The sequence below is a fragment of the Pristiophorus japonicus genome, chromosome 7 (assembly GCF_044704955.1).
Source record: "Pristiophorus japonicus isolate sPriJap1 chromosome 7, sPriJap1.hap1, whole genome shotgun sequence".
Taxonomy (NCBI): Eukaryota; Metazoa; Chordata; class Chondrichthyes; family Pristiophoridae; genus Pristiophorus; species Pristiophorus japonicus.
This window is the reverse complement of record NC_091983.1, coordinates 156122521-156194609: the sequence shown is the minus strand read 5'-3', so window position 1 is coordinate 156194609 and position 72089 is coordinate 156122521. Positions and strand designations below refer to the sequence as shown.

General features: G+C 40.3%; 1 protein-coding gene across 6 annotated transcripts; it reads right to left on the bottom strand.

Moving 5' to 3' along the window:
- Positions 1-16625: 16625 nt before the first annotated feature.
- tfap2b (transcription factor AP-2 beta) lies at positions 16626-53406 on the bottom strand. Of its 6 annotated transcripts, none has more exons than XM_070884495.1 (9): positions 53326-53373; positions 48317-48766; positions 39981-40041; positions 33305-33322; positions 28458-28471; positions 26181-26380; positions 24406-24524; positions 20933-21074; positions 16626-16923 (listed from the first exon to the last, which is right to left on the bottom strand). In XM_070884495.1, exons 1-9 carry the CDS (start codon positions 53371-53373, stop codon positions 16626-16628), a joined length of 1350 nt encoding a protein of 449 aa, XP_070740596.1. The 6 variants fall into 6 exon arrangements, with proteins under 6 accessions (XP_070740596.1, XP_070740598.1, XP_070740595.1 ...); XM_070884497.1 differs by lacking the exon at positions 53326-53373 and adding an exon at positions 49833-49859; XM_070884494.1 differs by lacking the exons at positions 28458-28471; positions 33305-33322 and adding an exon at positions 34623-34657.
- Between the last annotated feature and the right edge of the window lie 18683 nt (positions 53407-72089).

Sequence of the window (72089 nt, the reverse complement as noted above, 5' to 3'; positions counted from 1 at the left end):
CAAGGCTACGGACCAAGAGCTGAAAAGTGGGATCAGGCTGGATAGCTCTTTGTCGGTATGATGGGCCGAATGGCCTCCTTCTCTGCTGTAAATATCTATGATTCTATGATCTGCTCAGATGATTCTGGTGTGCTGTGGCACAGAGGCATTCCTTCCTCCCTCTCACTGGAATGATGCTTCAGTTGCGCCAAAAGAGTGCAAATGCCTGCGCAGAATATATACATTTGCTGAAACTGGGAGCTCAGATGGAGTCAGCATTTAGGACTGTTGGCAGGCATGGGTGCCATCTCACTGTACTTCCTACAGTTGTGGCCTTTGGGATTATGAGGTTCCTTTCACTGGGTCCAAACTTGTTGGCGGCTAATGACATGGTACTGCCTTTTTATTGCATTACTGATTGTACTGGTGCTGCTCTCACTGATTTCTATTTAAATACTACAACTATTGTTTGCTCTTACTTTGCACTTCAGTAAAATAATGAGAGTGCTGTACAATTTACAATGAGCATCTTTGTCAGTTTTTGTATTTAGTGCATAGATGGAGAGGCTGGAGGGCTGAAGGAGAATGTTAACATGGTGGATAGATGAGCAAGGATTTGGAAGGTGAAAACGTATTCTCAAGGACTTTGGAGAGGAAAGGCTGGTTGGAATGGGGCATTAGTTTGCAAGAACAGAGGGGTCAAGATCAAGAATGTGAAAGATTCTAAATCTGACAGCTGCTCTGACTTTCTCAATACAATTCCAACGCTATAATAAACAATCTCACCTTGAGATAATGCCAGGTTTCTCCTCCACTGTCACCAAACATGGTTAAGGACTAAAGAAATATATTGTGAGAGGCACTAGTTTGAATGTCAGGGCACATCCCTGTGACTGGACATAAAGCTGACACTGCTATCACTAAGCTGCTCAGCTGAATTATTTAAATCTTTTTTGATGTATTTGATATGCAGTGATTGTAGTGAAGCTGTGGACAATGTTCTTGATATAATATGCAGAATAGTAGACCAGGTGGAAAGGAAAAGAACTGGCCATTAGATGTACTATGATGTGATATGCTGTAGGGCGAAGTTATACTTTGGTTTCTGACTCAGTTACAATCCAGTTGAACAATGGCATGAAATGTAGTGATGTCAGTTAATTCTGTTGTCAAAGCTGTTGCCCTAAAGACAAAAGGATGTGGCTTGAAACATAAGAAGAACATAGGAACATAAGAAATATGAACAGGAATAGGCCATGCGGCCCCTCGAGCCTGCTCCACCATTCAATAAGATCATGGCTGATCTGATCATGGACTCAGCTCCACTTCCCCACCTGCTCCCCATAACCCCTTATTCCCTTATCATTTAAGAAACTATCTATTCCTGTCTTAAATGTATTCAATGTCCCAGCTTCCACAGCTCTCTGAGGCAGCGAATTCCACAGATTTACAACCCTTTGTGAGAAGAAATTTCTCCTCATCTCTATTTTAAATGAGCAGCCCCTTATTCTAAGATCATGCCCTCTAGTTCTAATCTCCCCTTAAAGTGGAAACATCTTCTCTGCATCCACCTTTTCAAGCCCCCACATTATCTTATACGTTTCGATAAGATCACCTCTCATTCTTCTGAATTCCAATGAGTAGAACCCCAACCTACTCAACCTTTCCTCTTAAGTCAACCCCCTCATCCCCGGAATCAACCTAGTGAACCTTCTCTGAACTGCCTCCAAAGCAAGTATATCGTTTTGTAAATATGGAAACCAAAACTGCAGGCAATATTCCAGGTGTGGCCTTACCAATACCTTATTTTATACTCTGCTTTTATACTCCATCCCCTTTGCAATAAAGGCCAAGATACCATTGGCCTTCCTGATCACTTGCTGTAACTGCATAGTATCTGTTAAGTATCGAATAACTCCACGAGGCTAAGTACGGTGAGCTAGTTCAGGCAAGACCTTACTCCAGTTTATTTATTCTCAAAGTGAGGATTCAACATGGCTGCCAACATTATATACACGGCTTGCACGTGTCTGCCAGTGACCATTAGGGTTCCGACAGTCACGCCCTCTGGTGGCAGGTAAAACCCAGTTAACGTACATAACATCATTCCCCCCAAAGTCCTTGGTACAGGTTATTTTTACAAGTTGAGACGGTCCGGGGACTTCCGCTCCCTGGTTGATCTTCTCAGTTTGAACCCAAGCTTGGGTGAGTTAGTAGGACCAGGACTATTTTCTATGTTTCTATGTTTCTATGTTTCTATGACTGTCGGGGATGGTAGGTTCGTCTTCGTGAATGACACAAGGGTCAACTGATGATTGGATGTGTGTTGGTTGGTTGATGATGATGTCATCTTCAATTTGTTCTCGGTTGTCTGTGAATCGTAGTTTGGTTTGGTCGATGTGCCTCTTGCACATTTGGCCTTTTAACAGTTTGACTATAAACACCCTGTTCCCCTCCTGAGCCAAAACTGTGCCAACAACCCAATTTGGACCATGACCATAATTCAGGACAAACACAGGGTCATGAACTGCAATGTCACGTGATATGGCCGCGCGATCATGGTACCATTGCTGACATTGCCTTCTGGTTTCGATGTGATCATTGAGGTCCGGGTGTACAAGGGAGAGCCTGGTTTTGAGGCCCCTCTTCATTAACAGTTCGGCAGGAGGGACCTCGATGAGCAAGTGGGGTCTCGTCCGGTAACTGAGCAGAATGTGGGACAATTGGGTCTGTAGGGAGTCGTGAGTCATGCGTTTTAGACTCTGCTTAATGGTTTGGACAGCCCGCTCCATTTGACCATTAGATGCAGGTTTGAAACAGGCAGACCTGACATGCTTGATGCTATTACGGGTCATAAACTCGTGGAACTCCAAACTGGTGAAACACGGTCCGCTGTCACTGACAAGGACGTCTGTCAGGCCATGGGTGGCGAACATGGCCTGGAGGCTTTCAATAGTGGCTGTGGACGTGCTGGATGACATGATTACGCATTCAATCCATTTGGAGTAAGCGTCGTCTACCACTAAAAACATTTTGCCAAGAAAGGGGCCGGCAAAGTCTATGTGGATCCTTGACCACGGTTTGGATGGTCATGATCACAGACTCAGCGGAGCCTCCACAGGTGCGTTACTCAGTTGCCTGCAAGTGTTGCACTGAGGCACGCATGACTCCAAGTCTGAATTAATGCCGGGCCACCAAACGTGAGACCTGGCAATGGCCTTCATCATGACCATGCCTGGGTTGGTACTGTGTAAATCTCACACTAAAGTTTCCCTGCCCTTTTTTGGCATAACAACACGATTACCCCATAACAGACAATCAGACTGAATAGACAATTCATCTTTGCGGCGGCTATAAAGCTTAATGACATCCTGCATTTCCCTGGGAATGGCAGACCAATTTCCTTTTAGGACACACCTTTTTACGCTTGACAGTACAGGATCCTGGCTGGTCCAGGTCCTAATTTGGCGAGCCATGATGGGTGACCCCTCGCTCTCGAAAGCATCCATGACCAGCAGCAAGTCTGCGGGCTGTGGCATTTCCACCCCGGTTGTGGGCAATGGTAGCCGGCTAAGTGCATCAGCACAGTTTTCAGTGACTGGTCTTTGGCGGATGACATAATCATAAGCGGATAATGTCAGTGCCCATCTTTGGATGCGGGACGAGGCATTGGTGTTTATACCTTTGCTCTCAGAAAACAATGAAATGAGCGGCTTGTGGTCTGTTTCAAGCTCAAACCGAAGCCCAAACAAGTATTGGTGCATTTTCCTAACCCCATATATGCATGCTAAAGCCTCTTTCTCGACCATACTATAGGCTCTTTCAGCCTTAGACAGACTTCTGGATGTGTATGCAACTGGTTGGAGTTTGTCTGATGCATTGGCTTGCTGGAGCACACAATCGACCCCATATAATGAGGCGTCGCAGGCCAGCACTAGCTGCTTACATGGGTCATAGTGTACCAGTAATTTATTGGAACATAGCAGGTTCCTGGCCTTCCCAAAGGCTCTGTCTTGAGATTTGCCACAAACCCAGTCGTTACCCTTTCTCAGCAACATGTGCAAGGGCTCTAACAATGTGCTCAAACTAGGTAGAAAGTTACCGAAATAGTTGAGAAGACCCAGGAACGAATGCAGCTCTGTCACACTCTGGGGTCTGGGTGCATTCTTGATGGCTTCTGTCTTCCAGTCCGTAGGCCTGATGCCGTCCGCTGCAATCTTTCTCCCTGGGAATTCGACTTCTGGTACCATGAAAATGCATTTGGAGCGTTTTAGCCTGAGTCCCACTCTGTCCAGACGACGTAGAACCTCTTCCAGATTGTGCAGGTGTTCGGTGGCATCGTGTCCAGTGATCAGGATGTCATCTTGGAACACGACGGTTCTCGGGACGGACTTAAACAAACTCTCCATTTTCTCTGACATATGGCTGCCGCTGAGCGAATTCCGAAAGGGCATCTGTGGTATATAAACAGTCCTTTGTGCGTGTTGATGCATGTCAGTTTTTTCGACGATTTGACCAGCTCCTGTGTCATGTAAACAGAGGTCAGGTTCAATTTGGTGAACAACTTCCCCCCCGCTAGCATTGCAAACAGGTCGTCAGCCTTGGATACTTGTATGGGTACTGATCCTGTATTGAGACTCGGTCGATCGTCACTTTGTAGTCGCCGCAGGTCCTGACCATGCCATCACTTTTCAACACCGGGACAATTGGACTGACCCATTCACTGAGCTCAACTGGTGATATGATTGCTTCCTGCTGAAGTCTGTCCAGTTCAATCCGACTTTCTCCCTCATCTTGTATGGAACCGCCCGAGCCTTTTGTTGGACGGGTCTTACATCGGGCCTAGGTGGATCTGCACCTTGGCTCCTGTGAAGTTGCCGATGCCTGGTTCGAACAATGAGGGAAACTTGCTCAGCACTTGAGCAGACGAAGCATCATCCACTGATGATAAGACTTTAATATTGTTCCAGTTCTATTTAATTTTCTCAAGCCAACTCCTGCCGAACAGCGTTGGGCCATCCACAATGATAAATCTTGCACGGCTCCATCGTAAGATATCTTTACTGCCGCGCTGTCAATGACTGGTATGAGCTCTTTGGTGTAGGTACGCAGCTTCACATTGATTGGGCTCAGGTTAGGCTTTTCAAAAGCCCTCTGGCTCATTATTGACTGATTCGCACCCATGTCCAATTCCATGGATACTGGAACCCCATTTAATTTAACTTCCAGCATTATTGGAGGACTTTTGGTAAAAGAATATACCCCATACACTTCTTCATCCTGTACCTTGGGTTGAGTTGCCTGTGCCGCTTGATCCACGCTGGATTGATCATCCTCAGCCACGTGGTGTGTCACAGCACGCTTGCTTGGTTGTGGACACATTCGCTGAAGGTGCCCCATTGTTGCGCAACCTTTGGACATGTACTACTTGAATTGGCATTGATGGGCCCGATGATAGCCCCCGCAATGCCAACAAGGTAAGATTTGATGCAGATTTTGAGCAGTTACAGGTCGTACGAACGCGGACGAGTAGGCCCTGCCATGTGTAGCTCTGCCTGCCGACAATATTATTGTATGCACAGTATTTGCCGGTGAGTTTTGATGCTGGGAAGATATCTGTTTCAAGTTTTCGTCCATGGACATGCATGCCTGGGTGACCATGGTGGCCCTGCTAGTGTCTAGAGTTTCAGCAGCCAGCAGCTTTGGAAGGATGACCTCGTGGCCAATGCCAAGCACGAAAACGTCCCGCAGCATTTCCTCCAACGCAGCTTCGAAGTTGCACGGCCCAACGAGACGTCTCAGGTCGGCGACAAATTCCGCCATGTCCTGGCCCTCGGAGTGATTGTGCGTATAGAAACGATACCTCGCCATGATGATGCGTTCCTTCGGTTTAAAGTAGTTCCGAACCAGCGTACACAATTCATCGTAAGTCTTATCAGTTGGTCGAGTCGGTGAGAGAATATTCTTGATAAGGCCATAAATTTTTGACCCACAAACGGTGAGGAGAACCACCCTGCACTTAATTGCATTATCGGTTCCTTCCAATCCGTTGGCTACAAAGTACTGGTCGAGGTGATCAGTGAAATCCTCCCAGTCTTCCCCTTCCATGAATCTCTCCAAAATTCCAAATGACATAGTTGCGTGAAAGTTTGTATTTTTAACTCGTCGCCAATTGTTAAGTATCGAATAACTCCACGAGGCTAAGTACAGTGAGCTAGTTCAGGCATGACCTTACTCCAGTTTATTTATTCTCAAAGTGAGGATTCAACATGGCTGCCAACATTATATACACGGCTTGCACGTGTCTGCTAGTGACCATTAGGACTCCGACAGTCGCGCCATCCGGTGGCAGGTAAAACCCAGTTAACATACATAACACTATCCTTTTGTGTTTCATGCACACTATCCCCAGGTCCCGCTGTACTGCTGGAAACCTTACGAATGGATCTGGATCATCTAATACTAACATGTTATAGTAGCTGGCTGGAGATTCTGCTCTGACAGAGTTATTGTGCTTCAGATAACGTGATTGAATTGCAAAGGCCAATTTTGCTCCAAGATAGTTTCTCAGCACTTTGTTTCCCAAAGGTCTCAAGCTATATGTAATACGTTGTTTCAATACACCACACTGGCAAAGCTATGCATCAAAGTAGCCTCTCCAGTGGTTCAAGCAAATAAATCAATGTCTTAATGTGAAGCTTGCCCTCATAACTAAGAATGTAAAGCTTAAAGGTAACATTATTTGCCCTATTTTAAATGCATTATTATGTTAATATCGAATGTTTAACCTCCACTCTAAATGTATTGTAATCAGAGATCATTTGTCCATTGACGATAACTTGAGATTTGACAGCAGGTTCACTAAAATGATGGCTTAAAGTTTAAAATATTATCTTCAATTAAAGTTAAAGCGACGCAGAGGATATAATCCCCTCTGGCACTACCACTACTTAAAAATGGTTTGAATCATCTGCCAATGCTGGCCGCCTGATTGAGTCCAAAATATGTACAATATTTCCAAAGCTGGGTATTGAAAAAATATATTTTGATGGTTGGACATTGCTCCCACCCTCTCCCCATCCTTTCCTCACATTCACTCCTTTTTTGAGCAGCATTCAATGCTGGGGGTTAAGCCAAATGCCCAAATTTTATGATTTGGTAACAAAGTGTGTCTGCGTTTTTAAAAAATTAATTACTGGGCAACTATTATTTTAGACAAATGCATGTGAACAAGCCATTGAAGGCCCATGTCCTGGCCTTTCAAATGAGGAGAACCAACGTCACACTGCTTGAAGTTCTAAAAAAAAGTCATTTCTAATTGATCAAAAAGCAAACTGCTACAGTTGCTCGAAATCTGAAACAAAAACCGAAAACATTGGAAACTCTCAGCAACTCAGGTAACATCTGTGGAGAGAACAAAAATTAATGTTTCGGGTATTGAACCTTTTTTCAGAACTGTGTTCTCTTGACAGATATTGCCTGTATTTCCAGCCTTTTCTGCTTTTGTTTTAGTCATTTCTAATTGTCTTGTATATTTGTCACAATTAATTTTCAATACCAGTGCAGTCAAACTTTAAATCCCATTTTTTATGTTTTTAATTCAAGGTCAGGATATTCACTAATTAAATTAATAATACTTTGTGATTTCAGTCATCCCATTTAGCACCAAGTATTATTCCTTTTTTCACAGTATTTGGATGTTCGAGCATGTAGAATAGAACTTTCAAACGGGCATTTAGTCAATGTGCATGTGGGACCAACATCCATTGACTGGAGAACGATTGTGTCAGAGACTGCTAATCTTTAATAAATTTATCTTTAGCAATAAATTCTGCGATAATTCTACTAATAGTATCACATACAGATAGTAGTGAGTGAATGTAGACATGTAGAACTAAAGTGATGAGGTACAGAATAGAGTCCTGATCATTTCCCCTGAATTAGATACAGAATTAAACTTAGTTGAGAATGTGTTTCCAGGTAAAGTAATGGTTAGAGGTCATCATAAATTATATGCTTCAACAAGCAAATGCACCACTAGGCTGGTACTGATTCATGGGGACCTGACCTATGCTGAGTTAGTTGATCTTAGCCGAGAAGGTGGTAGGGACAGTATAATTGGCCTTAGTAACCCTGGGATACGGAGGGGAAAAATAAGCCATGGTTCCCGCTCCCGATAACTATCCAATGACCTCTGCTAGGAATGTGTGTGTCTAGTGAGGACTGAATTGGGCTCAGCTGTGACCCTACACCATTGTTGAAATGCCTGCCCTCACTGCCTAGATTCACACATAAAAACTGATCACTTCAGTGTGGTGCCAAGAGCGTGCTGACACTTATGGAACTGTCTCCAGTTTAAACCATAGTTTGCAGGAGATGAGGGGGGAGAAAAATAGAAAATAAAACTGCAAGAACAAACTTTTGGAAATTTAATCAATGTCACCTGAACCCTGAGATTTTTTATTGCTGAAAACATTCCGACATAATATTGTTTTATGTAACATATATTTAGAAATGCAGTGATTTTCTCAATGCATATACCTGTACTGTAATCTGCTCCAATTGCAGTGATATCGAACCATTGGTTTATACTGCCTTGCAATGGTATGGATTTTGATTTCACTGCAAGCTATTAAAAAAAATAAGATATTTTGTGCACATTCTAAAATAAATTCTGGCTTTTATGTGTCATGAGCCTGAGCTGTCTTGACCCTAATTATTAACTTGCTTAAGTAAACAATGCTATTTAGCTCTAATTAGACAATTATGCTCAAAATGATCATAGGAATAGTTGATGAGAAATAAAAATGTTGTGGAGAATTTTGTCCTAAAAAATGGGTGTGTTTGTTGCCTGCGGGTAGTTAAATAGTTAAAAATCGGATTACCGACCTGAACCCGCCCACTTCCGGTTTTACTGGAGATGGGACTAGAAGCAGGATGGGTGGGCAGTCAACCCGCTCCCAGGAGGCAGGACATCAATTTAAATATTATAATGAGGCTGGCAGCCTCTTTTTTAATCTCCATTTTGTTTCCAACTGCAGCTGGATGGATTTTACACACTTCATAAAACCCAGCAAGCACAACTGCTGCATCCAGGAGCTAAGTGCCTTTACACCTATCTCCTGGATCCAGGATCCCTGCCTAGCCCACCCCTGCGATCTGAGACGTCCCCACAAGGCCTCCAATCCCCTCCAGGCCTCTGATCACTGCCCCAGGCCTTCCCCCACCTCACTGATGATGCCGAGGCCGGTCACAATCTTCCCTTTACCCACCTCCAGCGACCCCCCCGTCCACCTCACCCCATTATCCGGAGGCCGGCGATGATCCTCTGGTGGCCAGCCACGATTTTCGCCTCACCTTCTCCCTCCCCCCATATCCTTCTCTCCCCCCAATCTTCTGCCCGCCCCCTCCCCCGCCCGATCCTTTTAATGGCCCGGCCCGACTCCCAATCCACTGCCCAACTCTTCCCCCAACCGATCCTTTTAATGGCGTGGCCCCGATGCGTACCCTTCCTCCCTCCTCTGTGTCTCCAAATGCCTCAGGCCTATCGCCCCCTCCCCCCACCCAGCAGCCAGCAAGCAGCACCACTCAATCTGGCTGGCTGTGGAAGGGAAACAAGGCCTTGCATGCAAATCAGCCTCTGGGGTTTCCCGATCACCTCGGAGCCTCCAACCCACCTTACTCCTTAAAATCCAATCCATTGGTACAAGGTCATCTTGATAATCTTCTAAACTGTCGTTAAAGCATATTGTTTGGACAGAGTGAGATTTGCCCTGAATCTAATCTCTGATATACCAGACCTGGCAATGTCAGATGCTGAGACTAGGTCAAAAGTTTTTTTTAAGTATTCCATTTACCAGCACCGACAAGTTTCAATTTGATGTGTACAAAATAACTTTGACCATTTGCATTGTAGTTAACATGACATCACCTGATTCATGTGCCACCCATAGAGTTCAAAACACCTTTCAGTTACCATTTTAGCAGCATTGATAGTGTTGCAGGAACATGTTTTCATTTGATGGTGGGGGCAGGAATCTAGATAGAAAAGTTTTTTAAAAGAATTGCCTATAACTACCAACATCTAATTGCATCACAATTTTATATAGTTCTGACCAATACAAATTATACAAATTAACTGTGAATGTAATGGTTGTGGGCAAAGCTCATTACTGATTTCTTTATAAGTTTTTTACTTGTCAATTTTCTCAGCTCCCATCCTCCTTCTCTGACAGCATTGACTCCTTCCTGGGGTATTGTTCTGTTCGCCTCAGTCATCTCCCAATACCTCAGTGAAGCAGAATCATAGAATCATAGAATGGTTACAGCACAGAAGAAAGCCATTTGGCCCGTCAAGCCCATGCTGGCTCTCTGCAAGAGCACCTCAGCTAGCAATTATGTTAATATCCAAACGAAATATGAGTAAAGAAAAATAAGTTGGGCTGAGGCCAAGCTAAGACTCCGGGCCGATAGGACTAACATTTTTTTTAATGCTTTCCCCCAGCCAAAGCCGTTTACTGAAATTGGGCACCCATGCTTTCTGGATATGCACTACCAGCGGGCAAGGCTGCCCACTGAGAACACACATCACCACCTCATGCAGTGAGCTGAGAGTAAAAATATGGATCTTGGAATTACCTTGTGTGGATATTAACATAATTGCTTGCCCTATTTGTATGAAATGCCTTTGTTTGTTACGAACAATGCCATCAACACATTTAAAATAAATTAAAGAGTTGTCGATCCGAAACGTCAACTCTTTTTTCTCTCCACAGATGCTGCCTGACCCGCTGAGATTTCCAGCATTTTCTGCTTTTAAAATAAATGAATATCTCTATAAATTCCCGTTGTTGTTTTGAAATAGTCGTCAAAGGAATATCATACAAAACATTTGCCATTCAAACGTTATTTGTACGGAGTAATTTCGTGACTACGTGCAAGGGGAGATTGCCCAATCCTCACCCACGCAGCCGTTGGCTGTAGGAAAATCCACTCTTCAGTGTCCAGCTATAGATCCTAAAGCTTTGACCACTTTACAGAAAAGGAAGGTATAACTGAAATAAATGTCTCAACGTTAAAACATCCTGAAATACAGCAGATTTATTGTCGTAACACTTTTCAAACCTTTACCTAATGTCACAGATAATCTCCCAGGGACAAATGGACGCTTGTGTTGTAGTTGCTTTACTAAAAGAGAGAGAAACAGTTCATTTCGGAAGCAAGGTTTATTATGTGTTCGTTTGTTTCTTGAAGACAAATTGGTTTTCATTCAAACAACCAGTAGGTGGACAGACCTAGCAACATAATCTGTCTGAAAAGTGAAGCAGCATCACATTTAAACTGAATAAAATACAACAAAATCACAAGGTACTCAACTTTTTTTTCTTAAAATGAGACCACAACTGGACAATAAACAAGTTCTACCCATCACCTTTACAATGTGTCTAGTGAACAGAAATCAGATAGTGGACTATCTAGCGTCAAGCATTTTCAACCCACTCACAGAGGTATGGAATCAGAGATAAATACCCCGCTACTGGCTCACCATATTTACAATCCCATTAAATTAACATTAAATAAATATATACAAACATGGACAATGACAACCCGCCCTCCCCCTCCAAGCTGATTCCCGATGGAGATCCAGCTGAACTGATGTTCCAAGTTATATAATTGTTTGGAAAATGTTTATAAAAAATTCAGGTTACCTAGATACCGGAGTCAAACATATGTTTGTAGCATGTGACAAGGATGGGAACGGTCCAAACTATGTAACCTGCTCGTACGTATTTTTGGCACATGGTGATAATACGAGTTCAAACCACATTTTTGACAACTTTTGAAACGAATAAGCAGTTTGTGAAGAAATGTGCGTTATTTGTCAGAATTCGGTATCTTATTACGTGGCGTGGGAGTAGGGGTTCCCTAGCAGGATCGTTGATGGGTTTTTAATTCTTGTTGGAAGGAGAATACGAACTGTTTCATACTGTCGGTGCGAATTTCGAATTTGCCATATTCACTGGACACAGAAAAACACTGGGCGCTGCGCCTCGGCATGTTCAATTATGCCACCGACGGAAAAGGGACTCATTTAACAGGGACTCACGGGTATGGCGAACAGGGATGATTAGGTTTAGACATTGAATGCTTCCGTTTTGTAACATTTCTGCTTGCTTTGCAATAATATTGCTCATCAAATGTTTGGTCAATTCATCTCAGCTGACACGGAGGATTATTGAAATTAGAATAAGAACTGTTTCACATTGTCAGTGGATTACTGATTGGTTTGTAGGATTTTATGACCGATGATGAGACCGTTACAAAAGCGGCTGCGGTGATACACTCCTTTGCATCACTAATTCATTTATTACGTGAAAATCGTGACCTTCAATCCAGACCTAAATTGTTATATGTTTACAATAGCCAGTGATAAATGTAAAGGTTTATGTTAATCGTTAGGTTTCGCAAAGTCAGAGAGGGATGTGCCAAACGCCATTATAATAGCACTCGTTCTATTGTGTTAAATTTCTCGTAGGGTTTCCCGCCATTTTAGACCAAGTTATACCACAATTGTGACACTAGTATTAATCTAGTGCTTGACCAATTGTAATCTTTCGTCATCATCAGTTCCCAACTACTTTCGATTGCACATATTTTGTAAACTTTTATGGTCCTATACAAGGTTTGCTTTCTCAGGTGGAGGTAAAAGATCCCATGGCACTATTTCGAAGAAGAGCAGAGGAGTTATCCCCGGTGTCCTGGCCAATATGTCTCCCTCAATCAACATCACAAAAAAAATCTGGTCATTATCACATTGCTGTGTGTGGAGCTTGCTGTGCGCAAATTGGCTGCTGCGATTCCTACATTACAACAGTGTCTACACTTCAAAAGTACTTCATTGGCTATAAAGCGCTTTGGGATGTCCGGTGGTCGTGAAAGGCGCTATAGAAATGCAAGTTTTTCTTTAAGGTTAGGCGGGGAGAGCGGGATCAGGTTTGAATTGCTTTACCCGCACAGACACGGTGGGCTGCATGGCACCCTTCCGTACTGTAAACTGGTACGGTTCCACATTTAGAGACGAGGACAAAATTGCCATCAGATAGCTGTGGATGAGCTGAATATTTCATTTATTGGATATTTTAAACGTCTCTTACTAATCTTGCGTGTATTTATGTTGGCGTTAACGATTCGTTAATCAGGTCTGCGTGTGTCTACAGAACTGCAATGACCCCGCAATTGGAGGAATCCGCAGCCAGTAAATCCGATGCAGAAACGGTTCCTTGTGCAGAAGTTCCTCGCCTGTTCAGATCCTGGGGGAGGGTGCGCAATGAAAACCTGGATTTTCCTCTGCTTATTCAGCAGTGTTGCAGGTTACATTTACTAAGGTCACTTCCAGTGGAGTTTTGACAGAATAGATGCGGTTCAAATATAAAGTTGTGCTAGAATTTCCGTATTTTGTAATAATTCTGCCTGGTTAAGTACTGAATTTGAATATCCAAAGTACCAACTTTGCATCTAGTTCAGACCAAAAGTGTTAGAGATTATCATCAAAAGGAAATTAACCTCCGATCAGGTTACACGAAATCCGCAATACACACGCATGGGGTAAGCATTAATGAAAACCTTTATCCTCATGATTTGAAACTGATCGACATTTACCATTGCCATCCATTCTTGCCGGTGACGGAGGCTGCATTGTTGCCCTGAGTCAGCGAAAATAAAACAGGCAGCAGACATATATTTCATAAATTAATCCTGTTCAATTATTTCATTTTAATCACCAGAGATTTCTAAAAAAAAATCCACAGATTGCAATGGCACTTGCCCATAGATATCTTTCCCTTGCAGAATCCCAGGGATCTTAATCTTATTATCAGCGATAGCTTTAACTGTGAATATCGTTTATTTTCTTTAAAAATAGTTCAAAATAAACAAGATCCGTGTGTATTTGTCAAGACAACATTACCGATCGTTGCTCTTTTGTAAGTGCCTCAGTAACAAAGCAGCCAAAATATTCCTTTCACACATATGTTCTCCCAGCATTCCAACTTTCCTGCTAATGTGTCTAATGGTTTTAGTCAGTTCTGATGTTGGGTTTGTTTTGTGTCCCCACAGGGAGAAACACTCCATCCGCCACATACCACCTGTGGACTCACGGAGCAGCACAGGTTCGGCTTGTGGGAACTCTTCCATTGAAATGCATGCCCTGGGGCAAAGAAGTAGAAATCAAGGAAAACGTGTGAAAAGGAAACTCTTTTTCAAACGAGCATTGAATCCTCGGTGGTTTATCTTTAAAAAAAGACTCATTTAGTAAGGTAATATAACTATATGTAGAAGTAATAAGGAAATATTGCCGTATGGGCAACCACTTGGATACAAGACTGAAGGAGATGGCTGTACATTGTAGTAAGTATAAACGCATGATGTGCGAATTGATTATATGCGGAGAATGTGAAGATTTGAGGTGTTTATAATAGTTATATCGACGATATGGCTGTCCGACAGACTAATATGGTCTAAATTGTTGAATGTTAGAATAATGTATTACGTCTTTAAATGGATAATGGCTGTAATTGATTACGGGGAAAAAAACGTGCCCAGGTGCGGACAGCTGGAATATTATCATTCTCAAAAGTGCAAACTGCGATTAAAAAAGAGGAACAATCAGGCTGTTCATAATGTTTATCACTCGACTATTTTACCAACTGTTCATGTGGAATTTGGAGTGTGTGCCCCACCCTCCCCTTGGAACGTTGTTATTTTCATTTCTTTCAAAATCTTATGCAGACGAGATATATTGAGTACAGCGCGGTTTCATCGACGAAACAAAATAAATGGGGAGTATTTCGAAACGTTTATACATTCATAACTGGTAGATATCTCCCAGCTACAAGGACAGATTTGATGACCCTTCCAGGAAACACAGAACAGAAACACAGTATCAGAAACAGGAATGTTATTTTTAGAAGAACGCCACTCCTTTAGTTTGAAGGAGCCCCGGGACTTGCAGACAACCCAGCTCCAAGAATTTGCATGTGATTCTAAATGCATAGCCTTACAGGCCCGTGTCTACTGGCCTGCAAGAACCAAATCACCTCTTTTCAACGTGGCCCTCATCTTTGTTTTCAGTGTGCATGCTGTCTCTTTCAGTGAAATAGTTTGACAGTGTTATTTTGCACATGCATGACTGCAAATGGCTGACTAATGATGATGAGTGTAGACGTGAAGATTTATATATATAAAAACAGAAGGATAATCGTGTCATATGTCTATGCAATATATTCTAAGGGAAGGCACAATTCTGAACGGAGATTCTTTTCGGACTAGCAAATATTTTAGCAACTTTGATTTTTCATCCTAACTAATCATATCGGGCTGCCCTGGTAGTGTAATAGTCCTTTTTTCCTGACCGAGGGCCTGATTTTCAGTCTGTATCCTTGTTTGCTGCTGACATCTCGCATCTATAATTAAACGCCATCAGTTCTCAACTGGGTCAGTAGGTGGACGCCTTGCGTTAGTAGAGTATCTCAGTGTGCTCACCGGCGAATTCTGTCTAAACTCATAATAAGCAAACTGCCCACCAGCTGAGATCAAAATGCTTTGGATGGAGATGTTGCTTACTCGCCATCTGAGCTGAAGGAGTTTGCACAATGGTAAGAGTCCTTGAAGGGAAAGGGAAAAGTCTTAGGTTTTTTAAAAAATTATCAAAAAACAAGATCGAACAAAATGGTAATGGCTTCTTAAGGGGAGTAACCTGTCTTACTGAGTATTTAAGTAGATGCTGCCAAATGCAGAACAATTATTGAAAGGAAGACCAGTCAAATTTAGTGATGTGTTCGGAATGTACCAAGAATTAAAGAGAGTACGCCGTACAGGGGGGAACACTGTCCATTTCTATTATGCGATGCTCCCTTCTCATTAATCTCTGTTGGATTTCAGTCTGTCTCTTTGAAGTGAACTCGCTCTCTTGTCTGTACTCATTCTGCTTTTCGCAGTTATTTTTGCAGTGCTGATGTTCACCTTGAACTTGATCTGACAACTGCAATCGAGGGTGAATAATTATCTAGTTAGAGCTCCGTTTAGATTCATGTCGAGTGGAAGGTTATGGTCAGTCATAACGCTCACTGTAGGGTTATGCTTGGAGATAGAATGAGCAGGTAAATGTCATTATTGTCACCATATGTCAAAATCGGTGTGCAAACCATTGTACCTTGGGTAGTATCTCTATATTAAAACTAATGCATTCAAATGGGGGGAAACTATTACGTTTTTATGTTACCTGATAGTCATTTTCCTTTTGCTGGAATGTTTCCATCCTCATAGCATGGAGAACTGTGCACAGAAATCAGATCTGAAATGAACGTGGGACCAGAGGGTTTTGATAATATTAAAAAAATCAATTTGCAGTCACACAAGTGGATCTTGGAATCACCTCCCATTCTGACATAAAATGGAAGTCAAAATGTTTGCAAAATTGGAAAAATACCAAGAAAAAAGCTCTTGATGCCTTGCATCCAGGTCCATATTGGTTGCAAACAGTTGACCCAGTGTTGCTCCGTTATGTGTGCGTTGTTGTCCTTTCCACGTCAATAGAAGATTTTTTTTATATAAAGCTACAGAAAATAAAAAGTTTGGAGGAATGTTTCTCATTTCCTGTTCTTTTCCTCCTTGTCTCCAGTTTTGGTGCCTGCCTCCCCTCCAGATGTGTGTCTATTTGGGTTGTTGTTTAAGAACATCTTGTCCAGTCCCTTTAATGCTTCCGTCAGGTAGTTCTGGACAGCTGTGAGAGCAGCACAAATCGCAGGAGAGCCAAAACCATGCGTAATGAGGCTAAAGTGAGTCAAACAGCTCTGGATGCCTGGGTCTAGGATGGGGTTGGGCCTGGTGTTCCCCAAAGGAGTCCTATCCTGTGCCAGCAGATCTGTGAATTCTTTGCAAAGTTGCCTGGGGGTTAAGAAAATAAGACAAAGAATGCTGCCGTCAGATAACACAAATCAGATGTATGCAATGGCATATTATCCGGTTGCTATGGAAATTAGTTTAACCCCCTCAACCCGCACATCGTGATTACCGAAAAGTTGCCTGTATGCCATTGAGTTCCAATCTATACGAATTTCTATTTAATATTTCCCTTTGCTTATAATAGAACTACGATAGTCAAATAATTCAGGATGTTTTTAATGGAAACTCATATGTTCTCAATTCCCATAATGACCCACGGATGTGAGTCTTTCTTTAATTTACTAAAGAATTAATGTTGCAGTGCAAACCTAAATATAGATTAATCTCATTGTGAAAGAATTCTGTTAAAAGCAGCACAAGTTCATTCTGGTGAAAGAGTTAAGGTTAGGTTACACGTTTACTGGGGTTATTTTTCAACCAAAATACACATGTTACCAGCATATTATGGTCCTTGGAAAAAAATAACGTCCACCTCAGAGATGTGCTAAATCAGACATCATTAAAAATTAATACCACTAAGAAGACATGGAAAACAAATTCAAACAGAATATGTTGCAATAGAACCACAGAGGGAATGAAATCCCCAGGGGAGTTACTACTTAAAGGGTTAAATCGCAGAGACCTGCCATTGCATTTGTGGATCACATCTAAAAACCGAACATTATTAAGACTTCTTCATTTCCAGATCACTCGATGCAAGGAGAGACAGGTCCTGTAGCTTCTAAACTTTATTTTTGCGTAGTTTCTGATAAGGATTCATTTTTGATAGATGATTATACATAATGAGGGATTGGGTAGCACCTTAGGTCAACACGCGGGTGTTTTACATCCAGTGCCTCGGTTTGAATGCAGCCAGGCCGAAGGATGGAAGTTTGCTCAGTTGACTGTCAGAATGTAATTTTCCAAAGTGAGAGATGGAGCTGAGATGAGTGAGAGATGGATTTGGGATGAGTGAGAGATGGAGTTGGGGTGAGTGGGAAATGGGGTTGGGGTGAGTGAGAGATGGAGTTGGGGTGAGTGGGAGATGGGGTTGGGGTGATTGAGAGATGGAGTTGGGGTGAGACGTAGGAGGTGAATTTCAGCATGGTTCTACCGCTCATCTGCGGTAACTTCCACTAAAGAGCCAGGACACCCCAGGAAACGGTGTTTGGGGTATGGGGGACTTTTCTGTGAAGTTACGGCGGACGAGTAGGAGACACTTCCTCACCCCATCCCATTCCCACCCCGCGGAAATTCACCCCGACTGGGGCAAACTTTGCCTCCAAGGAGGAAATTCACCCCGATTGGGGAAAAGGGAGATTCACTCTGCCTCTAAGGACGAATTTGCATTTGAACTTCAGTTTGTCTCTGAAGTCGTTTCTGCTTCACGGTGATGCTGAAGGTTGGAGTATAAGTCTGACCTAACAGGGAGAACATTGGCAAATACCTTAGTAAAGAAATTGATAAAAATTGGAAGAGGTCATTTACAACACGTGTGTTTAACACTGCACACAGTGTAACTCTAGCGCGCGTTAACCCTGATTTTAAAACTGCTCAAGCGTCCCATGGACCTCTTGGACATTTTGCCAACTTACCCGGAGTGGATGTTAATGTCCAGAGAGTGTATGAGCTCCTGCAAAGATTTACATTCCACGCATGCGCAGTGCTATCTCACTCTCCTTGGTAGGACAATTGTAGTCCCGGCCAGTGTGTGCAAATTAGTTTATGTATGGCTGCAACCTGTACCACAGTCATCCGTATCAGACTGGTAGCTACTGCAATAATTGCAACAAAATGGTGCTGCACCTGACCTAATTGTTGAAATGGAAATGCGTCCTATTTCACAGCATTGATCTCCATCACCTTGATGACAACACGATCTCACTAAAACACTTTTAAAGAAAATATTTGAATTGTAAGGTTTAACAATTTACAAAAATAAAATCTCAGAACATCGAGAAGTAGGTAATACTCTGTAAAGTGTTCATCACCTAGCATCCTATTGCCAGCTGAATTAACAATTTACCGAGTATTGTCGTTTTCGGGATGACGAGCATGGTGCTTATATCTATAGTTAGACTATTTTCTTCTGCTTCTAAATGAGGATCCATGTCAATGCTGTTGACATACAGTGTAAAGTGAAACACTGTATTCCTCTAAAGATCAAAAGTTATTTTTTAAATATAAAGTTAATCTTATCAACAATCACAGAGTATTTTGAGTTGGGATGATTACAGGACGGTAATTTCATCAGGGGGATTCAAATAATATAAACTATGAGAAGGAAGTCCAAGTGGTTTAGCCGCATCATGCCATGCCTAAAATTAGAATACAGCCATGCCATCATTTCCAATGTATCTATTTTTAATATAACTGTGAAGTTCATAAGGACATTTCGGAACCACTTAATTTCCCTATACCAGATACCATTGTGAACATGGATGTTCAAAGCACTCTATGTCCTGGATGCTAGATATATCCATGCTGAAGGATTTTGATGCATTCACTGATTTAATGAATGATCATCAACATTTGATTTCTGAGAAAAAATACAATCAGTATATTATATTTATTGTAATGATTTATCCGAATGTTTGTGGAAAAAATCAGGAATAGGTATGTGAATACTATTCAATAACCATGAAATATCTGCATCTAATGGATGCGTTTGATAGGAAATCTGGTCATATTAATGGGCAGGAGGAGAAGATATTTAAAAACTTGCAGCCAATAATATCCGTCATCATTATTATCAATATCATTAATAATTTGAATTGTTTTGTAGTTGGCCCTAATCTTTTGTAAATGGGGCCTCAAATAATGAAGGTTCTAAAGTGTAGCTTTATACATCTCCTTACTTCGAATTTACTGCCATCACCAACAACAGGAAGAACGCAGCTCTCCTATACAAAGAGTAGCTCTTGAAAAAGTCTGTTTCGGCGGACCGAAGTGGACGTGACCAGAATTACAGAGACAATCAGATTCCGGACAATCGTGCCCGCTTTTGCAATCAGGAAATCTGATGTCAACAAATATTCAATAAAATATATTTTAAAAATGCAACTTTTGCTTTTCTTTTACGTCCTCAATTTCTACTGACCTTGTTTTTTCTGTCTATCTTTTTTTCCGCATGTGTGGTAACACATATATAAGAGAGGCGCATAGGAAATTGCTATGGGAACATTCTAAACGCCTGCATTCATCGCCCTTGTAATTTTTTTTACTATGTAAAGTAGGAAACGTCCACCGTGAAGGATTAATGGCAGGGAAGCCAAGCGCTTCTAGTCTTCAAAGAAAAAGAATCGCCTGCAAGCAATTAAAGTTCTGAGATTGTAATATCTTCTGACCCGGCGGAAAGAAACAATTAAATTCAAATCACGTCTAGCGAACATCTGGACAAATTTGAGCAAATGATTTTTCAGCCTTTTCTTAAAAAATCTTTGGTGGGAATTGGGGGGATTTTCCTCTCAATAATATTAAAGGCAGACACAGTCGTATATTTTAAGACGCTATTTTATATTTGACAGATCTGATTGAAACTGCTTGAGTTCATTCTAAGTTTGGAGGCATTCTTCTTAAAAATGTTTTCTGAAAACTAAATTCTTAACTCCTGAATGCCGCTTAAATTAAAACCTAGCTTGATTATTTAACTATAACTATCGGTTTTCACTCGCTTTTTTGAATAAAGGAAACAATTGTTAAAGGTTTTATGGACTCATATTGAGTGAAATTATTTAAACGACATAAAATCAGCAGTCACTTTATGTAATGCATTCATTTGTCTTTCTATTGTAACTACCTGTTGATGCATTGTTGGAAAGGACCTAAAACACGGCGTGTGAAGGCTTAAATCAGGCAAAGACTGCTTTGTGCAGATGCGATACAAGACATATCACCTAATTTCAAATATTGCATTCTATTCATCGTATCATTGCTGAACAGCTACAGGATTAACTGCGAATGATTGTTCCTGCAGGCCTCAAAAGCAGGTAGGAGTATGTGAATGACTCACTTTGTGGCCAGTATCATGTTCTTTCTGGAGTGCAGCTCGCTGGGGTCTGTGTGCTGTCTGTTCAGGTAGTCGGCTGCAGCTTTGGCAGGGAATTCTGTCTCACAGATATACCCAAAATCCCGGGCTAAATGCACGGCTTCACCTGCAAGACAAAGCCAAAATCACCTCAACTCATTGCTTTCACATAGAGGCATGTGTGCTTGCGCGTGCAACTTTTCAGCTATGTATACCATTATCTGAAAACATATTTATCCAGAGAGGGAAAGTAAATGAAGCAAAAGAAGAAATAGATTGGGGCCAAAACAATATTTTTGCAGCAGTTACTAGCTCTTTTATCATTTACATTTCGAAAGTTTTTATACGAAAGTATTCCGCGTTGCCGGGTCAATAGCATTAAGTGTCCCTCTCGGGTAGGCTGTGTCTCTTAGTGTACTCTCCTTGCACCAGCTCCCAGCACTCTCTGCAGGACCTCCTTTGAGAATCCAGGAGAGACTCCCAGCTGAGAACTAAACTGGACTCCCAATTCTTACATCTAGCAAATGTAACATTCAGATGAGATTAAAATAACATATATGGATATGCTAAGTAACCCTGTCCCCTGTCGGTAGCTATGGGAGGGGTATTGAGGGAAAAAATAGCTATTTGGGCATAACATTTTACGCTATTGATACGTTTCTAATGTATAATGTTGCAGTGTTACTTGATTTACTTTGAAAGAAGGCGCACGTTTAGAACCCGAAGCTTCTATAGGGAGCGGAGGAAGAGCAGGAAAATGGGGTGAGATTAGGTAGCTTCGCTGCGGAACTAGAATCTGCACAGACGCAATGGGGCATTTGTGAAGCCGTTAACTCCCAGATTTAAATAGATATTTAGCTTATACTTAGTCTGTAAACATAGAGCCCAAAACTTGCACACACAGGTGGTTCTCGATACAAAGTGGCCGATAACCACTGTAAGTCTTTGTTGTCATAATAAACCTTGTAAGAATCTACACTAAACGTTTGGATTAATTCACCATTTTGTAAAATGGTAGCTGCATTGTTACCGTTTGACCTACATATTCAGTTATTAAACCTAATATAAATGTTGCTTACGTTACAGCGTTATATGATGGATTGGCTTTATATTATAGCGGTTGAGGCGTTCGTTATTTACCTCGGGTGGCAATCTAAATAAAATGCCCGTTGGAACACATTTAATGCAAAGCAGTTGACTGTTATGAAGGGGTTGACTATGGAACATTTATCTTTGAAAAGATAAATATTGTAATTAAACGAGGGACCCCCCAGGAGTTTCTAACAAGCAGCAACTGAGTGTTACTTGCCAAAATAACAAACTGCAACAGTGAAGTGTGAGCTTTCAGAATGAGATCAGTAATGTCTGATGGTACTCATGCAGAAGCGAGAAGAATAATGATAATCCATCTATCTGTTTATCCGTATCTGTCATGGAATATATATACTGTGTATGCTATGATCGCCTATCGTCTGTGTGAATGTGTCATACAAGGAGCGGTTATCTAACATTCCCTACAATATTCTTCACATAAAATGCTGGGGAATTACGTACTGTCTCTCATAAACATTTAACAACATAAAGTGGCATTTTAGTGTATATGATAGCATCGCCAGATTTAACGAAATATTATACAGTGTGATTCTTTTCCAATGGAGACAATAAACTGCAATACAATAGACAATTTATTTTACTATAAAACAAGGCACTTTAAAGAGTATGCCTTGTGCAAACATTGTGGATTAACCAGGAACAGCCAAAAGGCTAAATCCTCACAAGAACAATTTAGATTTAGAAAACTGGTTAGTACTCTCTCTCTTTCTCTGTATATATATACGTAGAGAGAGAGAGAGCGAGAGATGTTTTTAAAACACAGTTTAAACAGCATAGCCTAGCTAGAAAATACCTATTCCCTACATAGCTATTGTGAGTCTGTATGTGTGTTTATTGAGAACACCCTGCAGGGAGTTCCATGTCATCAACCTTCCCCGCCTGATGCTGATGTTTCAGAGAAAGGCGAAGGCTGGGTAACACTACAAAGCCAAGCTCTGGGGGGATTCAAGTAGATAATGCCTCACCCCTCCAGCACTGAATCTTTTCAAACAAAGTACTTTGCAGACGATAGCTTAGACTGTGCAAATGGAATTAACATTAGCACTTATGAATTCAACCAGATACTGTACTGCTAATGATCAAAGTAATTATTGTCTGATTTTTAACGATATACCCTTAATGAGGATATTGCCATAAAATATATATTCATAAAGTGCAACTTTACAATTTCTGTTACATCTTCTTGAAAAAAAATGGAGAACTAAGTTTATTTAGCTCACTAAAGTTAGATATTCTTTACGTTGACCCATGTAGGAACAATAATTGTTTAGAGATTATATAGGTAAATGGTAAATAGGTGCGTGTGCCAGAAGCGGTGGTAAACAGAAAAGAGCGAATAAATAGACGTCCTACATATCTATCATGTCAATTTTCCTATTATGCACCATTCAACAATATAATAGAAAAAATCAATACTACTACTGAAGATTGCACAAGATCAGCGGCTCTGCGATTAAGATACAATATAAAATCCATTCCAACCAATACAGCCTGCTTAGCTTTAAGTAAAATCCGACGGCTGCATTACTTATTGAGAAAGGATATGGTCTCTCTACATAATCATGCACATAAGAATAATAATTGTTCGACTAAATATGTTTTTCCTGACATTAATGTACGTAATATGCAGGTCACCTGATGCAACATGTACATCGGAAATATGTCTGCCCCTGATGTCGAGGTAGAGAGGCAGAGAGAGAGAGAGATCACGAGTGAGAAGTAACCGGTACTTAACAAAAACACTTCATAGCTGTGGACAGAAACAGAAGTAGATATCTGGAAGTGTGTGTGTGTGTGTGTGTGTGTGCGCGCGCTTATGTGGTAACTAACTTATTGAAAACGCTGTTACATATGAAAATTTGAATACAGTTATAAATTATTCATGAACGTTAGCTAAAACCCCCCTACGGCCTTGGGATACATGTATTAATAATATTTAGTATTATTATTTATGCACAAAATACGATACTACTTTAATTATATAATTAATGTTATAATTTCTCTTGCAAGTTCAAATAAATGGTCTTAAAAATGTCAAAAATAGTGAAAGTAGTATAATTCTGATATTGCGGTCACCAATTCTTACAATTGGCCTTAGTATATTGAACACTGTTACATATAAAAGCAATATATAGAAAAGAATGCAAAGAATTGAAATTATATCCCTGTCAACATGATCTATACTGAATGATATACAAATAAATAGTCTTCCTATCGTCAATTCCTTGTTCATACGATGGTTAAATGACGTCGGTGTGAGTGGCGTTAATTTGGGGATAATCATGCTATCAGTTTATCAATAAAATCGGAAGGGTTATTTATGAAAAGTGTCCCCAAGTCTTTACCTTCTACTAGTGAGGTTAGTAAAGTGACGTTCGCAGCTTTACGTCTGCCTGCGGGTAAATTTAATCCGATCTTCTCGAGTTTTTCTCTCAACGACCTTCCACCGTTTTTCGATTTGGCTCTGAAAACAATACACGATACATTTTGAAATTCCGCAATACTTTAAGTAGCCTTGTTTATATGTGTGTGTGTGTGGCTGGGTCGGTGTATTTGTGTGTGTGTATATGTGTGTGTGCATTTGTGTGTGTGGTGTGTGTGTGTATATGTGGTGTGTGTGTGGTGTGTGTGTATTTGTGTGGTGTTAGTGTATTTTTGTGTGTGTATGCGTGGTGTGTGTGTTTGTGTGTGTGTATGTATGCGTGATGTATGTGTGTGTGTGATGTGTGTGTGTGGGTGTGCATGCTCTTTAATATTATGTGACTATAATATTTCATTCGTTTCTTATTCTGGGGAAAAATATTTTAAAAGGCAGCTTTGCATACGAGGAAGTTTATAATAATACCCATGGGCCAAGTCATTATTTCTTAAAGATGCAGTTGTACTGCTACTTTCTTATTAATAGGGAGCTGTTTTGGATGCGTATGAACCCGAAAGTGGCAGTATAATTGGGGAGTCAAGTCCCAAGGTAAACCCAGTACATTAAAGCCAGGAAGTGTGATGTCATCCTACAGATGATTGTGTCACACCAGTTTGAGTTCACACGAGGTGCAACATGACGCCAGGTCAATGCAAGGCCACATTTTAAAACATTGAAGTGGTGCACTGAACAATCTGGACACTTAAACTAAAACTCATATGTTTTTAATTTTAGAAGATGATTTTCTCTTGTTCTCCTCAAATTAAAATTGAGCCAGCGAGTACGCAAAGCTCTTTTGTGGTTGACCTTAGTGCATTGGGTTGAGGCACAATTGGCAGTATAGCCCCAGTGCATCAACTGTCTGCTCTACATATACGGGCCTAACACTGGTAGCTGCAATATAACTGCAGCCCAAGAGTACAGTTATGGATACAGCTATTCTGCTACTTTTGCCTTGAGTGCTCATTGATGTGAAAGTGCCCTGGAGTTAGGTTCTCGAATGCACTAAAGCCATGCATTGTAGGACCACTTCGGAAAGATAGTCTCACAGCACTTTTGAGTTTCTGCTGGGTCAATATCACTCCAGCAATGTGGAACTATAGTTTTAAAAATACGCAGACTGTTCATTGGATCTCCTGGGAACTTTCAAACTTTAAATTGAATCTTTTTAATCTTACGAAATAGCTTCTACTCCTATCATCCTTCTCCTAGCATTAAACATATTGGGGAACTTTATTTGCAATCTTCTTAACATGACGACGACGCTAATATTCCGGTCAGTGCCGCCACATTAAAAAGCGAAGCACAGGGAGCACGGCCTGTGTTCAAACACCCATAAACATAGATACATAACCCCAGTCCAAGATACACATACCAGTTTCAGACCGGTAGGTGTAGTATAACTGCACTCTTACATACACACTGGCTTCCAAGTTTGCGTTTTAATGGTTATTAATATTATGTTCTGAATTCCTGAGTGAAAAGCAAATAGAAGAATGGATATAGAAATATTAATTGAAATATTGTGCGATGTAGAATGTATAATTTAGATAGATGGATAGATGGACGGAGTTGGGGGACACCGATAAAGACACACAAGTACAAGGCACTTTGCACTCTAGCTATAGTCATACTTCATTGTTCTGTACGTTTCCATATTGATTTCTTTCGAAAGGTTGGTTTCCTGTGTTTGTGACCTACCTTCTCAGTACTCCTCCCAACAATGACGCGTTCAGACACTCTGGTGGGGACAGGCGCCTCTGGACTTCTCCCACAGTCACCTTGTACTTGGACGTGGAGCTAAGCAGGGACAGGCGTCCTGGCACCGAACAGAAGACCTCGTTGTGGTTCGCAATTCCACCGAATAGATTGTCTTTATTCATCGTCAGAGACGTGATATTCTTGTGAGGAAGTGGGACTGAAAGAAAAGGAAACAACACCAGAAGTGAGCACTGCGTCACCATAAGCACAGATTCTATCTGAAACGAAATATAGAACCATTGAAGTTTACACCACAGAAGGCCATTCGGTCCATCGTGTCTGTATCGGCTCCGTTGGAACATTTTTCAGCGAACAGTTATTTTGTGCCATTTGCATATAGGATGCGCTGTACTGAAAAGTAGAGCTGGTCGGTTTTATGGGGATGGGGAGCTGTGCTTCATTATTAAACTGGAATCTTGAAAAGTGTATCAGTGTTTTATAGAATGACCCCTTGCATTTCTCTTACAAAAAACAAAGACACGTGTTTTGGGATGGTGTACACTGGTTTCTGGATCTGGTACCTCGATCGTGGTTTATCAACATTAAATTCTACACAAACTGTTCTCTTTTACACTTAGATGGGGATGATACTTTTTGAAACATCCTGGATATTGTAAAAGAACATCTCTCGTAGGGAATTGCACGTTTCCAAATTGGAAAATAAAATCTGGTCAAACAATAAGTACGTTCTTCAGAGTAATATAAATGAGAGATGTTTACTGAAAGTCCCCACTATATTTGTCAAGTCCAAATGCTTTCAAAAGAGTTAACTGGTCAGAGTCTTTAGCTACAGCAATGACTGGAATGAAAACGAAAAATATTTACCCAAGATTCATTTGAAATGCATTATTAATTATAGCTGACTATGACAGATAGTGATCTCCTATATGTATTATTTCTATAACTTAAGAATTATCCAATTTAAAGCAAAAAAAGAAAATATTAGTGATTTTATTAACATTATTGGTATCAGCTAGATAATTGTAGGCATTTCATAGTTTCCAATGTACAATACCAGCCCACTCGCACATGCTAATGGGTAACAACTAAAAAAAACACTTTACTGCCCCCTGCCTTATCTCACTAATCGTTTCTCTGGATATTTTGTTATCGATCAACAATATCTATGGGTCAAGAATTCGCTATTGTACATTAATGGAAGTATGGTATGACTTTAATCGCAAGATAAATAATTGTTGTTTCAGAATGACTTTAATTTTATTTTGCAGGTTTATAAAGTTCCTTCTGCGTTTACCGCCCAGCATTCCTAAGCGATGCATAAAACCTCGATTTTCCAATTTAGAGAAGTGTGCCATTTTGTCCAAAATATGTTTACTTTAGGAATTTGCGGCTTATATTATTCAACCAGCAGACGGGGAAAGCATAGAAGCCAGTGCCAACTATGGTCATGGACTTTCAACTTGCTTTAAATCGCTCACTTGTTGATTGGATTACAGAAATCCTCACCATCAGAGCCATTCCAAAGGATACAAATAATGATAATTACATTCGATGTTAAGTTATTTATTTTCTCACTCTCCCTCGTTTATATAGTTTTAATAAAATTGGGTTGGACGAGTTACTGCAGCCCAACAGTATAAGGGAGCTGAATTTAAATACCCAGCTGAAAGCGAAACCTCATGTCAGCAGTGATGTTGGTAATTTAGCTCTCTCATATTGTGAGGTTCAATCATTCCTTGGGGAGCATTTCCCCAAGGATGCCATCAGCGTTCACTGTTGTAACAGAAAAGATTTGTCGAGAAAATGCCACAGAATTAGATAGTAAAGAATAAAATATTTTAAAATGGTGATTTCAGTAACTGATTTTCACATGCTTTAGGTTGAGAATTGAAAATGTAACAGCGAATTTGCATTGTTTCTATATTTGACCACACAACTATGCTTTATTTCTTAAATAACATAAGGCAAACTCTGCTTATAATTCTCCTACGAATCCACAGTTCCCACGCTCGGGCCACGTATCAATTTCTACTTCAGGTAAAGGTTTTTTTTGTAACAAGCTGGCGAGTTCTACCCGGTCTCTTCCAGACAGATCTGTAAGCGTTTTGATGAAACCCAGATGGGCTGGAAAGCCGTGTCTGTTTCCAAATAATGTTGAAATCTGGCTTGTGAACTAGAAATGGTGTCACTAACACATTTATAAGGCAGTTAATTCTCCATCAGTTCAGAATAAAACCATCGAGTTTTGTTTCATACGTTTGAATTCAACCCTGCTAACTGTGTTTGAATGTACATTATCGAATCCCGCTCGGTTTATTAATAGAATTGGGGGGGGGGGGGGGGGCGACACTAATTCCTGTTTGGCTACTGCGCCAACTGATTTTTATTTGAGGGACAACGCACATTGACAAGTTAGAACTTTTAGACAAGATTATGAAATAACTGCGGTTGCCATTTCGGTGCGAGTTCACGTTTTTATCGATACACATTAAAAATACAATCAACAAGTTGCCTGTGTTGCAGATATTTACTGTTAAATCTCACTCATTTCAATTCGATTGCAGCATTGCAATGATATACGGTCACACATCCACCCATTTGTTAACGTGTTAGGTCACGTATTATGAATTTACTTTCATCTGTCCTCCTCCCCTCACCACATGAAGGGCGGCATGTACATCTTGTCAGTGAACCTCAGCACAGGAAATCAGCCTAGTTAAATATAATTTGCCTGTCTTTTATTTTCTCGTGTGCTACAAAATGTATTTAAAAAACTGTTAACAAGAGAAAGGTACATGACAGTTGGAAAATTAAATGCAAACTACATAATAGTATTGGCGAGAAGTGGAAGGCGTGTATTATAGTTGAAAGCCATTGCATTTCCTATTGTATTCGGATTACGGTGTGTCCCAAAATATAATTAATATAATGATCATAATTCCCGGTATGATTCCTCCACAATGCGTACACCTTTCGCTACATAGAAGACGACCCATGTTAAAATACGAGTGAATCTGAATATCTTAGCTTAAACTACCTCAGTAGGTCTGCAGACAGTCCTGAGTCTATCAAGTGATCCAAATCTTGCTAAAAAAAATTAATTGCAGAGCATAGCTGCTGTAATTTAAACTCGCTGCAGTCATGTTAACAGCTCTTTACCGCTTTGAAAAGATATCTGACTTCAAGTAACAGTTTAACATTGGCACTTATATATACGCATGTTAGTATTAATGCTTCAAGTGAGCTATTCCAGTATTGGAAGTGAAAAGAGTTGCCCACAGTCTGAACTTTCAATTTTGTGCAAATTCTGACAAATACAAGGCCAAAGGCTTACTGAGTGTGCCTCCTCTAACTTGCAATATCCCGCAAACATGAGCCAAAGAAATACTTGAGAAAATAAATATTCGTTAATTGGACAGTAAATATGCCCACATCAGATATGAATATGGATCTACAACCCAAGTAATCTGCCCGTCCATCTGACTATATCTTGTTTTTTTTATGTTTTCATGGAAGGAATGATTGATACTAGACCAATAAACACACAAGTATAGATATTGTCATGTTATAAACATCATCGTTAACATACTGAAATGAATCATAAACCACTGGAGCATTGGCTCAGTTAAGTGCCTTCAATCATATTTATTAAAGTCTTGTAATATCACTTTGCTAATTTAGTTCTAGGATATCTCTAAGGCACATTTTCACGTTAATTTCTCTTACAGATCATCAATATGGAAAATAATACTTGCTTCATTTGTTAATAATTATGAACAGATTGTGCTTAGAAACGTAATTCTGCAACGAACTTGATAGCGTTCAAACGACTCGAGGAAATCACAAACCAATGGACCGTGACAAAAACGCAGCTTGAAGCCTTCAATTCTTTACGTGTTCAGAATGTTCAGCCCGCACTTCTTCAGTGTGATTTCGTAATGCAATGTGTAAATATGTTGCAAGTGTATATGCGATCGTTATTGAAGTCATTGTAATAATAACCACGAATAGTTGCACATTTAATGTAGCAAAGACGCGAACCTAACCCGTGCATAATTTTAACTACAAACAACACAAGGTGCTAAGACATTAGCTTCTATTTATTAGCAATCCTGATTCAGATATATCTCGTCAGTAATTATCAGGATTTAACTAAACTCATATACATCTAGAGCGTCCCTTATACATTCTAAATAAACAGAACCTAATATTTCCATAGCTATTAATCAGAAATGCGCGTTATCTGCTGCATAACCTAGTGTTAATATAAAATCTTATGTATATGGATACATATCTTGAGAGAAGCCATGTGTATATATTTACACATAACTGCATGTAATCTAATTTGTTCAATATAATGACAATAGAGCATATGGATATGTGGCACTGGTGAAGTATATGCGATTATGGACTAAACTAAAATTAAACATTAAAAAATATATAGATAACGTTTTAAGCTAGTTGTCTTTTCCATTTTGTGTAGAGATGCAGTGCGGATTGAAATATTATGAATATAAAATGCAGTACCTATATCCATTCATCTGCCGCCTTATCGACATAGATTCAAAAATAAATTCTAAATCATTAGAAAAAGACCTAGAGGGGAAATGTGGAGAATGTTTTCACACACAGAATTGTCGGGATCTGGAACGCTCCACCTGAATAGGTAGCGGAAGTTGATTCCATAAACAATTTTCAAAGGGAATTTGACAAGTACTTGCGGATGTGGAACTTGCAGGGTTAAGGACAAAAAGTAGGGATGTGGGACCCTGCATGTCTACTGTTTCAGAGAGCCAGCACAGACACGGCGGGCCGCGTGGCCTCCTTCTGTGCTGTTTTTTAATGATTCTATCTATATGCCCATTAGACCAAATGTAAAAATATGCACGTATTTCAGTCATTGCAAAAGTTATTGTATGGCATGAAGTGTCCTTTAAGATAAACAAATATCGAGACATTTCACGATTCTTTTTGTGAGGGCTATCTTACAGTGCTTTGCTTGATTTTAACCGGCTAATGTAGCACAACGTTGCCATTATCAATAATTTATTGATTGTTCATTGACCAGGCCCTCCAAATCATATTTACCTCCCTCTGTCAATCTATATTAGCAGAAACATTTAAAACACCTTCCATTATCTCCACATTGAAATCCAGAGTGCGTTTTAATGTTAGCTGTAATGTCTCTGCCCAGACAGGAGCCACGGTCCCTGAGTACTGTATTAATAGCTCAACAGGGGCTAATACGGAAAATTAGACTTAAACGAGCTCTAGAGATCCCTAAATGAAAGCGTCATTTATCATGCTGGCTACTTTAACTCTCCTCGTTTGCTCTCTCTTCTGGGACCAACTCATTTCCTGTTAAGTAAATTACCTTAAAAAGTGCCAGGCAGCTATTCCCACACAAAATACGACACAGTGACTCTTGACCATATCGTTAACCCCACTTTGAAAACGCAACTATTCTATATTTTACAATTAAATATTAGTTGCCCCCTTTTCTCGCTTGGCCTGCACTGTATTTAATCCAAACATGAAATTATCCATAACCCTGCAACCAAATGTCTCGAATTTGTTTCAAGAATAGAAATACATTGTTACAGGGATACACAATGGTAGCAATAATATTTGGATGACAAATAAGTAAGTATTAAGCAAGCTAAATAATATATGTGCGGGTAATTGCTAATGTCGACTTATTTGAAATTCACTTTTGCAGTATCTCGCTGCGGTATGTTTGAGAATCATTGTGGCGATCTTTACACATTCTATCCCCGACGTTACATTCCTCTGAGGACAATATTTTATAGCTCTGTAATCTAATATTGCCCAATATCAACAACAACTCTCCTTTCAATTAGTTGCAGGTGCAGTTTTTGTCTGTTTTATTTTATCTCAAAAAGTGTTCATTTGTTATTGTGATCGATTATTCATATCAATATATTGAGAGCGCAAAGCAGATTACGGAAATCAAGTTAACTGAAAGCTATTAATATGAAGTACTTCAGTATTTAACTATCTATTTGCATCAGTTTCGAGTTTATAGTTTGCTCCTAAACAGAAAGGGAATCAGGTGACGATACCCAATATATAAGGGTAGTCCCCCCCCCCCCCCCACCCATCCTCCACCACAAAATAATCTATATAAACATTAGCAAATCTACAAGGCGTGCTTCCGAGTAATTTATGTTACATACAACTTAAACATAACGCGTCTGCAGTTTCAGTATTTAGAATGACATTGTGACCTTTATCAACTTAAAGGTGAAAAATACAGTTTTGAACGACATTCTTTAGTTTAACAAGCATTTAAAATGTATAAAGAACAACTGACCAAAAAAAATTGAACAATTATGCTGGAGATCCGATCAGTATTTCCTACGCATGCGCAGCGGCAGTCCGCGGGAGGTAAGGGTGGCGCCAACATAAAATAGCCTGATGTGCTCTTGCTGCTAAGCGAACTTGAGTTTTACAAAATTGTCGCAATTTTGAGTGTTTTCAACAACAGTTCTATTTCGCAGCTAGGAATTTTTCATCGTTTCCTTTAAGGTAATGACATCGCGGGGAGTCGTTTTACACGTGTGCACTTACTCATGTTGCTTGACATCTTGGCTTTTACAAGCACTTTAATCAGCATGTTTACTAAACATACAACTGTCCATGGTCTTATTAGTCGTGGATGGGAAAATGTCTACACGTGTAATGTTTGCTTCTGTCCATTTTCTTTACAGGTACACATCAACATCCCAAGTGAGGTTTTACATGTTGCCTGCTGAACATGGAAAAGATCTTACTTTACTAGCTCACTGTAACAATCCTGCAAATTATTATAGTTTGACATAGTCATAATGAAACACTTAGCTGTTTTTCAACTGTTTTAAAAAAACATAGACGTTTACGGCACAGAAGGAGGCCATTTAGCCCATTACATTTTAGCTGGCTTTTGCTAGAGTAATCCTAAAACTAATCTCACTGCCCCCTTTCTCCCATAGGCCTGTAGCTGCCACTGTTTTGAATATTTATCCAATTTTCCCTTAATAGATGCAGTAACCTCCACCTCAACCATTTCCTGTAGCAAAGGCTTCCATGCTTTAAGAATCCACTGCATAAAGACATTACCCCTGGCCTCTCCCATTACAATCATACTGACAATTTAAAATTGATGAACCCTCATCACCGACTCCCAACCGAGATAAAATAATCTTTCCCTATTCACTCAATCAAAATTCTTCATAATTTAAAAAAAAACTCTAGTAAATTTTCTCTTAGCTTGCTCTGATCCAGTGAAAAAAAAGTCCAGTGTGAATAATTTCCATGGTATTTCTCCTGATTACCTACTGCAACTTTGGTGGAATATTGCCTAAACCATGCAGAAATGGTATAAACAGCCATTTACACTGTTTCTACAAGGTTTCTGCTGATCTTCTGCCAAAGTATTGACACGAGAACCCCTGCAGAAATCCCGCCCCTTCAATATCTCAAGTCTCTCCTGATAACTGTGCTTTCCCATTCCAGGCATCATCCTGATGAAACCAAGCTGTAAACTTTCTGTAGCATGAATGCCCTTTCTATAATGAAGCACAGAAATCCACACACAGTACTCTAACTATGGCCTAACTAATGGTTTCATGAATTCACCATTACTTCTTCACTCTGTATTATAAGCATCTATTGATAAAACACAATATTACATTGGTATGGTTTATGGTTTATCTACCTCCACTGGCACTTTCAGGGAATTATGTATTAGAACTCAGAGGTCTCTCTCTTCATCTGTATGTTTCCACTAAGTGCATACTCCCATTCCTTGTTTACCCTCCCATTTTGTATTATCTGATACTTATTCACTTTAAATTGCATCTGACATCTGTCTGCCATTCTTCTCAACTATTTATCTTTCTTTTGCTCAACCACCTACTTTTGTACTAATAGCAAGTTTTGAGATTGCGTGGTAGAAAGTGAGCCTCAATGGACCCATTTTTAATGGGTGAAAAATGGTTGCATTGAGGACAATTACAGGGTCAACTCCAAGGTCATCTGAAAGATGTCCAACCAGATATTGGGTATGGCCATTTTTGGGGCATTTAGAGCAGCCGGCGAAAGCAAGCAGTAGGTATCTTGCATATGCTAATGAGGAGGCTAACATCTATTTCACGACCTCTCTGGGAAATTGGGCAGCTGCTGGGCCTATTCTGCTCAAGGTTTGCTGGCGTGGATGTGGCCTAGCAGGTAGTAGATACAAAAGGTAAATACATTTTCTTTAAAGTTAGATAGAGAGCAAGGAGGAACAGGTAGGAGTGCCCTGAGGGATGGTGCCGGCCCACGATCAGCTTCATCCGTTCCCATCCCCCCATTAAATACCTGAGCACCACTGCTGGTGAGGCAGCGAGACTAAAATTGGATCCCTCAACATGGGCAAACTGCCTTTGGAGGTGCGACTGACACTGGCAGCTCACCTGAAATATTTTGTTAAAGACTGAGGACCAATTTCGGGTGGTCCCCTGGGCTGTGCAGCATGCGAACCACTCAGCTCGTGAACAAATTATCCCCATACTCACTCTATGTCCAAATCTAAATCATCTTCATATGCTGAGAACAAAAGTGCACCAGCTATGATATCTGTGATACACAACCTTCTATCCTAACTCTTAGTTTCCTATCTATCACCCATTTTCTATCTACCTTGCTACATTCCTCTTATACCATAGGTCTGAATGTTTTCACAAGCGTCTTCTGTGACACCTCATGGAATGCCTTCCAAATATCCATATAAAGTACATTGACTGCATTTACTTTATCTATCAAATTGGTCTCTGTAAAAAAAAAATGTCAAACACAATTTGCCTTTCACAAATTGGTGCTAGTTGCCCAGCATTAACCCAAACTTACTAACTTTATCTCTAATGATTCATTCTAAGGGCAGAACTTCCAACTTTGGTGGGGGATGGGGAATAAAATGGTAAGTAGTGTTCCTGCCATCCATTACACACCCTGTCCCATTGGGTGGGGTGTGCAGCTGAAATGCTGCCACCCGTTTTAAGTCCCAGACAAAGTTGAAAGTTCTGCTCTGAGTTTGTCTACAACTGATGTTAAACTTGACTGTCATACAGTTACTCAGTTTATCCTTCTCTCTTCTTTTCTGAATAAGGATGTTAGATTGTCTACTGTCCAGTCTAGTCGTGCAATTTGAATAGTTAAGAAGGATTGGAAATTTATGCTCAAAGTATCTTCTATCTCCTCACTTTTAACAGCCTAGGACACATACCGTCAAGGCCCAGGAACATAGTTAGCTTAAGTTTTGCTCACTTTTCAGAACAAATTCCTTTTCTACCATTATATCTGTAATGTTCTCCATATCCTCCTCTAATACACTTATATTCATTTAAAATAATGAAAGGGATAGACAAGATGGAGGCAGGGAGGTTGTTTCCACTGGTTGGGGAGACTAGAACTAGGGGGCACAGCCTCAAAATATGGGGGAGCCGATTTAAACCGAGTTGAGAAGGAATTTCTTCTCCCAGAGGGTTGTGAATCTGTGGAATTCTCTGCCCAAGGAAGCAGTTGAGGCTAGCTCATTGAATGTATTCAAATCACAGATAGATTTTTAACCAATAAAGGAATTAAGGGTTATGGGGAGCGGGCGGGTAAGTGGAGCTGAGTCCACGGCCAGATCAGCCTTGATCTTGTTGAATGGCGGAGCAGGCTCGAGGGGCTAGATGGCCTACTCCTGTTCCTAATTCTTATGTTCTTATGTTCTTATATTCTCACTTCCACCACAATTTGTAAAAAAAACAAAGCAAAATAATGAGTTAATATTTCTGCTGTGGTCATCCTCCACAATTAGACTCTCCTCTGGGCAGTCCTATGCTCTCTTTAACTATTTTATTTTTCAAATGCATACCAACCCTTTACAATTTCCTTTTATAGTATCTACTAGTTTTTTTTCTCATATTCCCTTTCAATCTTCCTCAGCTCCCATTTCACCTTCCCCTACCATATTTTCTATATTCTTCATGATTATCTTTAGTATTGTTAGCCCTAATTTTATCAGTTTAAGTTGCAGTTTGTGGGGAAGACTAGGTAAATCCCCTTTAGTGATTTGATCGTATTTTCAAACTTAAATTAACAGATGCAATCAATATCATTATCATTATCCTTGCGACAAATCGTGCAAACTTGCTCTCTACTTCCGGGTACCGGGGACGTCATTTTTTGCTTTAAGGGTTTCAGTTTAATTTTAATTTCTCTGTTTATCAGCGGAACTCTAAAGATTGATACACTCCCTTTTCGCCTTTATCGGAATATATTTTTAATACTAGGATTCCAGTCACCCAGCGTCCCCTGTCAACAGAAAATTTCCTCTGGAAGTATGTTTACAGCCAGTGAACTTTTAGCTTATCTGCTAACCTAAAATCGCTCCTGATAAATACGCGAATAACGAGCCAAACCTAACCCTACCCAAGGACAGGTTTGGCATCGTTCTTTCAAATCAGAAAATAAACCCTTCTTCGGAGATCGAGAACAAGACGTACACGCAACGATAGTTCCTATGACAGTTTGAAAACTTGGCAAGGGTGATAAAGCAGAACGTGTGATGGACCAAATGGAGGTACCATAAGGAAAGAATATTTACTTCTGTCTCAATTTAATCCCAATTTAAAATATAAACCTCCTTTAATGGTTTGATCCTATGTAAAAGAACACTTAAATTAACAAATACGATCAATATCATTGTCTTTGTGACAAATCATGCAGACTTGGTCTCTACTTCCGGGTACCGGCGAAGTCATCCATTGTTTTGAAGGCTCTTGTGCCGCCAATGTTAAGCTAATAAATGCTTTTGAATCAGAGTGGGGAATGATTTGAAGACCCCCAGGCAGAAAAAGTATGCCCCATCCATATAGTTACTCGTATTGAAAATGCCAACAAACCTATTGCCCCCCCCCCCCTCCCCCACCGCGAATTACCTGACATCATTACATGGAAAACAGCACTAAAACGGAGTATTACAGCTAGGGAATTGATTTGTAATTGTTTTTGGAAATCGTTAAAAAAAACTGGGTTCCGTCGTTCAATAATTTAATTCATCTTTTGCATGAACCACTATTGAAACAGAAAATGGCCTTGTAAGTGTAAGGCTTACAACGGATTTTATTTTAACTGTAGTGAACTCTTCTGGGGTTTTTTCGGGGGGGAGGGGGGTGGGGGGTTGATTGACTGCGAACGTATCTTCCTCGTGTTTACAAGCAACTTTTTCGGACAACCAGGTTGGTTGTCGTTGTTGTAATTTTGTAAGAAAAAATAGCTCAATTTTTTCAAGGACGTTGTTTAAAAAAACAGTTACACTCCGTGTCAAGGAGGAAACTATGTTGCTGGTAATGACCTGCACTTCTAAAGAAAGTTAATGGTAAAAGGAAAGATAACTCTGCAAGAACTTAACAGCAGTAATAATTCGCAGCTGTTGCTGTGTTATTACTTTTCTGTGTCAGTTAGATTGGGTTACAAATCACCATTTCTTTTTTGAGAAATTACAGTTATATTTTAGGCTGCAAGAGACACATTAGTTAAATCTATTCGTGTTTTCAAAATCTACTTCGGAGCTAACGTATTGCAGCGAGAGTGTTCGGGAAAAGATATTTAGCTGTCCCGGCTTTATTTTCATTATTTTTCTGTTTAAATGACAGCTTTAAAGTTAATGGCCGAAGTATTTTCCTTGACTTATCAGGCTTTTTCTAATAGAACTGTTTGCTGTTGTTTAGTTGGCAGCAAATCGTTCACATTCACAAGCTATTTTCTTCCCCAAAAATAAGAGCTAAAGGTTTCCGAATAAGTGGCCAATCACAATCTTAGTTCATTCGATTATTTTTCAAGTTGGCATCTTCTTTGAACACTTGCAGTGATGTGTCTGTGAATATCGCCGCGAAAATGCACACAGCCGTTTCAAATTGAAGCTACGCAGGCACGCTAGCCATCACATCTCTTTGAAAGTCTAGTCCACGGAGCCGGAACGGATATGCTGTCTCTTTATATTCACCTGGTGACGTGACAGCTGAGAACATGCAGTTTCTGTCCCTCGTGTCTGCTTTTTTTTGAACCTGCTGACGGAGATTAGAGCAGGCTGATCGGTCAGACGTGGATAAAATAGAAAGCTGGGCTGTGCACGGTTCACGGAGCTTGCATTGAGATAGCAAAGTGCAGGGCAATGTCAAAACAATCACAGTACAGCAGCACAGATTACCACACACAGACACCAACACAGGAACGGGGCGTGCGACCAAACGGAAACAACACTCTGCCGGTAACTTTGTGCAGCAAACCAGCGATGCATAATACAAAGGACTGAAACAAAAGCACTGGGTACAAATTGGAGCCGAACGCAAGCTCCGGCATGGAAAACCATGCCTCAGTAATCTCATACACAGACACCCCTTCAGCTCAATAAAACACAATACTGAGATCATAACACCATCAAAGAAGGCACAACAAACAACCTTTGAACAGAATTTTCACAACGGAATATAACAAAGCAGATAACCATCATCCGTATACCTTCAAAATAAAGCCAACATAACGCAGCACAATCAACAAACGCAACCACACGCTACATCACGGGGACCAACGCAGACCGATGCTTTCGAGCCGAAAGCGAAGGCCATCCAATTGACTGCAACACGGCGTAAAGTTGTATCAGCAAAGTCATCTCAAGGAATATCATGTTAAGGAAAAACAACACGACCATTTGAAGTTTTCCCCTCAACATGACGAAGGTTATCACATGCTTTACACTAACAGCATCTCTTATAAATAAAATTGACAAACACCGCCCAATCTTTACGCGAGGTTCTTGTTGCGTTAAATTTTAATTCGAAAGCTGCATGCAGTTTTGAATTAGCCTGGAAGGGCTAAAGCTATGGGCATCTGCATTATCAGCATGATTTTATTTAGTTTAGATAAAAATCTGCAATTGATAAATGCAGACGGAAACTAACATTATAATTTTATTTATCTGATAAATGTCCACCTGTCTTTTTATCTGCCTATCCACCTAACCTGCTATCTTATCCTTCCATCCACCCGTCCATCCATCCATCCATCAATCTATCTATCCATCCAGACATAAATATGTCTTTGTAAACTGAGGTTTCTTCGTGATTTCAAACGTTTTTTTGGAAATACTTACAACACAAAAGATTGAAGTCATTGTATTTTTAAATACCACCGTGTCGTATTATTACATCTATAAGCCCCTAAATGGATGGCTGGTCAAGAAATGTTTCTCTATGTATAAACTAAAAGAAGTGGATGGTAGAACTTTTCATATCAGGTAATGTGAATAATTTGCAGGAGATTTGCATGTATAGATCTGATGAATTCAACATCTCATAGTATGCCGTGTACACAGGCTACACACACACACATCAATGCATTGTTCTCCATTATCCTGTAGCAATAGTCTATAATTCCTGTATAATGACACCCTACCATCCGTTCCTTAAATCCAGAAAAGTGCTCTTGAACTGAAATCACATATATTGAAGAGAGAACTTCAGTATTTTGATTGCAGACCAGGGCGTGAGATTATATATAAATCAACATATACAGGCTTAAACAACTTCAAAAATTGATATTGCGGTGTGGATTGTGAAACCAGTCGATTTAGTAGACATTTTGATATAATGTTACACATATTTAAATAAATTCGTACTCTATGGTAAGTGGAATACATAATGTGACTGAGCAGTTTAACCGTCCATTTTAATTCATTTTCACATTCCATACCCTTTTTAATGACAGATTGGTCCAATAAACTCATGCCAGTGGTACCCGTGTCATCCAAAGCCTGTTAATATATAAAAAAAAACAGTTAGGGTCATATCACTATTCAAATTGACTTGATATCAAACAGTCATGTATATAAATCAAGTTCAACCGAACTCGACTATCTGTTATTTCCATTTATATTACCTGGTTGAGGGTTTATTATTCTAAGAAAAATTTACCAGAGGAAATCAAATTCGCCAGCATTACATATTATCAGAAAATAATCTGTCAAGCATCTGGGAACAAAGCGATTTTTTTATTATCACGTAGAACACATAGAACAAACTCATAAACAGAAATATGTATTTGATTATAATGTGTAACTGTGTAAGCGAATTAAACATATTTTACCCTAGTACTACTCTATATCCATGCATATGTTAGTATGTAATTATATTATAAATATAATTACATTATTATATATATATATATTACAGTAGGTATGCATCATGTAGACATACGTGCATATGTACATGTGTACATGATTCATACCTCCTGTAATCGTGCATGATACATATGTATGTCATTAATCAGATAGAATGATGCGTGATATCGTACACATTATGATAACATCGCAAATAAACAGACTGCCATCTTTCCAATGGGAATGAAACAAATTAATGTATACAAAAAGGGCCATACAATTAAACTGTTATTTTAGTATTGAAAAGAACGTAAAGTAAATATGTGATATTTTAGACTTTTGACAACAAGAACATGGATTACTACAGCACTTGTCAGACAATGAGCCCTAAGTAGATCACATTGAGAAAGGCGCACACAACCTTGTCTCGAATTCGAATCTGGAGAAATCCACTCGTCTAGAAACTAGAGTTTAGAAATCACTTCATGCTAAAATGACCCATTTGGAACAAGGCAGAGCAGAATCTTGCCACATCTTTAATTAAACCGTGATCGTGCAACTGCTAGAGCTTATTATGCGTTCTTGTGTTCAGATGCGTGTGATAATCTGACCCTTAGCGTCAGACGGTTAATACCATGCGACACGCACGATTATTTCTTAAATGATTAGCTTTGTTCCTGTTTTGGTTATTTACATCTACATTGGTTAAACAAAATAAGTAATACTAACGCAGTGATATGTATCCCTCCGAGCATTTAACTCTTGTATGTTCTTCAAATAATCATAGCTGTCTCATGTAATTGATTTATCCATGACTATACGCTTATTGCAATATTGGAAACTACAACAGGTTCGTTGTTGGGAAGAGCATGCTTCTTCCTGTACAGCTATTGTCTATAAAAACGTAAAATCGTATTCATAATTTCAACTCAAACGTCTGTAATAATCCTTCAAAAGCTGAAAGGATAATTCAAAAGGAGCATACACAGAACGTTAGAATGTAAGAACTTCAAAAAGAGAGTTGGTGCCTCCTTATAGATTTGAGATATTTTATGAACGTGCCACATTGCCCTTTTACTAGTCCTTCAACCTTCCTGAACGGCGTTTATTTTTTAACTCAAGTTTAACTTTATCACCAAACACTATCCTAACCTTATTTTTTTACCCTATGCATTTACTGTTGGCTTAATGGCTATGGTTGGTCTAGGATTTATAAAATCCAATCTGCAATGGCCAGCAGCAATATGTTTACATTGATGCATGTACATACAAATTAGCGCACGCCATTTATTGTTACAAAAATACGTGGCGGGAGCAACATTTAAGAGAGCGTGGCAATATCCACGTGCCTTCTAGACACGTGCTGTTGTCTTGCCTAGACATTAGGCAATGGGGCGATAGCATACAAAATGAAAAACATGTCATGGTGGTGAATGCAAAGTAGTCTGAGTCACTAAAATTCGGTCCTTGCTGCAGCATTTAGCATTCTCTGGTGCGTGTTAGCCCCGTGTACAGTGTAAAGCTTTTTATATTATCGATAGTTCCGTTTTTTGATGTTAACATTTAATATGTTGTAACGGGCGATATCTTACACGTATTCAATAAATAATCTTTTATAATTTAAGATGTGGGTGCTTCTTTCTATTTGGCCAATAATGTAGAAAACATAGTTTGAGATGAGCTGCGGAGAAAACCACTGCAACAGAATGTTAAAAGGAAGTTTGTGTAGCTGATGAGAAAGGTCTACTTTGATTCTCTATCTAATTATCACCGCCTGCTGGGTTTTTGTAGAGGATATTCACGCAGCATGTTGGCAGTTAATAGTCACAGGGAGTATCATAAAGATTTAATTAGAAATGCATGCGGAAATGAGGGAAAAACAACTCACACTTTTAATTACCAGACTCTTTGCTTTAAAGGGATGCGAACAGCGGGATTTTAACAAATTGCGAAAGGATACGCGTGCACGTTTACAAACAGTTTACTGAACATATCCCCCTTGTATTTCGCCTAATTTTTATTGTTTGCTTTGCAGTGCCTGCAGTGGCGCGCCCTCTACACTCCAAATTACTCGCTCTCAAATTAAAAGAGCGGGACTTGAATTCTCCAAGCCAAAGCGTCCGATTTCCCAACAGTCGGCGTGTTAATGTCTTATGTCTACAATTAGCCAGCTTCTGATGTATGGACACTTATGTCCGATTTAGAAGTAAGGTCGCCAGTAAACACATGGTGGGCGTGGGGGGCGGGGAGTAAATATCTTCATGAATTTACTACAGTGCTGCTCGGGCGACATATACCGTCATTTTGACACATTTCAATAGCGATTTAGAAACTCCCCTCGGAAACTTCGGAAATTTGGGGGAGCCGTTCATAGTCTGCCTGCCATGTTGCAAAGAGAGTGAGCTATTTTAGCAAATCCAGAGGTGACTGGATAGAGATGTCAATGTTATTAAAAACAAAACTACGCGGCACATTGAATCCACTCGCCTTAACTGAAACCAGCAGCTGTCCAGATGAAACGTTTGGCAATGTTTACAGCCCAGATTACACGCAGTCAGAATGACTCGCACACGGCATAAGTGTCCACGTGATAAAACATGTATTAATATTATATTTACTGTTTATTTTAGACCGGCAAGATTTTGAAATGTACATTAATCACAATACTGAAAAATCTATGAGAGACACGATCACATCGTTACTTGTTGTTGAGTCAATATCACCGATGAAATGAATAAAAAGTGTGGTAACAAAGTTATCCACTGAACTGTCTGGGACCATATGGGGACAATGGTATGCCTTTGGGTTAGAGCTTGACGAAAGACAGTTCAAAATACCCACATTTCGCAGCCTGCAGCAAGACCTTCTTGTTTTGTTAAAGTTCATTTCCCTCTGCTCTTAGTAAAAACTAACATTGACCCCTTAAGAATTATCATAGTGTTTATCTTAAGTGGATGTTATCCCTCTTCACATTTTAAAATCGAAATCATATTTATATTCTTCCTGTGTTTTATTTAAATGTTTTATTCAATTGGTCATTGATAAAAACAAATCTAATCTGTTCAATAAAAATTTGATAATAAGAGGAAAAGGATGATTATCACGAAAAGGCAGTTTGCGAAATTCATCGTTAGAGATCATAGTATCTGAACCAAGTAAACATCAATCACCTTACTCCTCTCCCCCCGCCCTCCTCCTCCTGGGCAAATATCCATTCAACGAATTATGATTAATTCTGACATAGTTTAGTGTTGTTTTCATTTTCAATTAACCAAATACTCCAAATTTTAAGGTAGTGAGAACTGAGAAGTATCTGGGGGTAAAATCGCTATAATCGATGTGGCCGCCCTTGTCCTTTATTCTTTCAAATTATATATTTTAATCGGTGTTCGCAGGATGAGCGTTGTATTTCTTTAGAATATTGTCTTCCATGGCGTCGATTCCGCCTCATACAGGGACAAAACAAAATCACTGGTTCGGGTAAGAAGCCAAACAGATAGGGAATCTGTACAACTTTGCTAAAGAAAGCAAACATCAGAGGGTCATTTAGCGTTTGCTTCATGATTTCATGACACTTTTTTCATAATGCCACGATAATAGCAATTACAACGTTGGCAGTCTTCCGGTAACCCACTTAAACCTTGCCACTCAAACCTTTCGGCCCATTCCGCCTCTGATCACTCTGGGCCTTTGGAGATGTTTGAGGTACAGTTCTTTTTTATTTTCTCCCTTAAATTCCCGGTGTTTCTGAGCTCTCTGCCTGTTAATGGAGGCCACAATAAACACAGCAACATGACCAGAAACCTGAGATTCTATTTAAACTCCAGTTGTTCGCGTTATTTACTGGTGGGAATCGAGTATATTGCATTTTCATGGGGGGGGGGGGTGTGGGGGGGAATGGGGAATGTAGTGCCCTGCATAGGTGAATTGTTTAGTGGTGAACAGTTTCTCATCTGGGTTCAGAATGCATAAAGGAAAACAAAAGTATAAAGGATTTAACTGTTTGGCAAAGGCCCGAATCCATCGTTAAAACGTGTTATCACTTTTAAAAGGATAAGATAGGTTACAATAATTAGATGGGATTTCCCAGATGCACTTTCCGACTGTACTTTTTAAATGCAAAACTGAGTTTAGATTAACGAAACGCAAACTCTACTTTTCGTTTAGACATTACGCCTCTCTATTTCCAATTGGTCAGGCGAAAAATCCATAACATTATCATTTAAATGCCATCGATTATGTTGGTTGAAATGTGTAAATAATTACTCTCCCGCCATGGTCCTAAACGTTCAATATGGCTTGCCTATTGATAATATTTAAATAACATCAGCTCTGTTTTACGATGTGTCGTCAAGTGATATTAAAGCGGAATCTGAATCTAAAGTGAATGGATAGATTAGGGGTGCAATTAAGAGGTTGAGCATTTGTGCCAAAACAAACATAATTTAAGAAATCTCAATTTGCACCATATAATTACAGATGCTTTGATTTTAATTTGTCAAAAGAGCAAGAAAAATAGCAGAGAGTTCAAAGGAAAATGCCAGGACAGTGGTGTGAATTGAATAAACATTCATTAACAATTTGCCTTCAGATTTCTCACTTTTAGAAGCAGATGCATACACAAAGAAAAACAAGAAGCCAGCGCTTAAACAATGCAACGCTCCCTATGCGCGGGCATTCCTGGCCATATCAACTGTACGACACTGGTCTTGATATTGACGGGGATTGTATTTTGATATTGTTCCGCTCCGCATTCCTAACATAGTTGAACAGACGGCTTCCATAATTACTAAAAAATACGTTCCCTTTTATTTGAAGCGATCTGAGTAATGGTACAGCTCGAATGCATCACCGAACACGCCATGCTTTCTATAGAGTCTCCCGGTTCTATTTAGTTTTGCAATATTATATCCAATAAATGAACCTTGGTTCACAAATCGGACCGCCTGTATAATTAAAATTGTCCTAATTCAGTGAACGCGGCCGGCTCTCTTATTGCGATGTTTAAAAGGCAATGGGACTGAATTAGGCAAAACGTCTAAAGCTTTGAAAATAACGAGGTGCTTAGCTGTTCTCATTTTTATTAAACATTTTGCTAAATCTTAATCTGCTCGATTTTGAGAACTGGATGCACAAATAATGCTCTCTTTGGAGTTAACATTTCAAAGTGGCACGGAAGTTATTAGAGTTATAGCGGTTGAACTGTTATGGTAATTGGCTGTTATATATTCATTTCGGATCAATTCTGCCCTATAGAACAAGTATTTAATTCAACTGAACATATCAAATGTGAACTGCCATTCCATTCACACTGGCTGCACTCACACGGGCCATTTCTGTAATAATGAATGCAATTTTACTGCAAATGAATGCTTAGGAGATGAATCGACTTTGGCACCGCGGTAAATTATATTACTGATGCTGTGAAGTTCAGTGCTTATACAACATAATATCACCTTAGATTCGAAAAGAATCACATTAAAATGTTGATGACAGATATGTGTACATGCATCATTGTGGCATTGCCCATGATTAAATTTATGGCTGACGCTATTAGTCCTGAAGTGAAATCGCAAAACAATATTATAACTATAGCAAGCGCGCGGAGACGTTAATATAGTCTTATCCTGCATGCATAATTTTAAATTTGCAAAAAATATAGTAATGACAAATTACGTGCGCCTATCATAACAATGCAGTCAATGAATAAATGCATGGTTAAATGGTAGTCGTTCTGTAGTTAAAACATACAGCCTACTCCTATTTATGTAGTCCCCTGCTGAAACACGTACTCGAACACGCGCACGCAAAATGTCACGGAGAAGACAGCAATACAATAAGTGATCTTCATAGACCGTGGTTTGAAGCAATCAATAAATCTACATCATCGCCTCATTCGTTCAGACAGTAGCAGCTACCAAGTGAATGAGCTATAGAAGGACAGATGTCCACAACGACCTGAAATTTGTCCCCTGTGAACATTTGGAAGTGATAATATTCTTTTTGCATAAATCAGTGCGGCATTTATCATACTCCATTCTTCTTGCCACTTCATCTTACTAAAAAATGACTCGGTAACAATAGGAACAATCACGCCACACTTCTAACTTGCACTGATCACCGAGAACAGGATAGCGGCCAAGACCGTTACAGACTGCAGCGTTAAGCATTTTGTAAAGTCATGATTCGGTAGTGTCGTTATTTACATTTTAGTTAAGTAAAATATATTTATCTTCAGTGAAAGGGAAGAACCTGTTTGTCCCGTAACTTGTCACACAATTGAATGTCCCCAAAATTAATGTCTGGAGGATTTCATAAAAAGATCGGGGCACTAAAGTTACAAATTAAACGCACTCAGTTTGTGTCTGAATACCAGACTGATCCAAAACCAAACATTCAAGCGATTATTGCTATCTTCTGCAGTTAACAAACATGAACACGCAATTATTGTTTTTTTTTTAGATATACATGCTTTGCATCAACCAATTGTGAATTGAGAATTAAATGTGCACGATATCCTTTTCGTTCTACCTTTGTCCAAATGTTAAAAGGCTCTACATACACATTGGTTATCGAGAGAGCGGAATTGTAGACCACAGCGGCCATCTTTGTTTATGGCCAAGTACATGTTTTTCAAACATACTATTTCCTTTTTAAGTGTTTTAAATATATATATATATATAATTCAAGCTTCAATTGCTAATAATATTATTTTCCAACTCAGGTCAGTAATGTGTATACCAATCTCCACAAACTTGGTAACCTTTCATACACAAAAAGACAATTATTTGAGCAAATGCGACACAATAACAGGACTCCAGACGCAATACATAGATTTCATGGGATAGGTACGGATTTTAGGGTCATTAAAGTACCAATTTTCAGAATGTTATCTTACATACTCTCTATAATTCCCAAATTCTACATATGTACACCCATACACAGTATTGCAAATAAATTAATATCTATTTAATCAAAAATGGTATAAGATAATTTGTTACAACTATCAACTAGACGGTACTGGTTCCTGAATGCTATCCCGAATTACTAGTAAACTAGAGGAAGTCCAATAGTTCATACTTTGTGTGCTCAGTGAACGCCCACTCCTTTCCACACCCACCGCCCATTATAGGTTTGTAGCAACTTAGCAGACTATAATTTCACACAGGCTCTAATTCTGCATCAAATCTCATCAAATCTAATTGTACAACTACTGTTTTATTTCATTTATTTACTATGAAATCGATTCACCAAAATAAATTGAGATAACGATACAAATGGATTAGATGCAGGAAATCATTTTATTGCAGTTAAATGCACATTAGAAAATGGAACATCATCATTCATATTCCAATATGATTTCCTCTCTGGGGACTAGTTCTGATAAGCGAAGACAATTTTGTGGCCGCCTGAGTATTGATTTAACAGAAACAGGTTCTGTACTAATGGTAGAGGGAACTATATGTATGTAGTGTAGACTGTAAAGAGAGCGTTGATAATTTGCACCTCACACTGGGTTCCAGGTGCTGCTCTCCTAATGGAGTGCGACTTAATCTGGAACATATCAATGATATTGGCCTTTATAATAACTTATGACCGAAAGTAGTACCAATCAACCATGTAATGGGTTCGATCAATAAAAGTTTATAGCTTCAATCACTATTATAGTGAACAGTTTTGTATTTCTTCAAGATATAAGTTAATAATTTGGCATACTGGCTCTTTCTGTCGCTATATGCAATGGGATAAAGGTTGGAAGTCAAAGATGACAAAATGTTTGACGTGCTGTCGTAATATTAGACTATGAATAGCACCTTTCCAGCGAAACAACTAACGTGCAACTTTCATAACGCAGTGGGCAACTTTGCAATACAATCTACATAAAAAACTGTAGACTAACTAGAATGCAATTTCAATATTGCAGTCTCACCTGGATGTCTTCCAGTCCATGATGGCTGATACTATGGAGAGACAGGCTGTCTCCCATCCCCGAATCGAGTCCATGAGCAGAGTGGACAAGCACGTCTGGCCGCCGCACGCCGGGGTAATCCCGGCGATGGTCGAGCCCTGTGATCTGGGGCAGAACCCGGGGCTGGTGTAGAAGGCTGGGCTCGGCACCCACGTCCTGCCGCTGCCTCTGCTGCCAGGGATGCTGCTGGGGTTGGTGCAGGGCGTTCAGGGAGTAGGGATCGTTGACGTGCGTGTAAGGATCCTGGCTCTGGTGGTAAGGGAGAGGTTGGTAAGGAGGAGGGAAATAAGGTGGCTGGAAGTCCGACGTCGGGGTGTGAGAGAGCGGAGGAGCCGTTGAGTAGTGTCCCTGGGAGACCGACCCGAGTTGGGACAGCCTCGAACTGTGGCTGTTAACTCCATCGTGCCGGTCCTGCAAAGAAGAAACAAGAGGACTTACTTTCAATATTGTTTAATTGGATGTATTTCCAATGTATTCTATGTTCACGAAAATAAAGAGCATATAACGTGCGCAATGAAAAGGAACGATGAACACTGTTTCAAAAAAGACGCTCTTAAATTATTGTCTAATTATTTAACAAAGGCAGCAGAATGATGAAAAGCAATGCGATCAAATCAGGAAAACGTTGCAGAGTAAACGTAGCCTAAAAAAGGCGGAAGCAAAACGCATGGAAATGTTCAAACGTCGTGATGGAATAATAAAGGTAATTTGCAATATTGGGAGAGAAAATAAACTGGAACAGGCGTCAACACAATCGCAAACAGCCGCTTTATGGCAGGCATCCTTTTAAATGTTTAACAAGGACTGTTCATTTAACACAAGAACGGTGGGTCTGGTCTGGTAAGTTAGGAACTCGAATCAGAGCAAACATCAATTACAAACAAATGCTTAAAAATAAATATGATAACATCAAGTGTCGCACAAATTAATTCGTTGCTAACCCATACACGGGTTAATGGAAAGGAGGAGGGGAGGAAGGAGCTTTCCAATACACCTTTATATTTTATATTACACATAATATGAAATGATGTGAAATAGGAAACCCCTCTCCACATACACACACGTATAAAAGTTCAGACAGGAAGGAAAATAAAGAAACGAGCAGACGTTTGCACACGCGGATTGTTAAAAACAGAAAAATATATAGGCGATGTCGCAATGAAAATGCGAAATAAAGGAAAAGGCTGCAGTTGGACATTGCAACTGTATCGGGAAAGTCGCCTCGATTATGACAAAAAAACAGTCAGAGTTGAGAGTGGAATGTCAAGTAAACCAAGCAACATCTTTAACTAAAATTGAAACTCAAATCGCCAAAAGCTATGGAGCGCAGTTGAAAGTTTTAGCCCAGTGACGCGTCCATCTAAACCCGATTAGATAACAATACAAAGAGAGAAAGAGCCTGCAATTATGGACTAAATTATAAAGCCATCGGCGTTTGGGGCGAAATGGGATTGTGTCGAGCACTGATCCGACTCACCATGGCTGTGTAAGTGTGGACTAACATCTGTAGTAAATCTGATCACAGACCATCAACCAGAAGGGGTGAGAGACTGCAGGGAAAGACGCTCGATAGCCTGAAGTATCTCCAAAACTATATCCATCAAAATTGGTCAAAAAGAGGGCAAATGCTGTATATTTTTTATCTCCAGCTTCACAACCAGTGCTCCCCTCTCCAAGGCAAGGTGCTGACTGTTCACATCCCTCTCTGCCACTCTACACCGCCTCATAATAATTGATATTCATGACTATTAATATTACACGAATACTTAAAGGAAGAATGGTGGCAAATCGAGCGTGAAGCAGCCAGCGAGCGCTCCCCTACTATTGTAAATGACGTTCATTCAGACGAGAATTACTAGATGTAATCAGACAAGGGGGGGTGGGGGCGGGGGGCGGTCAGCAGCACCGCGGCCAGGCTTTTGGGCAGAAGAAAAGTTTTGTAGAAAAATAGCCAGACAACTAGAAGGTCGGAGTCCAGTCCGATCAGCAAATGGGCTGTCTTAAAGGAACAGCACCCTTGGTTTGCCTTTGTTCAGTATAAATGTCTAGGTGCCAGCGTTCTCTTTAACATTGCCCAACCTTTCAGACCGGTTGCACGTAGGCGCCTTCTCCAGCCATACACGCTGCAAAGTTTAGCTTTTTTTGCTTTTGCTTATGTTTTTTTACGTTTCATATAGAGCTAGCGAGCAACAGTGGAGTTTTGCAATGCCTTCGTTTCCTTAACTATTTTCGGACCAAATTTCGTTAGCAGCATTTCGGGAGCAAAAAAAAAACTGCACTTTATTGAGCTGGCAACGCTTTCGAAGCAGTAATCCTGCGTGTCTTTTCTTTTAAAACAAACTTTTAACTTCAAATATTAAAACGTGAATTTGGAGAAAGGCATTCCCATGAAAGAGCAGTTACCACTTCACATCAACTCAGCCGGCCTCCTAAAACCAATGCACAGTGCCATAGAATTCCACCCCCGATAACATCGAAGCCACTTTGTCCCTCTGGCAACACGAAGTTGATCTTATCAGAGATACACTTAAATAAACTACCTCTCGCATCTTTAATGTTACACAGTATCTGTCACGTGGTACTGGCAGAAAAAAAAACTTAAGAGAAAAGCGAATAGATTGAACGAAAACAATACTTTGGCATGTTGATAGATTATAAAGAGCAGTGCCTGCCGCCAATCTCTTTTTTAGAGTGCAATAGATAGAAATTCCTGTGCGTTTTAGTATAAAACCAAATACATGGAACCCGACAGAATCATCACAAGTGTGTGAGTGGGAGACGTCAGACATTTTGCAAATTGCTTTTGAAAGAATCTGCCGCCAAAGCTTTCTTTGTTATCACAGTCCGTGATCTAAGGCGTTGCAAATCCAGTCCTCTCGCTCCCCTACGTTATCTCACTGATGTTTTAATAAAGTCCCCCTTTCCTGCCGCCAGCTGTAAAACATTTACCAGGGTTTCTGTAAAGACCCTTGAAGTTTACGGAGCTGGTGCAAGCCAGAGGGGCAAGTTTGGGTGTATTTTTTTTTTGGGGGGGGGGGCAGTTGTGTGATACTTGTTCCGGGTTACTGTCGAACCCGTTGGACTGGCTTGTACGGCCCTTGTTTAAAAATTCAATTCCTTTCCCTCACATCAGTTGCCTCGACTTGTCCCTGCAATCCCACCATATTTTCATGACTACCTTAAAAAGTTCGAAATGTTCCACTGACAGGAATTTAAAATGATTGGGACCTGTTCTCAATGAACCCTGTGTGTATCCAAACGCACGGTATTCACTCACTATCCGCCGGCGAAATACATTTCAGATAAATGAATATTTGTATTTGTATTTTTTAAGTTGGGGGTTCCATTCATGTTTGGGGCAATCAGAGCCCAAAGGGGATTCTGTATTTCAACTGAATCAAGGGAACTTAACGTGACCAGCGCAAATGCTCTCTCAAAATAAATTACTGTTTAAATTAATTAAATTATGGCTGATGATAAAAGTTTATTGTGCGGTAGTTTACATTCAAGGGTAAGCCATTTAAATGTATTTGGCTATCCAATTATTTATGAATCATTAAACAGTTTCGACATTTTAACAGTATGGCATTAAACAAATCGGGAAATATGATTTCATTCGTACAAACACTTGATAATTAAAAGTTTGATCTTAAAGAAAAATAGACATAAGGGTCTTTTAACAACTCGGTTAAAAGAAAACAGTAAAGTAAAGTGTCTACGGTTGTGTAAAAAATGAAGTATTATTGTACTTCAATGAGGCTGCATAGATCTGATCAGAAATTGACAGCGTTTTCTGATAAACGAATGGAAAACAAACAGCGATAAAGTTAAATTGACTTATACTAGCTTGTATTGAAATTCTGTCGCAAATCCTTCGGATTTTGCCAGCTTGCGGTTGATAATTAGCCTGACGAGAGCCTTGAGAGCGGAGACATTTGTGGCTCTATGGAGGGCGGCTACCCGCCGGGCTGCTCTAAAGGGTCCGTAAGCAGCACGTTGGCATCAATTCATCAGCCTTTTTACTCTCTTCCATAAGCCATTTTCTGGGCTCTTTGTGTATTGTTATGCTAGTCACTTAATTCAACAAACCATTCCGGGAACACATTATGAAACCTTTTCAAACGCGTGCTATTTGTCTTAACTTTTATGTGGTGTAAGCTCTTTATAAAACCAGTTACCTTTTCCGCTTCTTCCTCACCAATGACAATTGTTTGGACTGCTAGTTCCATGCAAAATACAACGCTGACATCATTTATCTCCAATCTCTCTTTCACATTTATGGCTGCACTCATGTACATATATATATATATATATATATAAACACCCCCTTTCCCTGATTCTTCCCATAAATTAAAATGTGCCAATGTGTAAAGTGTGAGCTACAACTTAAAAAAAATATTAACCGGCTTCTAGAATTACTTGCTTACAGAACCTGACCTCTTGCAATTCCTAGCCTGACACCGTCTCACTTCACCGGCTGCGGGCAACAGGATTGAACACACACGACCTCCGAAACTGTCTCTAAAAATACACTTTATAATTTGCTAGCAATTACATTATCATAAGCAAACGGCTCGAGACCGGAACATAACCATCATTTCCAAGTTGACTTTCCAATAGCAATCTAGATACGCAAAACCAAGTAGACTGCCTACAAAATCGTCACCTGAACAAAAACCGCCCAAATATCCCCGATTGCCCGTTCACAAACAGGACAGAGCATATATAACACATTTTCGCCCTTATTTTATATCTTATGAAAATACTGAAATTGTCTCTGTATCAGAAGAGAATCTGACATTTCCGAGAGAGGCAAACATCTATTTAAACCCATTAATGCTAAATGCTTCATATCGTAAATGCTGCAAATTGCAATACTTATATCAGAGACATCAACACCCACAGGACTCCCGAAAGCCGTTCAATTTGTCCCAAGTACGAGAAACAAAACAATCCCCGCGGTTGCTCACCTCGTAGATGTCCTCGTATTTGACATTTTCCACAAGTTTCCAGAGCATGTTTGCAGTCTGGTCTTTAGAAGATGAGTGCATTCATGTGAAGAGCAGCTGTCTGCTTTCGCTCTCTCTCTCTCTCTCTCGCTCTCTCTCTTTCCTCCCACTCTAATGATCGACTTAATTGGAAAAAAAAGGGGAACCCAATCCGAGGCGAATTCCTGCAGCACCCTGTACGGTGACACTACTGCCTCAGCCCCCAAACAGGCACATTTACTGATTCAACAGTAACAGCCAAAGTTTAGCTCTAATCCGAAAAAACAAACTAAAGACAAGGGATTTACTTGTAATGAAAATCCCATCAATGCGGTGGGTTTAAAATCCTGTTACTGTCTATACGGGGTGTAAAACGTAAAATCAGTCTGTCTGTCTGTCTGTCTAGTTTTCTATCTATTTATATGTCTATCTATCTGAAACATGTACAGATAGAATATATGCATGTACAGTGCAATAAGAGGGCACACCTCCGCCTGCCTCTCCATCAATCTATCTCTCCCATTGGATGCACACCACCTCAGTAAAACTTACAATGGGAGTATATTGCATGTTTTAGTTCGTTCTGATCGACCAACTCTTCCTCAGTTTAGAAGGATGTACCACAATGTAAAATTAAAAATTACTCTTTAAAACCAAGATATTTACTAAAACCAAGCAGTCTGGCACTACTATTCTAAATGAATTGAATTAATGTTGTGTTTTTACGTTCTTGGCTTCCAGAACAATTCTCCAGCCATCAGTCATTTTGTTTCTGAATGAATAAATACATTTATTTTTAAAGTAGATAACTTATTTGAAATTCCCCTTTTAGCACATGTTATTCACAGTTACAGCTTCCAAATCAAATGAACCTACTGGTAACGAGAGTATTTTTTTTTGGGGGGTGCTGATTCATCACATATCAATATCATTTAAACGAATTACAGCGGGATCGAGAATGAATAATCCTCGTAGTTTTTCAATGGTATAATCATAAACAGCCGGTTCTGAAACAACAGCTAAACATATACACGCAGAATGTTGTAAGTTTGCGATTTGTGTTTGCAACTTTTCAAAGACGCAATGACAATACAACGGGAATCAATACTGTCAGCACAAATAGGTCACTTTTATCCGGGTTGGCAACAACTCTCCGAAAGGTTTCTGGTTAATATTAGAACAAATTGCGTGCTTACATTTGACCACTGTGTTCAAAACACGGATGTCTTTTTTTATGTTTATTGGTGGTTACACAAACATAAAATAAAAGTTCAACGAGGCAATATATGTATATATTACCGCATAGCATTACTTTACTTAATTTCTACACAGAACACATACAATTTGGCCGATGTAGTTTAATATTTAATTGCATATATTCTTCCTATGCAGTCATACATACTAAATACTTCTTCATACTAAATACACATCGGGCATGGATATATATCTCGGCAAATATAGAAGAGGAAGAAACAGATGGCCATAAGTAGATACAAGATGTGCGGATAGATGGACGATAAGTAGATTTTAATTGCCAACCGTGTGAAGTTATTATTCTTTTTCCTTTAGATTATTATGGATAGACGGAGATAAAGTGATAACATATAGATAGCTTCAGTCAGAGGAGATATAGGTAGGTGGGTGAGTGGATAGATATATAGGCGACAGATAGTAGACGGATATAGAATAAGTCAGATCGGTAGCACAATTACAAAATAGAACGCCATTAGTGCAAATCTTTTGGAGGACATAGTGGTTCCAAAATTAACATAAATGAGAAGCGAAGTTCCAGAGTTTCAATATTTGGAAACAATTATCGTTGCCAAAGCTAATTCATAAGTTAAAAGAAACTGTACCGAAACTCAATGTGATTGATTGGCCATGGCTGGGTTGCGATCATTTAATGATGAAATGATTTTACTGGAGCCGGGGAGGGTGTGTGAAGCCTGGGGTTATGCCCGGTTCCACCGCTCCATCAATAAACCCAACAGCTGCTTCTATCAGCTGATCTTTTCGCACAAAAGAGCGTTCAAATTGAATTGCACGTTATTATGAAAGTAACCAAGCTATTGCCTACATCAATAATGTCAATAACAGGTATGTTTCTTTGTAACCAAGAATATCTAATATACCGAAATACAGTCATTCCAACTCGAGATTCTGCCTCAAAGTAAATCAGCAGGGACCTGAGCATCAGGGATGGCCTCGCAGTTCTTTATACAAATGGATCAAACTCTTATGCTAGTCTCGATGTTTACGATTAATACTATAAATTGTATTAAAGGCGAAGAATGCAATGTATATAACATGGCAATGTATGAATATTAACAGATTGATTTTAATTCTTGATATGTGCTGTAGTGGTCGCTCCTACGGTTCAATTTAACTGGTATGTTTTACACTTTAATTTTTAATGTCCTTAATTTATATTTGATCCAAGTAATTTCACAAAGGATCTTCTCCAAAGTGTTGCGTTGTATTGCCCGTCACCCCTTTCTGCTGCCCGGAATTGAACTTTTCGAAAATGTGAACCGTTTCTGATTTTGTGCCGGAATAAAACGGAAACTCTGCTACCGCAACTTTTGCACACTGGAACGATGAAGCACGATTGAAGAAGCTTTAAGGGGCGATCCCGACTTTAAAATGAGCTGACACAACGGACCATGCGATTATATGTAGTTGCTCTGCCCTCTGTCGGATATTGGGTGTAAACACCAGACAGAACAGTAAAGTATTTCTGTATTCATTACATATTATTGGAAAATATTTCACCCCCACCCCCCGCCCCCTGTGGGAAAGCAAATAAAACCAAGCTACTAATACCAATTCGAACATAATTTGATATTTTCCCATTTCAATCGGCATTTTAATTGTCAAAAGTGGGACGATTTGGCCCTCTCACATTTAATGTAGTCCATGTACCCTGTGGAAATATAGACTTGTTTCAGCGTGTTTCTAATTTGTGTTGTTTAAATAGAGATTATTAAAGTGCTTCAGCTGGTAATATTAACAAGAGGTTAACATAATTGGCCTCCGAACACAGAAGGAGATCAATCATTAATATAATTTAGATAAACACCCAGAGATACCAATAGGGATATATCATGAAGTTGAGTATTGTTGAATTATAAGACTGTGATATATAAAATAAAAAGAACGACTCACATTAAGATAGCGCCTTTCATGACCACCGGACATGTCAAAGTGCTTTACAGCCAATAAAGTACTTTTGAAGTGTAGTCACTGTGGTAATGTAAGAACATATTTGCATTCTCCTCTTATTTTCACTGGACAACCGCCACAGATGGCACAATAAACAGGCGCGTTGTTATTGGACTTTAAGTTGCTGTGTCTGAAATTGTTTTATACAATCTTTCAGGAACAGGTAGTGAAATCAGCACGTTTTTGTAAAATTGGACAATTGATGTGCGCCTGATATACTGTTACTATTGTGAAGAAGCTGGGCTGAAGGACTCGCTGTAACATAACTCGAAGATTCATATGGTCTGCTATTAAATTTAATTTTAGAGGCAGTATTAAACCAATTTTTATACAGGAAAGGGAATTCGCAACTGCACGCACAATCTTCACAATTGTTTGATTTTGAAGACTCCTATTATTAAAACATGAGGACATAAGAAATAGGAGCAGGAGTAGGCCATCCGGCCCCTCGAGCCTGCTCCACCATTTAATACAAACATGGCTGATCTGATCATGGATTCAGGTCCACTTCCCTGCCCACTCCCTATAACCCCTTATTCCCTTATCAGTTAAGAAACTGTCTATCTCTGTCTAAAATTTATTCAACGACCCAGCTTCCACTGCTATCTGAGGCAACGAATTCCACAGATTCCACCCTCTGAGAGAAGAAATTTCTTCACATCTCAGTTTTAAATGGGCTGCTCCTTATTCTAAGATTATGCCCCCTAGTTCTAGTCTCCACCATCAGTGGAAACATCCTCTCTGCATCCATCTTGTCAAGCCCCCTCATAATCTTATATGTTTCGATAAAATCACCTCTCATTCTTCTGAATTCCAATCAGTAGAGGCCCAACCTACTCAACCTTTCTTCATAAGTCAAACCCCTCATCTCTGGAAGCAACCTAGTGAACCTTCTCTGAACTGCCTCCAAAGCAAGTATATCCTTTCTTAAACATGAAAACCAAAACTGCATGCAGTATTCCAGGTGTGGCCTCACCAATACCTGGTATGACTGTATCAAGACTTACTTGGTTTTATACTCCATCCCCTTTGCAATAAAGGGCAGGATTCCGTTGGCCTTTCTGATCACTTGCTGTACCTGCATAATAACATTTTGTGTTTCATGCACAAGTACCTCCAGGTCCCACTGTAGGGCAGTGCTTTGCAATTCTTCTCCATTTAAACAATAACTTGCTCTTTGATTTTTTTCTGCCAAAGTGCATAACCTCATACTTTCCAACATTGTACTCCATCTGCCAAATTTTTGCCCACTCACTTAGCCTGTCTATATCCTTTTGCAGATTTTTTGTATCCTCACACGTTGCTTTTTCTCCCATCTTTGTATCATCAGCAAACTTGGCTATGTTACACTCAGTCCCTTTTTCCAAGTCATTAATATAGATTGTAAATAGTTGGGGTCCCAGCACTGAACCCTGCGGCACCCCACTAGTTACTGATTGGCAACCAGAGAATGAACCATTTATCCCGACTTTCTGTTTCCTGTCAGTTAGCCAATCCTCTAACTATGCTAATATATTACCCCCAACCCCGTGAACTTTTATCTTGTGCAGTAACCCTTTATGTGGCACCTTGTCAAATGCCTTCTGGACATCCAAATACACCACATCCACTGGTTCCCCTTTATCCACCCTGTTCGTTACATCCTCAAAGAATTGCAGCAAATTTGTCAAACGTGACTTTCCTTTCATAAATCCATGCTGACTCTGCCTGACTAAATTTTGTTTTTCCAAATATCCTGCTACTGCTTCTTTAATAATGGACTCCAACATTTTCCCTAACACAAATTTTATGCTAACTGATCTATAGTTTCCTGCTTTTTGTCTGCCTCCTTTTTTAAATAGGGCCATTACATTTACAGTTTTCCAATCTGCTGGGACCTCCCCAGAATCCAGGGAATTTTGGTAAATTACAACAAATGCATCCACTATTCCTGTCGCTACTTCTCTTAAGACCCTAAGATGGAAGCCATCAGGTCCAGGGGATTTATCTGCCTTTAGCCCCATTATCTTACTGAGTACCACCTTCTTAGTGATTGTGATTGTGTTAAGTTCCTCCCCCACCCCCACTATAGGCCCTTGACTATCCATTGTTGGGATATTGTTTGTGTTCTCTACCGTAAAGACTGATACAATTTATTTATTCAGAGTTACTGCCATCTCCATGTTCCTCATTATTAATTCCCCAGTCTCGTCCTCTAAGGGACCAACATTTACTTTAGCCACTCTTTTCCTTTTTATATACCTATAGAAATTCTTGCTATCTGTTTTTATATTTCATGCTCAATCTTCATTTTCGTAATCATTGTTTTAGTCATTCTTTGCTGGCTTTTAAAAGCTTCCCCATCTTCTGTTCTCCCACTAGTTTGGCTACTCTGTATGCCCTTGTTTTTAATTGGATACCATCCTTTATTTCTTTAGTTAACCATGGATGGCTATCTTTTCTTTTACACCCTTTACTCCTCACTGGAATATAATTTTCTTGAGAGTTGTGAAGTATTTTCTTAAATGTACTCCACTGTTCATTAACCATCCTACAATTTAATCTATTTTCCCAGTCCACTTTACCCAACTCTGCCCTCATACCTTTGTAGTCTCCTTTATTTAAGCTTAATACGCTGGTTTAAGATCCAACTTTCTCGCCCTCCATCTGAATTTGAAATTCAACCATGCTATGGTCACTCATTCCAAGGGGATTCTTTACTGGGAGATTGTTTATTAATCCTGTCTCATTACACAGGCCCAGATCTACAATAGCCTGCCCCCTGGTTGGATCCGTTACATACTGCTCAAGGAACCCGTCTACAAATTCTTCCTCAAGACTACCCTGACCAATTTGATTTGCCCAATCAATATGGAGGTTAAAATCACCCATGATTATTGCTGTTCCGTTTTTACAAGCCCCCACTATTTCCTGATTTATACTCCAACCAACAGATTTGCTTCTGTTAGGGGATCTATTGACTACGCCTACTTGTTAAACAACTACTTGTTAAACTTGTTAAAGTGGAGGAAGTGCACCCAGGAGGGCGCTGTGCACATCGAGTCTCATTGCCGAGAGCATGCAGAAACCAAGCGCAGGCAGCGGAAAGAGCATGCGGGAAACCAGTTCCACCCCTCCTTTCACTCAATGACTATCTGTCCCACCTGTGACAGGGACTGCGGTTCTCGTAACAGACTGTTCAGCTACCTGAGGACTCATTTTTAGAGTGGAAGCAAGACTTCCTCGATTTCAAGGGACTGCCTATGATGATGACTTGTTAAACTATCTTTCCCCTCAATATATACACATTTTACGACAACTCATATATTCAAAATTAGCCACTCTGTGTAGTAGGACTGAAGTATGCAAGGACCTTCAATTACTAATCCCAGTTATAAAATGCGGCCGACACCCACTCAGTTTACCCATTCAGTCAGGATTTTCATTTGAACTTTACAAACCCTATAGCGTTCACATCTTGCACGTTTGGTTGGAATGTAGATTTGTATTTTACAGTTGTGCTTTTCTTTAAGAAAGTTGTCCCGGATCCGAACAACTAACTGCAATTTGCCTTTCACGGACAGCAAATAAATAAACCAACTTTAACTAAGGGTTAATTCACATATTTATTCACAATAGCGCCATCGTGTGGAGTCTATGGAGAAACACAAGTTAAAATCTTTATCCATGATTCTTCCACATTTTAAAATTAATAGATCTTAATCTCCCCATGAAATGATTTATTTCCTATAGCTTTAATATAATCAACAAAATACTCCAACCAAATCATCATTCCCTTTAGTGCAGTTGTAAATTTTATTTTGCTGCATAGTGGTTTCAGCTTGGCAGTGATACATAAGAACATAAGAAATAGGAGCAAGAATAGCTAACTGAACCCTCGAGCCTGCTCCGCCATTTAATAAAATCATGGCTGATCTCATCATGGACTCAGCTCCACTTCCTTGCTCACTCCCCATAAACCTTTATTCTCTTATCGCTCAAAAATCTGTCTATCTCCGCCTTAAATATATTCAATGACCCAGCCTCCACAGCTCTCTGAGGCAGAGAATTCCATAGATTTACAACCCTCTGAGAGAAACAAACTCATCTCAGTTTTAAATGGGCGGTCCCTTATTCTGAGACTATGTCCCCTAGTTTTATTTTCCCTTATGAGTGGAAATATCCTCTCTCATCCACCTTGTCTAGCCCCCTCATTATCTTATATGTTTCAATAAGATCACCTCTCATTCTTCTGAACTCCAATGTGTATAGGCCCAACCTACTCAACCTATCTTCAGGTCAACCCCTCATCCCTGGAATCAACCTAGTGAACCTTCTCTGAACAGCCTCCAATGCAAGTATATCCTTCCTTAAATACGGAGACCAAAACTGTACACAGTACTCCAGGTGTGGCCTCACCAATACCCTGTACTTCTCTGCTTTTATACTCTATCCCCCTTGAAATAAAGGCCAACATTCCATTTGCCTTCCTGATTACTTGCTGTACCTGCATACTCAGTTTTTGTGTTTCATGCACAAGGGACCCCCATGTCCCTCTGTACTGCAGCACTTTTCAATTTTTCTCCATTCAAGTTATAATTTGTTTTTCAATTTTTTCTGCCAAAGTGGAAAACCTCACATTTTCCCACATTATATTCCATCTGCCAAATGTTTGCCCACTCACTTAGCCTGTCTATAACCCTTTGCAGATTTTTTATGTTCTCCTCACACTTCGCTTTCCCATCTAATTTTGTATCTTCAGCAACCTTGGCAACATTACTCGGTCCCTTCATCCAAGTCATTAATATAGATTGTAAATAGTTGAAGCCCCAGCACTGATCCCTGCGGCACCCCACTAGTTACTACTTGCAAACCGGAAAATTACCCATTTATCCCGACACTCTGTTTTCAGTTAGTTAACCAATCCTTTATCCATGCTAATATATTACCCCCAACCCCGTGAAGTTTATCTTGTGCTGTAATCTTTTATGTGGCACCTTATCGAATGCCTTCTGGCAATCCAAATACACCACATCTACTGGTTCCCCCTTATCCACCACGTTCATTACATCCTCAAAGAATGCCAGCAAATTTGTCAAACATGATTTCCCTTTCATAAAACCATGTTGACTCTGCTTGATTGGATTATGTTTTACCAAATGACCTGTTACAGCTTCCGTAATAATGGACTTCAGCATTTTCCCAATGACAGATGTTAGGCTAGCTGGTCTATCGTTTCCTGCTTTTTGTCTGCCTCCTTTTTTAAATAGGGGCGTTATATTTGCTGTTTTCCAATTCGCTGGAATCGCCGCAGAATCCAGGGAATTTTGGTCACAACCAATGATCCACTATCTCCGCAGCCACTTCTTCTAAGACCCTAGGATGTAAGCCATCAGGTCCAGGGGATTTGTCCACATTAGTCCCATTATTTTACCGAGTACTACTTCTTTAGTGATTGTGATTGTATTACATTCCTCCCTCCCTATCGCCCTTTGATTATCCACTATTGGGATGTTTTTAGTGTCTTCTACTGTGAAGACTGATGCAAGATATTTGTTCAATGTCTCTGCCATTTCCCTGTTCTCCGTTATTAATTCCCCAGTCTCATCCTCTAGGGGACCAACATTTACTTTAGCCACTCTTTTCAAAACACAAAACATAATTGCAAACAAACCAGGGTCAGTTTGGCATTTGCACTGCCTGCGAGACTACCTCATAGCCAATGCAAAATGGTGCATTCTCACGCCATCTTAGTTTTTCACTTGTCCTAATTGAACTGCAACCAGCTGAAGTCAAACTTTTACATTCTAAAAATAAAGTTTACAATGTTTACATCAACTTGCATTTATCCAGCACCTTTAATATAGAAAAATGTCCCAAGACACTCTACAGAAGCACAGTAAAGAAAGGTCATCAAGTCAAAGAGGAAAGACTGAAGGATAATTGAAGCTTGGTCACAGAGATGGGTTTTAAGAATGTTCTTCAAGAAAAACCAGGAGTTGCAGGAAGAGAGGGGTTTAGAGGAAAATTCCTGAGAGTGGGACCTAGGTAGCTGAAAGCACAGCAGGCACTGAGGATTGATGGAAGAGGGACTGCACAATAATCCAGTCAGATGATCAGAGAGTTACAGAGAAAGGGAGGCGGCGAGGCCATGAAGAGCTTGAAACAAAAGACAGAGAGTTTTAAAGTTGGACACATAGGACAAAATCTTCCGAGCCCTGCAAGTGCAGGTTTGGAGGTGGGCCCGCTGTCAAAATGGCCAAGATTGACAGCGGGTCAGGATCCCACTCTGAACCAGCATCAGTGCCCTTGACAAAAATCTCACCTTGATCCTCAGAATCCCACCACGATCAGCCCCAACACCAACATCACTAAACACACCAGCATCACCACCAACAACACCAACCTTCTCCGCAATCACCTGATGCTGCACAGGACACAGGGTATCAGCACCCGACCATGTTGCTACCTGGGAGGCCAGGGATAGCCTCACCATGGATATATTTACGTCACTTGACGCTGCACACCCTGGCTGCCACATGATGCAGCAGGTTGGCAACATCCAACACCAACACCATAAAGCATCGCTGCAATGTCCAACCCATTCCTTTCACACTCAACACCATTGTAGGGGGTACCCTTATGTCTCATCATTCATTACAACACACTAAGCCACTTCCAAAGGTGCCCACAAATCTGTCCAAGAATGTAAAGTGCAGAAAATAAAGATTTCAATGTTTGACAACCCATCAACATGAACTTTACATGAACATTGGCTAAAGGACCCAAGTGTCTACCCTTGTGTGTTGTTAGTTGGTTTGGTTGGACAGGATGAGGGTGAGTGTGAGGGGTGGCTCGTGAGATGGGGGTGTGATAATGTAGATAGAGAGAGAAAGGGATGGTTGGAGGTGCAAGGTAAGTTGCTGTTTGTAAGGATATGCAGGAGTAGGGTAAGGAAGGCAGAGTGATGTGGATGGGATGAGTAACACAGCAGGATGAGGTTGAGCGCGGCTTTGCAGTAATGTTTCATGATCTACTAAGATCATTGAAAGGTTTGCGCCACTGCAGCCAGGTTCTCCTGACGACATCCCCGCTTGTGCCCTCCTGTGCAATGTGCAACCAGGCTGGGTTTGTGTCCAGGAGAGGTCTCTTCCACCCATTGGAAGGGAAGAGGACCTCCCTGCGTGCTGTGATGATGGGAGAGGTTTGGTGCAGCTATGCACCTCTGTGCAGAACTTGTCAGTGTTTGCAGTAGCTCAAAGCTGCAGAATACCGACAGAAGAACTGTCAAAAGCAATATGTGCATGATCCTTTAAGGAAACTGGCTGATGATGTGCCATCAAATTACATCATCAGACTGGCTTCCTGTTAATTGGCTGGGAACTCAGCAGTGTGGCCTTAACAAGCCCAATCAACGGAAGATTTTGTACAGAGGACGGGATGGAGTCGGGAACGGCTTTCCCACATGCCACCAATGCCGGCCACACCCAACTCGCCATGGGTGACGAAGTCGCAGCCATTAGGCGAGTGGAAGCCAATATAGGTCAATGAAGAACTGAAGTGATGGGCAAGTGGGACTAGGTGCTGGATAGGATTCTGGCAGCACAGCTTTGGTTCAGCTAAAGTTTATAGATGGCTGAGGATGGGAGATAACCAGAAGCACACTGCAGCAATTTAGTCTGGAGTTGTCAAAGGCATTAACATGGGCAGCAGCAGATGGGTTGAGGTAGGAGTGGAGGACAACAATTTTATGGAGGTAGGGTTAGGCTGATTTCCGATGGAGAGGAGTGTGGACAGTCTGGTTCAGCCTGAGACAGTGGCCAAGGAAGGGAATGGAGTCATTGGTGAGGGTATGAATTTTGAGGCAGGGGCCGGAAATAATGACTTCAGGCTTCTCTCTATATATACCTGTCGGCAATTGTAACTCTTTCACAACTATAAGTTGGACAAACAATTAAATAATGCAGAGGAAGTGGCGGGGTTAAGAGAGGTGTTAGAAGACTAGAGCTGGGAGTCATCAGTGTGCACATAAACCCTGACCACATGTCTGTGGATGATGTTGCCAAGGGGCTGTATGTAAATGAGGAAGAGGAGGGGCCAAGGACAGATGCTTGAATCACTCCTGAGATGATGATGCAGGGTGGGAAGACAAACCATTGCTAGAGATGCTTTAGCAACAATTGATAATACTGAAACTAAAGTGATGATTCAGTACTCCTCTATGGTGAATCGCAATTGGAGGCAGCAATAAAAGAGCAAGGGCACAAAATGTACCCTGGGTAAGTGACTTCAATGTCTAACACTGGCTGAGTTCTGAAAGAAAGGGGGATGAAATTGCCCTGTGCCCCAATCGGGGGTGGTAATCTTCGGGGCCGAGACTTTTATCGCCTGTCCGGAATGCCCGCCCCTGACGTGGAATTGGGCCTTACGCCCATAAAAGGAAGCAAAGCGCTGTCTCTGGCACATGGCTCCCTTTGAGGGGTGCTCCCAGGGCGGTAGCACAGTGCTGAGTTCAGCCATTGGGTCAGCAGGGACGCGATTGACTGGGCCAGTGGCACGGCACCCAAAATGGTGTGCCGGGCTGCATGATGGCGGACCGGTCGATGCAAGGGCCGCCAAAATAAAATGGCAGCCCGGGGCGCTATAGGCCTCCGCATTAAAGGGCGTCCCGGTGGCGGATGTATGCCAGCTTCGCGTAATGGGCAATTTCATCCGTGGAGAGCAAAGTGGTCAGCGCGGGGCGGTGAGTGGTTGGCGGGCACGGTGATGATGTCATCACCGGGCATGCGCCAGCTGCGGCACTAATCATGAGGCGTGGCGCTACTGGAACAGCGCCTCCCCCAAACCTCCAAACGCTCCGTTAATGCCACCCGTAAGCGCTATCAGGGCTATAAAAAGGGGTAGTTTCATCCCATAAGCTTATTATCAATTTGTACCAAGTAGTACCTCGCTGATGCTGAGCTATTATGGCACACTGGATTTTTAGTGTTTAATATTAATATGATACTAATTGTGTTCTCATAACTGTTAACAAAGAAATATTAGTTCATGATTTTATTGCCTGGTTTCGTTGATGATTCAGCAAGAAAGGGTTAACTCATTTATTCAGTAATGCACTAGTTTTCTGAAGGTTGGTTGAGTAAAGGTATATGTAATTTGAACTGGTTGATGTAAGACAGCTCATACAGCCAATTTTAGACAACTAATAATCCCCTAGACATGGATGATAAATCGTCAGACTGTGCTTTGTTGAGAAAATATAAGGTGAAGGGATTATGTCATCGTTGGGTCTGTTTTTTTGGTAAGGTTTATGGGTTTATCAGCCATAACATTTTTCTTTTTACAATATCTGGCTTTCACCTTGTGAAAGGACTACACAGGGCTGCTTATGACATGCCAGCCACCTTTATGATCTAGAGAAACACATCCATTGCTGTCCATTGGGTTTAGTGAGCGCTGCCAGTGCTTAATTCAATTCTTCATGTAAGGCAAAGAAATGTGCCAGAAGTATGTGGCCGATTCTTATATTCTATCCACATGTATACTTCAGCTGCAACATTAATTATATTTATTAAATCTTGTAAAAGAGTGACACAGGGTTGTCCAATGTTAATAATCTTATTTAATGTTTTCATCAATGAGCCGTTGGATGGCATCAACTCAGAATGTTTGTTTCAAGCATTTCTGAAATAATTTTAACCATATTTCTCTCAGATGACTAGCCAGTGGGATATGATGGTGGTTACCCCCAAGCACAGTATTACAGTTCTGTATGGATCAGGAGGGAATCTCACAGGTAGTTATTAGAAGATACCAGGAGAGCCTGTCCCAGTTGTTGATTAATATCAGTCCTGGAGGTTCTGGCGAATTTCAATTATAGCTTGGTCAGTTTCCCAGGACTAGGCTGAGGAGGTTAATATGATCTTTTTCATCTGTCTTCACTGGCAGCAAAGTCTCAAAGCAGGTTAAGCTTGTGGCACATAAGATGTGTGCCAAACAATTCTCCTTTAAGGTTTGGTGCTTCAAGGCATGCAACAGAAGGGCTTCCTGCAGTCCATGTGCACAGTCCAGGATCATGCTGTGAAGTGGATTTGTGGAAAGTAAAGGGAAACAGTTGAGGGCTCTTTGCCCAATCTGACGTGTCTCTCTGGTGAGGGAGTTAGCTGTACAGCTTGACTCATTCTTATTAGCAAAATGCAATGTTTAGTAACCTTATGATGGTCTTTAGGCCCCAAGTTTCCACACGCGGCGAAAAAGGCGCACCTCAGAGCTGGGCGCCGGTTTTTCGCGCCGAAAACGGCGCCTGAAAAAAAATGCGGTATTCTCGAGCTCCTTGGAGCTCGATGTCTGCTTGGCGCGGCGCACAGGGGGCGGAGCCTACCACTCACGCCGATTTTGTAAGTAGGAGGGGGCGGGTACAATTTAAATGAGGCTTCTTGGTGCCGGCAACCCTGCGCGTGCGCATTGGAGCGTTCGCGCACGCGCAGTCTGAAGTAAACATTGGCACTCGGCCATTTTTAAAAGTGCTGCAGAAAAAGTGAAGATTTGTTTCTTGGACCCCTGCAAAGGCTTGTATTTTAATTTTCTTGATATTTATGTGTGTGAGGGAGTGCTTTTAGCAGCACTGCTGAATAAATCACCTGCTGAAATCAGTGAGTTCAGCTTTTCACTGCCAAACTTGCAGAACCGGTGCCTGAAAATTAAGGACTGTGTGTTTGGAGAAATAAAAGTGCCAATTCAACTTTGCAATGGATCAACTTCCACCAAGAACAAAGAATTTCTTGCATGAGGAAGCAAACCATTGCATAACATGTGGTGCACCCATTCTGCAAATTTAAATATTAAGATGTCGATGTGGCTGCCTCTCCCTGTCCAAATGGCCTCAGTCAGTCCCCCTCACAGCTCGAAGGCTGCTGCTGTTCTTTCTTCGGCTCCCGACCAGCCACTGACGCCGCTGCAATCCCATGGCCGAATGGCCTCAAGTCCGTCTGGGTGCTGCATCTTCGCGGGGAATGAAGGCCTGCCTCAAGCACCACAGCTCAGCTCGAAGGCTGCTTGCTGCCTGCCCCTGCCGTCGAGAGACACTGACGCCACACCGCTGCCTGAAAGGCCTGCCTGAAGCACTTTCACACAGGTAGGAACATGGTTTATTTAATCTTTTCTTTGCTTATAAATTTTTATTCAGGTTGGATTTATTTGTATAATATTTGTATAAGTATAACTAAGGATTGATTGTAGAATTTAATGACTTCCCTTCCCCCCCTTCCCCACCCCCCCACCTCGTTCCCGACGCCTAATTTGTAACCTGCGCCTGATTTTTTAAAGTGTAGACAAGGTTTTTTCAAGCGTACAAAAATCTTCACTTGCTCCATTCTAAGTTAGTTTGGAGTACGTTTTCACTGTGGAAACTTTCAAATCAGGCGTCAGTGGCCGGACACGGCCCCTTTTGAAAAAAAAATTCAGTTCCAAAGTGAAACTGTTCTACCTGACTAGAACTGCAGAAAACTAAATGTGGAGAATACTCCGTTCTACACCAGTTGCTCCTAAAAATCAGGAGCAAATCATGTGGAAACTTGGGGCCATAAAGTGGTTCTCCATATCACAAATATTCAGTGTTAGTGTTTGCTAAGCTTTGAAAGGGAATCATAACATAATCAAAATATAGAAATGATTACGCTTTTACTTACCCAACACTATTACACAGTAGGGGTCATTTTATGAATTTATGCTCTCCATATAGCACTTTACCCATTGGGGGTCCATATTGAGAATTCAGTCGTGCACCACCTACAATTTTCCTTCCATTAAAATGAGTGAATGTAAAATGGTGGGGAGTGCATACTCTAATTCCTGACATATTCTCCCAGCAGGTAAAGCTCTGCACAGGGAGTGTAAATTCATAAAATATTTAAAATGGAAGTACATCAATTACAAAAATAGCCATCTTGCAGATTTTTCGAAGACTAAGTTCACAGTACATTAATGGAAATGCCATCATAAAACTGGATGGAGAAACACATCATCAAGTTGAATCATGTAAATATGTAGCTGATTGGACTTTTTATATAATTTATAGGAATTTCTTGACTTAGCTGTATTCTAAAAATTAAATATCAAATTGTAGCCATGATTTTATGATCGGCATTATTTTAATGCCAACATCAACTCATTTATTTACGGAGTTAAAATTATGTCATTCAGAAAAATCTAGGCTTGTACCTCTTAATGGGTCCTATCCATTACTGTAAAACATCGCTAAATCTGAATATAATTATCACTGTGCTATTATTCAACAGCTCCATGCACAGTGAGTTCCTGGTTTCAGCCACAACATCACAGAGAAGCACTAGCTGAGGCTAAATACTCCCACAAGAGAAAATAGGCAATCAGTTTAGGGGTGACCAATAAGGACGATTCTGCGATTAGAGCCCCAAGGTATGATCAGACATATACAGGTAAACTTGTTTCTATTGAAAAAGATTGATGGGGACATGATCCAGATCTTTAAAATGCTGAGAGACCTAGATGTTGGAAATGTAAGCAGACTATTTGACTTGGGCGATAAGTGTAGATATAGAAAGAAAGAAAGAAAGAAAGAAAGAAAGAAAGACTTGGGTTTATATAGTGCTTTTCATGACCACTAGATACCTCAAAGCGTTTTACAGCCAATTAAGTACTTTTGGAGTGTAGTCACTGTTGTAATGTGGGAAACGCGGCAGCCAATTTGCACACATGAAAGCTCCCACAAACAGCAATGTGATAATGATCAGATAATCTGTTTTTGTTATGTTGATTGAGGGACAAATATTGGCCAGGACACCAGGGATAACTCCCCTGCTCTTCTTCGAAATAATGCCATGGGATTGTTTACGTCCACTTGAGAGAGCTGATCAGACCTCGGTTTAACGTCTCATCTGAATGATGGCACCTCCAACACTGCACTAGAGTGTCAATCTAGATTTTTTGAGCTCACGTACCTGGAGTGGGACATGAACCCACAAGCTTCTGACTCAGAGGCGAGAGTGCTACCCACTGAGCCAAACTCAGGGACAAATGTTCAATATTGATAGCCCTCAATTGAGATTATTGATTAGATTAATTTTCTTTTCTTATAAAATAATAGGTATGTGGAGCAGATTCTCAGCAAAAGTAGAGTTTGATAGGTATTTAGTTAATCAGAGAATTGAAGGTTACAGGCAAGGCCATTGTTTTACATGACTGAATAAGTCAAATTCTGATCTTATTCTATGGGACTCAAAGGTTTATTGGCATTTTCACAATTCTATCCATTTGTCTTTGGGTCCAGAACTTCTGGTTTTCATTCAGACCTCTGATTGGGCTGAGGTCGGGTTGTGCTGATCCCATTTCTATTTCTGGGTTAAGCTTCATTTATATTCTGTGAAGAGCACCCACTGACAAAAGCACCTTTCATTGGGAACTTACCCATTAATAGGTGACAAATTAAGTGCTGCTGCAGGTTTTAAGGATCACCTTCAGTTAAAAGTAGCTTGGCTGATGGTATGCAAATAGCATAAAGCCATTATAAATTGCAGAGATGTCTTTATCAAGTTGTTCCAATCATAGAGTGCCCCAATTTTCAGATGGGCGTTATAGAGATGCCATTAAAACCAGTGTGCCAGAGGAATATTTTCTTCCTTTGGATTAATGAATGGTGGGTCTCAAGATGAACAGCCCAGGATGCCTGGCAGGAGTTGGGAATAAATGTAAATACCCATTGGTCCATTTAATTTTCCATGAAAAAATTTAATGAGACTATCAGGTCTGCCAAGATAGGAGACTTCACCATAACCATATATTATTGCTGTGGATTTAAGCATGCTCTCTATCATATAGTCTTACAATACTTTGAATGCTTCCCATAAATGCCTGTTATACAACAGGGTACATTTTGCAGTGGAAAACATCCATCTAAAAGTGCTACTTCCCTTGCAACTCCAAACAAATCATTCCATCTACTGTACCTATACGATGCATGTTCAGAGGTGCGGGTGGTGGGGTGGGGAAGGGCTCCCTGAGGAACACTATTCAGGTACTTTTTCATCAAAATGAACTGCCCTTTTAAGTTTCTCATGTACGTTCCTTGGCTTATTAAAGCCGTTAACTTTAATTAGGCATGTTAAAAATATTTAAATGTCAGCTTACGTCTGTATATACTGTGTGGGGCAATAAACTACATTCACGGTTCTTTGGCTGCACCTCCATGGCAACAGTGAAGTACATTACTGTACACCCTCAATGCACATGTTATTTAAGCAGGATAAAAAAAAACAGTGGCAAAGAAAAGAAAGCAGCAAACCTTGTGTAATTTCACAGAGAAGAGCAAGTATCTGGCGATGGCAATGAAGCTGTAGAATTCACTGTTAATCTGTAGGCTACTTATGTAGAGATATTGAAGAGAAATGTCAAGTATCAGATTAACTTGTCATTACAAGAAAATAGGAGATGAGGATTGCATTACTGTATCAACTGGGTTGGACAAAACTCAATGGGATAGAAACTTGCCTTGGGTGGAAGCGCAAAATGGGTGCTACTGCCCATTTAACACTACTGCTCAGGACCAATTCTTAACCCAAAGAATATCAATGTCAGATGAGTGGTGACAATTTATACAACATGTCAAGATAAAGTCAGAGGTGTTATATTATGATCTGTGGGAGAGAAGATATTGGGATGCCAGAGCTCATTGGACATGGGTGATTTAAATTCTACTTGCTCAGAAGAAACCCGGTGGGTGGGCAGTTAAAATCGCCCTGGCCCTTAATTGTCTGAAAGCTGCCATGATTGCAACATCTGCAATTTTGACCTGCTCTCCTGAGCAGGCAGCAAGGACACGCATCCGGAGCCAACAGGGTCCTTCTTTACATATGCATGTTGCGGCACAATGACATAATTGAGACCCATCTGTAATTTTAACTCTGGCCTGAGTGGGGAACCACCTGGAGTTTAAATCGGGACCAAATTAACAGTCAAGAAACTGGTGGAAAATGAAAAGGAAATATAGAAAAGCTCATCAACAGAATGCATGTTTCAGAGCTTGATTCTATCACATATTTAGACCATCCAGGACTAGTTGAACTTCAGGAAATAGATTAAAACACAGAATTGAACTGCAATATAAATCAATGATCACATTTCCAATTGCAAGAAGATGAAATCAGATTATAGCTTTAAGGTAAGATATCAATTTAATTGATGCATCTACCTTCTTTAGCAACAGAACTGCTCTTGCAGTTTAACAAATGAACCTCATTACATGTTCTTGGATTTATTGAACACCCCACATCAGAAATCAGAAACTATCAGAGAATTTCTCATACTTTTAAAAACACATATTTAATGAACAATTAAGTTGCATTTGCCACTGACGAAGTTAGGGCAGTGTTGGGCAGGAATTGGTTGGCATTTTGAATGTAAATATCCAGCAATAATAATCTGATGGTGTCTCAATCTTAGGAATAATTAGCAGTCAGAGATGCTATTGAGGAAGTGATTGGTTGCAATCATATTCAGACATTCTTGGATAG

Excerpts from the sequence above, each read along its gene's own strand:
- tfap2b (XM_070884492.1), bottom strand. The coding sequence starts at position 53,406 with ATGCACTCATCTTCTAAAGACCAGACTGCAAACATGCTCTGGAAACTT. Across the intron at positions 40,042-48,316 it reads ATGGACTGGAAGACATCCAG|GCTTTGGATGACACGGGTAC; the intron begins GTGAGACTGCAA and ends ATATATTAACAG. Across the intron at positions 16,924-20,932 it reads AACATGATACTGGCCACAAA|GCAACTTTGCAAAGAATTCA; the intron begins GTGAGTCATTCA and ends CTTAACCCCCAG.